Source organism: Bactrocera tryoni, chromosome 1 (genome assembly GCF_016617805.1).
Source record: "Bactrocera tryoni isolate S06 chromosome 1, CSIRO_BtryS06_freeze2, whole genome shotgun sequence".
NCBI classification, from domain to species: domain Eukaryota; kingdom Metazoa; phylum Arthropoda; class Insecta; order Diptera; family Tephritidae; genus Bactrocera; species Bactrocera tryoni.
In genome coordinates, this window is record NC_052499.1 from 68,501,535 (window position 1) to 68,564,430 (window position 62,896).

The 62,896-nt window shown below is 36.2% G+C and overlaps 5 protein-coding genes across 5 annotated transcripts; all 5 read right to left on the reverse strand.

Annotated features, from left to right (window-relative positions):
- Positions 1 to 6,279: 6,279 nt before the first annotated feature.
- Positions 6,280 to 8,099, reverse strand: LOC120766573. Its single transcript, XM_040092165.1, has 2 exons — positions 7,391 to 8,099; positions 6,280 to 7,329 (listed from the first exon to the last, which is right to left on the reverse strand). Exons 1-2 carry the CDS (start codon positions 7,671 to 7,673, stop codon positions 6,362 to 6,364), a joined length of 1,251 nt encoding a protein of 416 aa, XP_039948099.1. The 5' UTR covers positions 7,674 to 8,099; the 3' UTR covers positions 6,280 to 6,361.
- A 2,470-nt stretch (positions 8,100 to 10,569) lies between these two features.
- LOC120766574 lies at positions 10,570 to 12,497 on the reverse strand. Its single transcript, XM_040092167.1, has 5 exons — positions 11,959 to 12,497; positions 11,775 to 11,904; positions 11,474 to 11,719; positions 10,927 to 11,131; positions 10,570 to 10,850 (listed from the first exon to the last, which is right to left on the reverse strand). Exons 1-5 carry the CDS (start codon positions 12,384 to 12,386, stop codon positions 10,690 to 10,692), a joined length of 1,170 nt encoding a protein of 389 aa, XP_039948101.1. The 5' UTR covers positions 12,387 to 12,497; the 3' UTR covers positions 10,570 to 10,689.
- A 2,999-nt stretch (positions 12,498 to 15,496) lies between these two features.
- Positions 15,497 to 19,601, reverse strand: LOC120766625 (odorant receptor 82a). Its single transcript, XM_040092239.1, has 6 exons — positions 19,087 to 19,601; positions 18,829 to 19,012; positions 16,821 to 17,166; positions 16,614 to 16,718; positions 16,354 to 16,506; positions 15,497 to 16,274 (listed from the first exon to the last, which is right to left on the reverse strand). The coding sequence occupies exons 1-6, from the start codon at positions 19,445 to 19,447 to the stop codon at positions 16,224 to 16,226; spliced, it is 1,200 nt and encodes a 399-aa protein (XP_039948173.1). The 5' UTR covers positions 19,448 to 19,601; the 3' UTR covers positions 15,497 to 16,223.
- Positions 19,602 to 26,082: 6,481 nt separating this feature from the next.
- Positions 26,083 to 26,993, reverse strand: LOC120767005 (pupal cuticle protein 36). Its single transcript, XM_040092814.1, has 2 exons — positions 26,979 to 26,993; positions 26,083 to 26,898 (listed from the first exon to the last, which is right to left on the reverse strand). The coding sequence occupies exons 1-2, from the start codon at positions 26,991 to 26,993 to the stop codon at positions 26,083 to 26,085; spliced, it is 831 nt and encodes a 276-aa protein (XP_039948748.1).
- Positions 26,994 to 34,772: 7,779 nt separating this feature from the next.
- On the reverse strand, positions 34,773 to 36,084 carry LOC120774524. Its single transcript, XM_040104270.1, has 2 exons — positions 35,998 to 36,084; positions 34,773 to 35,933 (listed from the first exon to the last, which is right to left on the reverse strand). The coding sequence occupies exons 1-2, from the start codon at positions 36,082 to 36,084 to the stop codon at positions 34,773 to 34,775; spliced, it is 1,248 nt and encodes a 415-aa protein (XP_039960204.1).
- Between the last annotated feature and the right edge of the window lie 26,812 nt (positions 36,085 to 62,896).

The following is a 62,896-nucleotide window of genomic DNA, read 5'->3' on the forward strand; positions in this document are numbered from 1 at the left end:
ATCAGCAGAGCGTTGGTGAATAAAATAGAAGATTTCAAATTACCCTAATAGATGATTGGTGGCGCAGGAGCATGCGACTCGCCAGCTGAACTTACAACATCCAAACTGACGGATCCAAAATGGTTAATGGATAGAGAGATGGGATCTGTTGCTTGGAGTTGGATCCTTTAAGCTTCCGGTACACTCCAGTATATTTCAGATGGATGTATTTGCAGTTAGGAAAGCGGCTGAGGTAGCTAACAAAATAGAGAACAACATAATCAAAGTGAATATATGTGACCTGGTCTACGAAAAGGGAGCTAACGTGCGAAAACTAGTTTTGTGGGAAAAGCTGTTAAAAATAATCGTCAGTTTCTCGTTATCTCATTAATTGTTCTCCTTTTTTTTTTGACACCTAAGCCCCCTTTCCGTAGACCAGGTCACATATAGTTAGAAACCCATGCGGCAATTGAGGCAATAAACGCTCTACATCAGAGAACACCCTTGGAAGCTCGAAGGCAGTATATGTAACAGCTGCCGGAAAGAGGCTGTATTTATACTAGGTTTTGGTGTGGTGATTACTGTTAATTGCAGAAGTAAGCGATATTCGAACGATTACGAGATTCGAATGTAAACTGAGCGTTTGCACATAGACAATATCGACGCTTTGAGACCATGGGACGATTGAGATAGCATTATATTAAATGGTTCAAACGCTTTGAAGTCAGACTTAGAGAATTAAAAAACTAAAAAAGAGTGTGTAAATAGCTTGAGATTTTGAAAAGCAGAATAAGTGCTAAAAGCAAGAAATTATGTTAGAAACTGGACCTGATGATCTAGATCCGAATTTCGAAAATGTATTATAATCGAAATTCTGATCTATGGTATAATTATGCGAAAGTTGTACCACCTTGTGCCAAAATAAATGCTTAATGTTTCGTTTTGGCTTTGTAGAACTCAAAAGCGAAAGAGTATTTTTTGAAAATAGGATTGAAAAAGCGAAAATAGAGTTACCGAACACAAAAAATTAAAAAAAAACACACAAAAATTTTAGAAATATTTATTGTATTCGAAGTTCGGATCTAGGTAATCAGGTCCGATTTCGAATCCGAATTTCGAAAACGTATTAAGTTTGAAATTCGAATCTAACGTATAATTAAGCGAAAATTGCACCACCCTGTGTCAGAATAAATAATAACCTGTTTCGTTTTTGCTTTCTACTACTCAAAAGCGAATGAGTACTTTTTTCGAAAATGGAATTGAAAATATAGTTACACAAAATATTCAAAAAAAAAACATAAGTTCGAAAAATATTTATTACATTCGAAATTCGGTTCTAGGTAATCAGGTCCGATTTCGAATCCGAATTTCGAAAACGTATTATATTCGAATTTCGGATCTATCGTATAATTATGCGAAAATTGTTCCTTAAAATTTTTTTCGATCGAGTTACAGAACAAGACCTTGATTTTGAAAAATACAAAATTACTTCTTCTAATCATCTTTCATTCAGAAAACTTATGTTATTTGTCATAACAAGTAAAATGGGTACATGATAAAATTTAGTCTGATATCTACCCCTTAGAATTAGCACTTAAAGACAGCAAATATTAAATGCTTTGGACTTGAAAGTTACGATAGCAGAGTACTTGGTCAGCATCATTTTATTAATTTCCGATAACTTACAAATGAAATAAATAACTCGTTAGTCAGGGATATTTAGCTGATTATTCATAACTCGTTGATGATCGTTAACTCGTTCAACGGACAGGCATTATTGTACCACTTGAATCTACCTAACCATTTCACTAAAACGAATTCTCAGAGCATTGAAAAGAAATAGTAGCGATAGACGTAGTCGAAATTTTATGTGATTTACTCAAAGCCAAATAAAATTTCCCGAAAAATTTTATAAACCAGCTCATTTTGTGCTCCAATGCCGGAACATCTACTTCCTCTTCACTGCACAACAGCGCGTTTTTATATAACTGACAACGGCAGAGAAGGCGTCAGTGCAGGGCTGAGATACGAGCATGATGAGCATATTTACCAGCAAAGAAAGCAAGCAAACCGTTACCAAGCAGGGCTTACTCTGTTTATCCAACAACAACCACATAATATTACATATATAAGTATTTACATTTATATATGTATATATATTTACATATATATGTATATGTATATATACATATTTGCATATACAACAATATACGCTTACTGTTAAGTTATATGGTGGAGGGTTTATGCCACTTTATAAAGGGAACTCATACAAACACACCAACGGACCCAGTTTTGACTGGAAAGTACTGATATGAGTATCCCTCCAAATTGCATGCTTGGCTGGCAAACTAAAGAGTTGAGAGTTGAAGCGTGGCGTAGCCAAAGCAGCGCACTGGCAACGCAATTTCCCTTGTGCTCATATTTCAAGTTCCACACAAAAACCTAAACTGCCAAAAATAAAAATCTGGGAAAAAAATGTGAAAGCGAAAATAAAACTTAACTTGAGAACATAAAAATAAAATGCATAATATTGTACCATGTTTTTATATATGTATGTGTGTGCATTGGTGTAGGGCGGTAAGGCTAACGGTTTGGCTACGTAGCAGCATGCTGGCTAAACGCCATAAAGTATGCAACTTGCCGGCAGTCCAGCCAAGCGCATACTCACACACACACGCATACTTCGCATGCAGCTAACGGAATGCCTTTTCATTTTCCGTTAGTTCGTTTGATATATTTGGCATAATGTGTTGCTGCCTTTCTTTCTTTACTTCACTTCACGCCCCACTTACATTTCAGACTGCATACTTGTTATTAACATTTTTAATGTGTTTTTATTTTTTTGGGGCTTTTCAACACCAACGTGCTGCTAGTCAGCAGATTCTTGTGCGAATACCTCTCCTCGGCAGCTTTGCACTTTTCAGTGTGTGGTCTCACATATGTGTGCATAGACAAATGTTACATAACCTTATGCGATTTGAACTGCACCTCTGCCACACGCTCTCACACCCACTCGCCTCCCTCCTACCCCTTATTCTCCACTCTCGCGTTGCCACCCAAATATGGAAATTGGAAAATTAAGTTCCAAATTGTAGTAGTTGAGTTGGTTCCGCCGCTTCAGCTCTTGGAGATTTGCCGAAAAATGGTGCTGTAATCTGGGTGTGGCTTCCGAGTGGTCTCTGTGTGCTGGCTTGCCATCTTAAATAAATAGAATTTGCACAAAAGTAGGGCTTGCATAAGCAAACAGGCGCCATTCACTTGTGCAACGAGCATAAAGGCAAAGCGGTATTGAAGTGTATATACCGTTAGGTGGATTTCTGTTTGTCAAATTATGTCTGCATAGGCACTTCGTATGTCCGTGTGTTCGGTCCGGTTGAGCACCTCAGTAGGTGGCTCTTGTAAAGCCGCAAAATGACAGAATACCACAAAACTAATACACACAATTCAACAATTCAAATGTTCTTACACCAACACATAAATATATTTGCACGTGTGCATATAGTGATGCATGTAAATTTTCTGCAAATGAGGTTGAGGTGTGCTCATCACTGCCATCTTTACTGTAAGTATGGAATTTTTATCCAAAATTGTATGCAGCAAGTAATTTATTCAATGGAATTTAATAAATCTTCTAACTAGAAAATTGAAAAGCAAGATAATTCAAGAAAATAATTAAATTTTTACAATTAGCCTCAGTGGTACTAGCTTAAAAGTGTTTTCATTGCAAATGAAAACTGTAGAAATATGAGCACTATTAAGCAATAGTGCCAGGAACCCGTAGAGTGATAATTTTAACACCAAACTGAACAGATCAACCTATTTTAAGCATCAGAATAACTAACGAATTGCATGATTTTTTCCAGAGCTATTTCTGTTGTTAATAATATTTTTAGTCGCGAACAGAGATTAATTTAAATAAAGATCCCTTGCAGTGATATCTTCTCAAAGCACTATGCTAGCCAAGCTCGTAAAGAGTTCAAGCATATAATACCTACTGTTACCTCGTTGACTTCATGCACCAAAAAACACGAATATCACTTCCACTAACGACGTTGCTGTCTGAGTGATCTCCAACAGTATTTTCATTTTTCACGTTCAGATGATGGAAGACTTACTCTAAAAATTGCCGAACTTTACATGTAACCAAGTAAAGGTACTTTTTTCAATAGCCTTTTTTTGACAGATCACAAGTGAGTCGTGTCAAGCTGTCATGTTATTTTTGTTCAATATTGTTTGGCATTAAATCATGTTTACATGAACAATGATTACAAATTGTTTAACTTCAATATGAAAATTCACGTTCTATAAAGACTGTATTTCGCGTGCCGCGCTTAAGTTATGGTCAACATAATCGGCCTACTGAGCATGTCATTCACAACACCATAACTTATCTTGAGACCCAGCATTCATTATTGTATAATATTCGACCGAATAGCTGTCGTAGCTGTAGTGTACACGAAGACCGTGGAGAGTCGATTCGGTGCCGTTAGCGCATTTTACTTCGAGATTTTAAATTGAAAGCGTACAAAACACAGCTTGCCCAAAATGTGAAATCACTTGACCTTCCCAAGTGACATCGCTTCGCTCTATAGGCTCTTGAAAAGTTCCAAGAAGATTCGACGTTTTCAAGCCAAATTTTATTCAGCGTTGAGGCCAATTTCTCATTCAATGGTTATGTAAGAAGCTCCCGCATTTGGAACGAAGAGCAACCTGAAGAGATTCAAAAGCTGCCATTTCATCCATTCAAATGAGAATGAAAATTGGTCTCAGCGGATGCACCATCAGAGACGTAGGCACGACCAACATTAGAGATATATAATCTTCAAAAAATAAATACCAAAAAAAATCTTTGGAATGATATTAGACATTCCACATTTAACTTTAACTTTTACTTTGTTTGTTTTTTATTTAAAAAAGTAGGGAACCTCGAAATGGATCACCTTTTGATACAACATGCAGCGTTAGCTGTATTCGGACGACAGAAGTTAAAGTTATAGCAATTTCAATAAAAGAAAAAGTGTGCCATTTTCCATTTATTACAAAGAACAAATATTGTTTTGAATAATATTCATGGGTAGTGAGTCCCGCTGAACCAGTTTTGGTTCTTAGCGATGGCAGATGAAGTGCCATTACTTAGTTCATGAGGAGAAGATGATGATGTGAATTTCAACAGGTTCTGCGGCCTCTCTCACGACACCTCTTCCAGTACCCTGGGGGTCATAAATATTTTAAGCGGGCTAGTGGACAACAGATGCTCCATTGCTTACTCGCTCTTGACATTTCCAGCAGTAATCTCGATATGTCGGCTCTACTCTGCAGGTATGCCACCACCGGACTTTGACCAATCAGTATTACAATCATGTTCCTGTAGTTTCTTCTGCAACCATAAGCCAGGACTTTGTAAGCAGTTTTACATTTTGAAAGAGCATTCCATCGAATTTTAACCTTCATTGCCATGCTCTTGTCGAGTTCGCCGTAAATATATGGCAGAGGGCATACTCAATATTATATGTAGACACACGTTTCAAAAATTTTCGTAGCGACCAAAGGCCTGGTCATCCTTCAGCTAGTAAGAGTGCTGTGTTTTTGAAATCTTTGGTTTCGATGGAAATATTATCATCAGAAATTTGGAGAATTTTACATAATTTTAACAAGCTCTTCACATACTCTTGTACTAAATTCAGCTGAAAAGCTTTAAAGTGGCTTTTTCGTGAAATTAAACAATAGAACAAAAGAAATTGCGAAACGGAAAGAGCTATTACAAAGTAAAATCACTGAAGCATGCAATTAGTATTATGTAAGAAGGCCTCAAGGATTTATAATAATATCAGGCAGGCGGAAAAGTTCGTATAATTTCCACGAGTGACATAAATTAATTGATGTCCAAAAGAAGCTATTACAGACGAAAAATTCAAAAAGAAATGCACAAAATAACATTAGAAGACTGTAAAATGAAATTGATCGGGATACCTGACACCCCAAAGATATCATAGGAACGTGTGGAACATATATGTTGCATATCACCTGAACTCACAACCGAGACAAAGAATGTCTCAAATCAATGAAAAGGAATAGCTTACGTCCATTCTCCGAATTTGAACACAGCATCATTTTCCATTTCTCAGACTTTAGCAAAATATTTACCAGAGAGAATACACTCTGAAAGCAATAATGCTGAAACTAATGGCAATCAGAATGTTATCTCAAAAAGTTGAAATATCGCAATAGTTGACTTATTGCTTTCGATAAATAACAATAAGTACGATAAATAAGAATAAGAACAACAAAACCGAGTTTTAATAAAAAAGCATTTGTATATTTGTAATTCATATTTTCTTAGAAAACTAGCGAGTTAATCTTTTGAGCTTTACGAAGCTCCGTTTTACACATAACATGGTATACGCGGCTCTGGTGCAAATACACATTCGAAGCTTTCGGCGAAATCGCGATTCTGCTTCATGCCCAAATAGAAGATATTCTCCGCCAACTCTTTGCCGAACTCGCAAAAATTCTGTCCATACAAAATGAAGAACACCTTCTTATTATCCAACTTAAAGCGTGACAGTATTCGATTCTCATGTTCATAGATGTCACTGTTTACACTCGCACGATCAGGCTTCAGCCAAGTACTGTAATCAACCCAAGCATTTTGGAAAGCCTTCAAATAGACCAGCGCCAAAACACGCGCCTCGTCCAGCACATGCACGTACGGTGGCAACTTTAAGCATTCGGCAAGCTCATGCACGCGCTTCGGCTCACGATCACGCTCCGTCGTGTTGTACAATGTCATCCACAGGTGTACATTCAATGTGGGATAGTAATAGGACATAGGCATATTGCGACTTTGATACAAATACAATGACCAATCCAACATAGTGCGCTCCACGCCCAACTCGTAGCTGGAATTACGTCTACGATGCAGCTCTAGATTGCGTACATTATGCTTATAACTCTCGCGATACATCATTAACGATTCGTATTCCTCGCTTAATTCGTGTGGCCGCAAATAGATCTGCGGCAAGCGGAATTTCTCTCTCAACGTCTGCAAGCGATGACGTATCGGGTGATGCATGAAATTGTGCGTTTGTGCGGCTTTTAACAGAAAAGTATCCAGTAGTTGCAGGAAGTTACGATGCTCCTCCGAATTGCTGCCGACATAGTTCTTGGTGATAATGTAACCAAAAAGTGGCTTAAAATATTCGAATGTTTCGCGATAGCAATCCTCCAGCCATTTCTTGGAGGTACAGGAAACGAAAAAATCCAACATCTTGTCTTTGGCACTAAACTTCTCGGGATCTTGCTGCAGCTCAGTAAACAGCTTCATGAGATCATCGAGTTCGGGCAAATGACCTGTAATTCGCATGTTAAATACTATATATACTATTTTCTACTTCACTCCATTTATTCTCACCAAGTATCGTGAATAGCGGTTTACTATAACTACAAACGTAATCGTAGAAACTCTCGCAGGGATACCGATTTGGGTTAACGGACTCATTTATGCGTATAGCGAGTTTTTCCAGCTGCCTTTCGCGTGCTCTGGACACATACTTATATGCTCTCAAATCGTCCCCACCCACAGGCAGACAAAACATTAGCGCCACCAACGCGCATAGCAGGATGCGGTAAGTCAAAAGCGCGCTTCGTCCCCGACCGCAGCGACATTGATGAATGTTCTTGCCAAGCGAAAACATTGTTATGAATCACGGATCTAATGCACTCACGTCACTATCACTCACATAAACCGTTAATAGTTTATTCAACTTCACGAAACTTAGTTTGCTCTGGTGCTCACAAACCGCACTTTGTTGGTCAACACTTCGCGCCAACTTCACTTTGATTTGTGTCAAAAACTTCGGCAATTATTCGGTTATTTACAAAAAGCGCGTGACTTGAGTACTCGCGACTTGTCCTCGACACTATATTGGCAGTAATTACGAGTTTTTGTGCGCGATTTTCACTTGATTATTTTAAGCGTGACACGCAATTTACGAGCGTTGACACTATGTAAATGCTGCCGCCACTGCTCAACACTCGTCACTTGCCACTGACACGCTGTGGCGCTAATCTGCGAACTTAAGCTAATCGAACGAGCGGCGAGCTTCACTTCTACACAATTATCTCTGCTGCTTTTGGGCGATAAGCATTAATAAGCGATTTAGTTTCATTGTATTTGTGTATGTTTGTACATTGTTTTCGATTTGTGTAATATGTTTTGATTTCTACTTTTATAGTACAATTCTTTCAAACACAGGAAACAACAAAAAAGTTACTCAAAATGTTGCTAAATTCTTTGATAAGACTTTGAATACACTTACGAAATGCCATTGATGTGAAACAAGTTTATTATATAAATACGTAACTGTATTAAAATATATATTTATTTCATTGGAGAGAGGAAATTTATTCTTTTTTAAATTATAGTACTTGTTTAATATATGAATATATACTTTAATCAATAGTATTGCCACCAAGTTTTGTACATCCATCAGAAGTAAACAACATAGAAACAAGAAAATGTGCTAGCTTCGCTTCCACTGCAACCATTATAACACGAAAGGGTGTAAAAAGTTTATATCTTATTTTTGATTGGTCAGTTTAAATTGGCACCTGTAAGCTATAGTGATCTAATCTGAACAATATGTTCGGAGAGATAATAATCTATTTCAAATTTCTTGACTATAAAATAAAAGAATCAATCGGTCAGTAATGGTCCGATCTGAATAGCTTCTTCAGAGATTGTAACAATGATTTGCATATTAATCTATGCCACACAAAGAATCGAGTTGGATGGGTCAGTTTACATGGGAGCTGTATGCTATAATGTCTCGATATCGGCTTTCCAACAAACGAGCCACTGGTTGGTCAGAAAAGAACTTAAATTAAAGGTACTGAATAATAATAATAATAAAAAAAAAAATAATGAAGATCTTTTAAGAAGATTTTGATTTTCAATACCAACTATATGTTGAAGTATTTATAGTGTTCCGATATGAGAAATATATTTGAAAACTAAAGCGCTGTGTTGCTTCAAAATAATCTATGACAAATTTTTTGAAAATATGGTGTTTTGATATCCACAGTTCCGACAAAGGACCATATACACTTTTATGTGTTATAAACTTTGTGTCAAATCTATAATTATAAATATTCTACAAAACGTAAGGTGAACAGTTTGAATTTCTGAGCATCTGTGAGAAAAAAAACGTAAAACTTCTAGTTTAAATTTCGCGCGAAAACCCTTAAGTCGATTTTATTTTATCAATAGATGTCGTTGCTACAAATCACATCGTGCCATACCTTATAGTCTTTAAAAGGTGAGATTCTAAGATTCATTTAACAAAAAAAAGTTAAATTCGGGGAAATTGAAACAAATTTACAGCTGTTCAAAGATTAGTGAAAATAATGAAGAAATTCGCTATACAAGTATTTTGAAATTTTTGTATAAAAAAGGGAAGAATGCCACACAAGGAAGAAGTGAAGTTTACGGAGACAATGCTGAATCAGTTCATGTAGCACAACAATGGTTCGTTCGCTTTCGTTCTCAAAATTTCGATGTGAAAGATGCACCTCGCTCTGGTCGACCGCGAACCCATCGTTAAGTCGGTGAAATTATGAAAATGACCGTCACATAAGCAGCCATGACATCGCTAAGGAACTAAACAATCATCACCAAACAGGTTTGAACAATTTAAAAAAAGGCTAGCTACAAAAAGGAGCTCGATGTTGTTGTGTGAAAAATTTAATGGACCAAATTAACATCTGCGATTCTTTGCTGGAACGAAATGAAATCAAACCATTTCTGAAGCGAATGGTAACAGGATAGGAAAAATGGATCAAATACGACAATAATGTGCGGAAAAGATGATAGTCCAAGCGTTGTGAAGCTCATCAAATGGTCGCAAAGCCAGTATTGACGCCTCGAAAAGTTATGCTGAGTGTTTGGTGAGAATAGAAAGGAATCATCCACTATAAGCTGTTCCAGCCTGGTCGAACGATTGATTCTATATTTTATTGTCATTTACTGTCTACATTTAAAGTCGCCTTCAAGAGAAGCCTGTGAAAATTACTTGTCGCTGTTTTTCGCCGACAAACCCACGAAACGAAAGTTTTACAGTGATGAAATATTGTATCTAGCGGAAAAATGGCTAAAAATGGTCAACCAATGGTACATATTTGGTTCACTAAAGTTCATTATAAATATAAAAAAAAATAAGTTAAGGTTGATTAGAAATACGAAAGGACTTTTCAATATTTTGGTTATTATTTCGAGAGAATACGTTCACAATTCACTTTAAAATTTTCAGAGTTAAAATTTTACGGTCATTTTACACTTACCCATAAAAATGGACAAGTGTTTCACGTGTTATCAGGAATATTGATCAAGATTGCAATAAAAGCGCATTATGCATGTATGTCCTCCAATTCAGCTTTAAACTAATTTGAAAACAGAAATAAATTTTGCTAAAAATCCATATATTTTGTATAATATATAACACTTACAATGAAGCAAAGAGAAAAAATCTTAAGTATGGTTAACCATAAAGTACGTACACCAGCACAGAATATAAATACATAGTATAATACATACAACATAAGTATATATGTCTAAGTAAACTTTAATAATAATCATGTTTCATTTTTCCGAAAAACCAAAACATTATACTTCTACAAGAAGCTTGTAAATAAACCGCTTACGTTCTACTACTCTTACTTAGGCCGCAAGGCCTTCACCAAATAATCACTCGCTATGTCGTTCTTGTATATGTTCGCCAAATCCACGCAAGTCTTGCCCAGTTTATCCACGGACTTGGCATCCGCACCGTATGTCAGCAGCAGCTTCAGAACACAAGCGTCAGCGCCCATAACAACTGTAAATGGCAAATTGTAAACGCAAATATCCAGCAACAGCCTTACGTAATCGCCTCGAACGTGAACTGTACGCACCTGCACGTGACAGTAATGACCAGCCGCAAGCATCCGTTGCATTCACATTGGCACCGTTTTCCAGCGCAAATCTAAGCAGCTCCAATTGATTAGCGTCGACGGCAAAGTGACAAGCAGTCATGCCATTAATGTCAGTTGCTTCAAGCTGTGCCTTACGATTTAACAGAATGCGTGCGACGGCCAAGCGCCCATGGTAGAAAGCGAGCTGAATGCAAAGTGGAGAGAAGCGAAAGTGGAATGTGTTAAATTTCCAAAATGTTTAATTGCAATACTGCAAGAAATTCTTAAACTTCTCCGTTTATGAGAGCGCAAAGAATCATTTTTCTCTTTTGACAGTTACTCAGTAGAATTTAGATATTCGGTACGAGACGGGAAAAGTTGATCTGACTGAACTTCAAGAAGTTATAAATTTTAAAATAAATAAATTTACCGAAGATGCTTTTTTTTAACAGAAGGCGGCTCTTTACATGGGAAAGAATTGAGTTGAGAGCTAAGAGTTAAGCTTAGCATGTATTTCCTTTCACTCACATCACTTTTTTCTACACACCTGCAGTGGAGTGCGTCCATTAAGCGGATTGCCGGTATGTACACTAGCGCCATGGCTCAGCAGCACATCGGTGACACAATGCTCACCGTTCATAATGGCATTCGCCAGCGGCAAGTAACTATTCGGACCGGGGTAGTCTAACAAGCTGGGGCGTCGCCGTAGTATACGCTTAACCAAAAACTGTTGACCTTTCTTGATGGCGCGGTGTAGACACAGCGCAGTAGGCAGTGCTGCTAAAGTAGTAACCTAAGTTAAAAGTAAAATGTTTAGGAACGGTAATATAGAAAATAGCGGTGGTTACCAAAAACTCTGGTGACACATTGACATCCTCAAACAGACCGAGTGACTCCGAGAAGCACTGTCCCTTGATGCGCAAACGATATGTGAAGTTCTCAGCCAAATTTTCGATGGTCGTAGGTGCATAGCCTACCCTTTGAAAATATGTAATATACATTTTGGAGTGAATTTGTTTCAAATGTGCCTACCAAGCGACTTGCTCCCAGCCGCGTCGTCGGTGATATTTTTCGATTTTATATACCTCGACATCATCCAAGAAATCCCAATCGAGACACACACTATTCAATTTCTCTTCCACGACACGTACATTGAAGGCAGTATCACAAGGCACAACACAGTCTTCTCCAGTACGCATAGCAGTTTTCTCGTCCTCAAGTAAATTATCCCCACTAGTGTGCTTGTCCTCGTTGTCAGGGCTAATATCACATTCATAAACTTGCTTTTCGCCAGCAACTTCCATTTTTCTTACATCTGCCACATTTCTTTCAATTTCTTTATCATTTCCAGAGTGTCCATTTGGCGCATCAGCGCATAATTTATCATTTTCTTCAATTGCAAATTTTTCATTTCCTTCTGAAATGTCGCTGTTTTTACTTTCACTCTCCCGTTTTTGCATTTAAAAGTTAAATGTTTGCTGTTTCCTTACTTTGTATTCAAATAAAAGATTCTTTGGCGAATGGACACTTTTTGTTCCATATATTTCACTCGCTCACTTTTATTTCACTGATTTAGGGGCAAAAACTGCCATTTCATATCGTTTTTATACCGTTATTTGTTTTATCGATATGATAATGGTCGCCATGGTGAAGATTATTTTTTAGGGGAAAATCAAACGAATTGTCAAAGTAAATTCACCAACGCATATTAAATGTAACGTTTTATTCAAATACTAATGAGACATTACTTACTCTCATTCTCCCGATTTTATTCACTCTAAGCACAAATGTTCACGGTTATAAGAGAAGTGCGCTCATTCAATTTTATTACGTTTAATCACATGTTGGCCGATATATGCGGTATAAAGTCACCTTGAAGATCGAACGTCTTTATATTAGGTGTATGGGGACTATGGGCTAAATATTGGCCGGATTAAACCTATTTGTAGCGTACAGACATATTATTATCAGGAAAGGATCCCTCTGAATTTTAATTATATGTCTCACACATTGACCGATATTTTCATTCAAAAATCAACTAGTCAGTACTTGAACTTGGCGCTTGAACGGTTTTGGTTCGATTTACGCAATTTTTATACTCATTTTTATACATGTTGCTGGGGATGGCAGTAACAAAGGGACACTTGTAGACACTTTGCAATTTTGGAAAAGTGGTCGTGGCCCCGCCCTCTAATAAGTCTAATATATAGTACATATCTCCAAAACTATTTAGTATATTCTGTAACAACATGTTAGGTTAGTTTAGGTTGGATGGCTAAAGATCGCACGTGGAACTATAGAAAAGAAGATTTCTTTTGTTCGAACTTAAATTAAATAAATTAGCATAACGCTGAGTAGCCAATAAAAAATTTCATAGGGTTTCAATTACAACTCCTCCCATTTCGGTGGGATATCCGAAGGTATAGCCTCCCACGTGTTTAGATCTTGAGCTCCCAAACTCCATATAGCTTCTGCAAATGGCGTCTGGTAAGATTCCCAACCTTACAGCATGAACGCCAATAGCCCTGAACATAGGGATAGGCTAGTCTTACTGAAGATATCAATTTTGTGCCCATCTAGTAATAGAACGCAAGAGGATTCAAAGGCATCAATCCGCTCCCAGTCCCCCAATTGCGGTTCTAGGGTGCCTTTCCTTGCTAGCTCATCAGCTATGCAATTTTGTGCGATTCCGCTATAGCCGGGCACCTATACCAATCTTGTCACAAAGACACTCGTTGCTATTGATAGCGAGGTTAGTCAATCCTCGACCAACCCTGACCACACTGTAAATGAGTTCAAGGCTAGTCTGCTTAAAACTAACATACATAACATAAAAAATATATTTTTCAAATAATTGATATAATGAAACATGCCAATAAATAATAATGCCAAAATTTATATAATTTAAAGTTTAAACAAAATATTTCACTTGGCTCACCCTTTTTCCATTTGCACTTTATTTGCTGTTAATTCTTTGCCAGAAGTTAATCAGCTGTTTTAGCTGCCACGGCCGGCCGCCATTTTGCTGAAATATTCCACTCTTCAATCACATAAAATTTCACTACACTTCTGTCCAATGAACAACGCATTATCCACTAATTTATTACGCCACACAAGTGTGTACTTACAGAATCTTAATATATAAACACATTTTAAATATTTAAATTTATTTAAGTAACATTTTCATAATATCAAGCTCTAAGGCTCACGTCCAAGAAAGTAACAACTTCACCGGGCGAATGAACAAACGGAACTGAGGAAATTAAGATAATCCAAAAAGCAGTACGAAATTATATACAATTTCCTCTTTAAGAATGTCAAATTTTGAATTTAAGCTCCCTAAAAGTATGCAATGGTTGTTAAAAGATAAATATTAGAGCACAACTGTTTCTCAGCTCATAGTAGGAAGGTAGTAAACTTTGCTACTTGGATCCAAATCTGAATTTGTATAACAGTTTTTAAGTTTTCTATATCACTGGATCTTTTATTTTCCCATATTCGTGTTAAGATGCGACGGGTAAGGATAGATTGAGTAAGGAAATGTTATTTTTTTATTGCATTATTGAACAAGATTTTTCAATTTTTTTATACAATTTATTTATTCGTTAATGTAGGCTATGCTAATTAAATTTTTCATAGAGCTTTTTAAAGAGCTTTTAAGAAAGGTTTTGACAAAAGCATGCTTATCAAAAAAATATCGACTATAAACTATTGGCTTACAAATCTTTATAATTTTGAAGAAAGTTATCAAGAGACCAAGTTTTATGTTAAAGTTTACACATTAATAAAATGGTAAAGAGATTTATCTGACCGAACTTTGGACTTTACCGGACAGATGTATCAGAAAAACATAAGTGAATTTACTCCACACTGAACTTCTAATTATTGTCTCGCAAAAGTACACTACGAAAAAGCATTTAAAATGTATCACACTAAAGAAAGATTAGCTCATATGTGGCGGTATGTAACTCGACTAAATATTTAAGAAATTGTATAACAGTATTTGCATTTCCTTTTCACAGATCTTCTATTTCCTCAGTTGGTTTTAAGCATCCGTCCGGTTAAGTTGCAATTTTGTGTAACACGTACAATTTATAATTGTGTGATTGAAAGCTGAGGTTTTCTTTGAAAAACTCAAATATTGTATATATGTATCATGTCAAATATGAGTTCTGTTCAGATATTAAAATCCTTTTAAAACTGTGTGTAAATAAGTTGAAGCATCTATAGAAGCATTAAGTATATTTCTTGGCAGTAGAGAAGATAATGCTAGAAAAAGCCATGCGAAGCATACATAGAATTACACACAGGGTGAGTCATATGAATTTGTTTTTCTATATTTAATCTTTAACCTTATTATATGCAGTACATCTGAATGTTAATAAGCACACATCGTCACCTAAAATGCAAACTAACAGATCATCAAAAAAAAAAATAGAAATTGAATTTTTTTTATTGTTTATGATTCACTACATCATATTGCATATAGGGAGCATAAAATTTTCAGCTTCCGCTGTCAGATATAACCAATAATAACCATTTTATAACCAAAATTCAAATTCTGTTTCCATTAGTGGTTTCTAGTATATCCTTTTTCATTCGCTTTTAATGAAACTATTCAAACATCAATATTTAATAGGACAAATAGAGATAATGTAAGAAAAAATTGCCTCAACTCGCTAATTTTTTAGCAGACCATTAAAGGTTTTAATCCAACCGCTGTTTCTTTGGAATATAATTTACCGTAATACATTTTCTAAAAGTATGGTAAGTTTCGAAAATTCTTTCATTATTTGAGGTTAGCAGCATTATATTTTGCTACTTCGTGAATATATAGTCTCTATTCGATGAGTGACTGGTAAACAAAATCTAAATCGAACAAGAATATTTCCGCTTTTACTCGAAGAGCTAAAAAACTCGGAGTTTCATAGAATTTTAGGTAAATATTGAAATCCTGTGTTATGCCGTTATATTTGCAGTGTGTATTCGTGAAGGGCATTAAAAGAGCAACTCGAAAGCCATAGAGAGATTAGAGTAGATAAGAATAGACGTTAGGTCGCGGTGCAATCCTCATGTATTTATGTCATCTAGATAACTTTGCTACCAGTTTCATACTTCTATAACCACCTTTTCGAACGTATAAGTCCATACAAACTGTTGTAGAGCGATTAAGTTGCCTCAATATCATAAAAGCTGTCAAATTATAAATAAGCTTAAGTTAATCGCTGGCTTAGTTTTGGGTGACCCCGCCTTCAGCTTCTTCCAACAAACACTCTTTAACTGCTTTTAATCTCACACTACTCAATGGATTGTATGAAAGTGATGTATGACATGGCGGCCTTCAAAATCTGCAGATAAAATATTTATTATCCACTAACTTGCCCCACAATTAAGCACGAAGACACATCACGTTTATGAAACACTTACGCTCATGAAATTGGCCAGCGAAGCCTCGTAGAAGCCGGCGCTAATAATGATCTCACGCTGTGAACGTAGCATCATCAGACGCAGAACGTGGCGATGACGAGGCGGTAAATTATACCATTGCGACATCTGAATGGCCGTACTCACGGCGGAGCTCTGCCTCGCCATAAATTCCGAATTTAATAAAAGCCGAGAAAGAAATTGCCAAAAAAAACAGTAAAAGCAAACACATAAACGTAGTATAGTAACAACAAAATTTGTACCTCAGTTTTGAGAAACTCGGCGCCATAACAGTAAATCAGCAATTGCAGCAGAATTGAGCTGAGAAACGTACAATAGACCACCATCTCCATGATTACGCCCATATTCTGCAACAACAACAACAAGAAGAAGAAAGTAGAGTAAATAGAGGCACATAAGCACAATAGTAAAATGGAGCGTTGGGTTGTGGAGAAGCATTAGGCGCGTACCGTCACCAGCTGATAAATGATGACACACACTTGCAGCGATGTCATCAGAAATTGTCCGAAAATTATTGGCTTGAATACGCGCTGCACACTCTGCGCGAGCCCCAACAAACGCACATGGTACTGCACGTAGATGCCAAGCTCCCGCTGTAGGAGCGCTTCGGATTTGTCGAATGTATTTGTCTCGATGAAATACTGCAAAGCTTGAAAGTGACCACGCAGATTTGTGGTGAACGAAACAAAGAGACCATCCACAGATGTTGCATGCATCACCACTACTATGGTGATGAATACGGTGTAGATATAAGCGAATTGATAGCCTGGTGTAGACTCAAATTCGAAGGGGAACCTGAGTGGGCGGCAGAAAGAAATTTTGATTGTAATAGCTTACTAATGACGTGGAAGTTATAAATGGTAAAATAAAAAGTAAGTGAAACAGTTATTAAGAAACAATCAATTTAGTAGTCTACAAAAAAAACTGACTCAAAGGAAAGTTTATAACAGAGAGTTTATAACAGAGAGACGAATTGAATATATTGATGATTTCCATGAACACCTGACTGTGACCACCTTGTGTGCTCACCGTACTTGATAACAAAAGTCCGGGATCTTTCTAGTTAGCCCATCAGAAGGTTCATGAAACCGGCTTAAAATAGTTAGAATTCGTTTAAAATTTATAAGACAACCCAGAATTGAAAGAGTGAGCCTATAGACTTCCCAAACGTTCGAACCCTTTGTCAGTAAGTAGTGTTTTTGTAGTGGCAATAGAAATCATTCCTTAAAGAATGTTGTGAATTTAGTCGGACGGACAGTCCTTGTCCGAATATAAATAAATCCGGGGCATCCCTAGTCACCTTGGCCCGACTGCCATGGGAATGAATCCCTTTGCCCCACTGACTGTCTAGGCAATGGCATTTAGGGTTTTTCTCATAAAAATGGACCTTCTACCTCACTAGTTTATATACCATAAACCAAACCTGATATCATAATTAATAAACATGGTCCTTTAAGCATTATTTGGAACCAGAGTATAAGTTTTTGTACTGTGCTCAAATGTTCAATCAGCCCGAAAGAAGGATATCTATATTCAACAAAGCACACTCACAACTGGTTTAATGGGGTGTAGTTATGCTTCTGAGTCAGCAGTTGCAGTTGTAGGGCCCAATTCCTACTCTTGCGTCCTCGCCTCGCACCCTGCAAACGTGAGTAATGCGGTAGCCAACGCGTCTGAAGCCTGGGGTCACGGCTAAAAGAGTGTAAGTTTCAGCGGAGCCACTTTGACATATTCGGTTTAAGGGTTCACTGAAGTCTAATTGCAGCGTCTGTTCACCAAAGGTGCGGCCGTGAGCGGGCGTCGATCTCGAAAAATGATGCTCGCAATATATATGCTTTTTAATACTCGCCCAGCGATGCTGTGTGTTGGGCTTGGGACAAACCACGTAGAAACCACTTTTAATGAAGCCTCGGATTCAGCCTTAAAATCCAATACAGAATCACTCTTTCCATTCGTGCTACTTTGGACTAAGTAGACAATTGAAAAGTGAAGCCCTCTCCGACGAACAAAGGCCAAACTCTACCGGTCCCTCATCATGCCATATGGTGCAATGGCATGTACAGTGACATCATCTGATGAGTCGGCCTTAGGAGTGTTCGATAGAAAAGTTTTGCGGAATATTCATGGTCCTTTGCGTAATAGCGACGGCGAGTAATTATTAAATTAATTTATCTTCTGTCGATCAAATAGTTAGGGAGGTCTGAAATTATACTTAGTATTCACTTCGAAGTCTTGAAGAGTTAATAGAAGATGATTTTTGTTTCAAAAAGTTAATAAGATTTAAGTTAAGACCCAACGAAGTTAGCATTCAAAAGACATTTTTTATCGAGAAGTCCATTGCGTTACCCCAAAAAAGTCACCTGGAGTATGAAAATGGAATTTGAAAACAACCAAATACACTTTTAAGTTCAAATGAAAGAAATTAAAAATTAAAAAGAAATTTCATATTTTCCTTACCTCATTGGCATTGGTAGCTCCAGCGGTATCGGCTTAGATTGAAATTTCGCCCAAATCATGCTAACCAACGGGTTTATTGTGAAATACAAGCCCGTGCACGAGACGCTATAAAAGTACAGTTTGACAAATCTCTTTGCTCCCACATTGGCTGTCACCAGACACCGTTTGGCACCCGCTTCTTGTACTGTGCAAAATAAAGCAACAATAATTAAGTGAAGAGCGAAATTTATGCAACACCAATTACACCCCGCTACTTACATTCATCGTACATGCGTTCGAACTCAGCCATTAGGCTTTTGAACTCGCGCTTGTACGTAAGAAATGTTGAGGTCTTGATGACCGTCAGCACATTGGTGAAGACAATACTGAGGCAAGCCGTCGCCAATGCCAAATCGTCGTTATGATAAATAATGTAATTCATCATTGGCAATTGTGCCGACACCATAAACAACAACAACAGCACATACTTCAATGCCTGGCAATGGCGAAAGCACCACCGCTGCCGCTTCGACTTCGATTTTTGCTCATCGCTCGACGACGCTTCATTGTTATCGAAGATGTCTTGGTGGCCCATTACACGCAGACAATTGCGTTGTATCCTAAATAAATCCTCAGGCATTGTTTTGCGTTGAAGCGACGTCTACTTATGACTCGGTTGTGGTAAATATGGGAATCACCTATGACTACTTCAACTTCAGTGGAGGCGAGTCTCAAGCGGCTCTCGAGTGCTTGCGCGTACCAGTCAGAGCTCTTTGTGCGTGGTGATATTCCACTTTCGGCTTTCTGATTGTCTATTCTGCTGCGTCGAGAGTTTTATTGCTTCACCGCGTGGTTGGGCATTTTCATTGTGCATTGTGCGACGCAATTATTTAAGGGTTTAAAGAGACACACAATTGACGTGTAATTAATTGTCACATTTGATGCGATAATTACTTGTTTTGTATGTCGCTGAATGTTGCTGTAATCATTGTATTGAAATTGATAATTTTAGATTTCAATTATTTAACAGTTATGCTTAGAGCATTGGCTTGGCGGGAGGCCTGTGGATTGGGTTCTAATTTTGTTTGTGATTACATGTTGACAGGTTAATTCCCGCGCACTATTGTTACATTTAATAACAGTTGCCGTAATTGCCATGAAAATCAAGCTGATAATGCAGATAATGACTCTCTTAAAAAGTTAATTGTTACCCATTGTCGTTCGAAACGGATTGCTATTAATGATGGCTTATCTCAAACATAAACAAATATAAATCGAAATTAATGTCTCTCATAACTTAAATTAAATCAAAGAGAAGCAAGGATAAAGAAGAATTGTGACAATTAATTTTAAATAGCTGGAGATATGGCGAACATTGCCGATGAAGGAATGATAATAATTAAAGAAAAATTGATGGTAGAAGGTTCAGGGCGAGGCAACTATGGTGGAGGTAGCGGTAGAAAGCGCTTCCGAAATAGTTTTGAGGAATGTCGCCTAGTTGCCATTCCTCAACCACGTACAAATCTGGAACCATTCCCACTAAGTAGACCAAACAGTTGTGAAAAGGAAGCGAAAGCCATTATGTTCTTTCCACTTTTATTTTTAAAATGGATTTTGATTTGCCTGCAGAAATGAGATGCAATTATTTCGATATATTTCTAGTTACCAGTTACAGACTCTTTAAATTTGATTGCCACAGTTTAAAAAACATTCTTCTGATATTTGAATTGTAATGGAGACTTACAAGGGTTACTTGGGTTTCTTCGGGTAAAAAAGAGTCTTTTCCCAACAATTTTTTCACATATAAAAAATAAAATATTAAACTTTTTTATTTTTACAACCATATACTATAAACAAAGAAATTCTGAAATTTTTGAAAAAAAAAATTTAAACTCGGCCATTGCGACGCCATTTAAGGTGACACCTCGGAAAAAAAATGGCAGAATAACTCCTAACAGGATCATATAAAGTCAAAAGATGCGTATTTTAATTAAAACCTTAACTTAAAACTTGGACAAAGGAAAACAAAACTAAAAATTCGATTTTTGGCAGACATTTTAACAGAAAAATTAAATTTCAGTGAAAATTTCGAGACTTTTTTTTCAAATACTTGTAATTAAAAAATCCTTTTTCCAAGTCTTGAAAAACTGTATTATAAAAACCTTTGCAAAATTTCATGAAGGTCGGCTGAGTAGTTCTCGAGAAATCTTGCGAGCTAATTTCAAAAACACAATTTCGAAAAAAACGCGTTTAAAGACGGCGCTCTTAGCCTAGCTAGTCTCGAGCGCAGAAGTTCACAAGGCTGTATGTCTGAAACTATTCCTCGGATCAACTTGAAGATATACTAAAGATATTGTAGAATTTAATAACACAAAAAAAATATATTTTTTTAAACGCGCAAACCCATGTAACTCCTTAAGAAAGGGTTGCAGGGACAATGATCGGGAAAAAAGGTCACCCCTCTTATATGTATAACTTACATTCAACACTACGTTCACCATTTTATAGTACAATATGTCCGTTGCTTTAAAAGAGGCCATAAACTCGGTGATTCTCTCTTTATTTCTCTCCAGTGAGTACTCTCTCGAAGTTTGGGAACTCATGCAAGTCATGTGAAACCAGATTAAGAGATTAAGGGGGATCCCGAAGCAATTTTTCTATCGTTTTCATTGTTTTGTGAGGCCGGTTAAACAGCTATCTCTTCCTCTTGAAATTGTGCTGTTTTTTGCGACTTTGCTAGAGCTCAAAACACTTCCAGGTTTTTGTTGATAAGACGTATTGAGTTACATTTAAAGTAAAATGCATAGTAAAGCATAGAAGAAGAGTCAATTACTCAGTACTCAATTCGTAGTCATAAAATGTGCTGTCTGAGTACCAATTATAAATGATGCTCAGATGAGATATTATTAAGTCAATAAAGTTTTAAGACAAAATGTTTTTTTTTTCATAGATATGTATACCAGTGTATAAGAATCAGTTTATTTGTATTTACATGAAAAAGTGGAAGTAAATGCAAAAAAACAAAAGAAATTTCTAATACTCCCCAACATGAAAGCCACAGGAGAGCAAGAGCTCAGAGTTCGAGCTCACTAATAAAAGTTCGAGTTTAGTCATCACATTCAATTTGTTATTTTTTGGACATCTCTTACACATTCGTGCTTACATATGCTTTTACATACTTACATATGCTTTTACATACTTATATATAATATACCGTTAATCATTTCATATACACAAATAATGATCAGCTAATTCACCAATTATGTGAAGTTCTCTTAACAATTATAATTGATTAAGAAAGTTAGCCAATAGCGCTTTGACCCATTGGCAAAATCAAATGCGAAAAATATAATTAACTTTTGGAAGTAATAATTTAATTGTGTTCATAGCACATATGTTCAAATGGACTTATGTAGCGTTAGCATATAAATCCATCGTACATATTACATATATACTATGAATATTTGTTAGCAGCTGAGCTCAGCTGTTTGCTGACGTCAACTTCATTACTTCAGTACGCCAGTAATGATTAATGGTATATTTTTCCAAAGCAATAGCACCCGCATTACAGAAGAAATTATGTTAGCAGCAATAATTACTGGTTTTTATATATTCGTAAAGCGTTTTCGTAGAGTACGGCGCGTAAGACTACACTCTGTGTATGGTTTCATGTGTCTGTTGGAAGAATTGTTTCAATATCAGTGATGTATAATTGTTTCTGTGGTACTATAAAGATGACCTTTCTGTTTGACTACAAAATAATTAATAATAAAATTGTCATTCAAAATTTTGTAAAATCGCTTTTTACGCTTTCTTTTTTTCACGGTTTGCATCTCCCTACTCTACTATATACATGTATAGCCTTAGTCAGAGTTGCAAAAATTGTAAGTATTTATGAAATTTTAGTTTCTGAAATACTGAGTTAGATGAATACTCTAAAACTGTTCGTTTAATCAGAATTTTGTAATATTAAATTTATTTATATATTAAATAACAGCGTCGTATCAAGTTTGACGGTCGCCATCAACCCAAGTAAAACCAATATGGTTGTATTTACTAGAACATATAAAATTTTGTAATATTTAGGTCTCATCCACTCCAAACATGAAACTCAACGCCATCTCCCACATAGTGCCAGTAGGCATCGTCGGAAGGTGTATGGCGGCTGGCTGGAGGCTATCAGACTCAGAGAATCTGGGTTCTTAAAAGAACACGTATCTGAACACTCGGATATTCTCACACACTTCATAGAGGATCACTTAGACCATGGAGTCGCCAAACCGAACTCTCGCGACCCATTCTCTGCCCATATACCGACGAGGGAGCTATGGGTAGGAAGAATCCGTTGAAAGAAAGGAGCAGTGAGTTTCTTTACAGATTGGTCAAAGCTTGAGGGGAAGATTAGTGAAGGCGTTTAGTGTCAGGAGCTTTCTATCAATTCCACATTCAGACTTCTTGACTATTTCAGTGTCCTTCAAGCCGAGGTTGCAGCCATCGCTTCCTTCTGAACTGTCCCGCGTTTGGGAGGTCAAGACATCTTAACGAACTGGCGGGAGTTGAAATTAAACTCCTATGCAAATTTCTATAGATTACTAAGCGTTTTACCAATTTTTAAGTTCGAATACAGGTGTTCTTCTTTTCAATGGCTTCACAAAGAATTAAATACAGCAGTCCACGTGCGATCTTTGATCAGCCATCTAACATGACCCTATATATTGCAATATTTTTTTAGTAAACAGTACACAGGTGACAATCTCAAAACTCAACTCTCAAAATGATATCACACACAATATCTATTAAACCTCTTAATCTGAAAGCTTTTAAAGCCAATGATACTTCTTATGTGTCTGCTTATAATTAACCCGCAAATGATCGTCTGTGAGCTCAACCATTGGCATAACTTTCGTTTGACGTTTGCCGAAACTATTTCATTGAGTCGTACTTAAAACCTAAGGCGCCATCTCGATAACTGAAAAGTAATAACACTGGTAGACACATAATTTGTGACACAAAAGTTCTTAGGTGTTTCCAACGCAGTTTGATACCCTGAAGTCAAATCTGAAAGCATAATTTTTCTATCGCCCACAGTGAATTCTGTAACCAGCGTCTTTAGATTTTACAATACTACTATGATCAAATTGAAAGGTGAATTAATTTATACTTCGAGTGTTTTTCGAATCGGTAAATTTTTTTTTCTGTGAGTTGATAGTACTGTTAGTGACATCTATGCTAAATTTCACGTCAAAATAATCATTAGTATTTGAGATGCGCGTCGTTTTGTGAGGCTCTAAAAGAAAATTCTTCGATTTTTACTATGTCTGAATCTATTGAACGAAAGAGCGCAATAATGCACCATTCAATACTATGTACATTGGTTATTCCTGATCATCTCGCCACATTTTCAACTAATATCGTGCCGCAACCACCACATTCGCCTGGTTTATCTTCGTGTAACTTCTGGCTATTCAGCAAATTTACATGACCACTCCGAGCAGTGGCCAGTACGTCAGGCATCCACTCCGGGACAAAAACACCTCTAGTTGGTCCGAAAAAGGTATTACTACCATCTTTGCATATTAAATTGGGTTTAATGAAAAACTTTGGTAAAGCAATGAACAGAAATTGAAGAGGGTTTTTGTATCTGAAACAAAAATTTCCAAAAGTCAGTGAAACAAAAATGAAGTAGGGCATATTTGTGGGTCCGCAAATAAGAAAACTAATGAAAGATGAAATATTTGAGGAAATGCTCAATGAAACTGAAATACGAGCCTGGAGAGCCTTTAAAAGGGTTGTTAAAAATTTTCTTGGAAATGTAGAAGCTGACAATTACAAAGATCTTCTGACTGAACTATTTACTGCCTATAAAAAAATGGGTTGCAACATGTCCCTTAAAATTCACTTTCTGGACTCTCATCTGGTTTTTTCCCCAAATTTTAGGGGCCGTAAGAACATTGGGAACGGTTCCACTAAGACATTTCTGCTATGGAGAAGAAAAGGACAAGTGGAGTGCCAGTTTGCTTGCCGATTACTGCTGGACATTGTCAAGGGATACTCTAAAAACAAAATGTCACATTTGGTTAATAAAATAATATAACAATAATTAATCTATCGCTGTTTTTTTTAAACAAAAATCTTCATGGCAAAAAAAACTATAGGTGATAGAAGAAATTTGTAGCTATTTTCTGAATTTCTGGCAATTTTTACATAATAAACACTTTGTTCTGTTCATGTAAAAAAAAGTGGATTTTTGCCAGCGTAATTCATCTTAGAAGTCGCTAAAAGTCACCTAAAATTGGAGATCTCCAAAACTGATTTATCTAGCATATTCAAAGCCAAAATTTGAATTCCGAATTTCTCGAAACTGTCGTTTTTAAAGTTCCGAATATGGCCCCTCTCGACCACTTCGTCTTTCAGTGCATACTTTTATGAAGTGCGGAGATGCTTCATTAAAGCGAATCCGAAAAATATCAGACAAGAGCAAATATTGATGTATTAATATTTGAACAAAACATAATCCGTGCACGGTATAAGCTGACCACAAAGAAGAAAACACTGTTGCTCGGCAAAATAAATTAATATTGAGCGTCTATCATTGCTTTGTGAAAAAATAATTAAATTTAAAGCGAATTGTAAAAGAAAGAAAAAAGGAGCGAGGGCTTAACCCATATACATACATCTAATAGACATACACACATGTATGTTTTAAAAGACTATGAATATTTCCAAACATTTCTGACCGCAGTTGATTGACAAACGCGCTGCAAACGAGACGCTTCGCATTACGTCGGGAAGGAGTAAACAATAACGCAGTGAGTGATGAAGTGGGGGTGTATAAGCCTGTCACTCGAAGCGAGATATTGTCGAATATGTTGCTACAATGAGTGAAGTGCGTCGATTGCGGTTGGAAAGCAAAAAGCAAAAAAGGGAAATCTATGATTTTGCTACTTTCGCAAAGTCCCAAAAATTGTAGCTGTGTGGTAGCTATTGTAGCTGTGTGGTAGCTTGATGTTGCTGCATTAGTGGGTCACCGCTGTGCGTTGTAATAATAGTGATTTGCGAAAAACTTTTAATTTCAATTCATACAAAAAACTTATTTATTTCTTCAGCACTCGCATGACAAACGAAAAGTTTGTGCGAAGCAAAGTGCAAAAAATACAAACATTTCAACAATGCTCTGCGTTTCACTTGTGGTTCAACGCAAAGCGTAAAGCGATTATAAAAATATTTAACAACAATAACAGTACTAAAATATCAACAAACAACAACTATCTCAGCTTATTTGAAATTGGGTGGCAAGTATGCATTGTTACCGGCATGTCCGCCGATGGCACCACCGCCAATACCACCACCAATACCACCGCCAATACCGCCACCGATGCCGACACCAGCACCAGCTCCAGCGCCAGCATGAGCACCAGCACCATCGCCGCCGCCCAATGAACCGATGACCGAGCTGACTGGAGCGACACCCTCGTCGGTGACCTGGCTGCTGCCGCCGAGCGCATCATATTGAGCTTGGATTTCCTGTTGGGCATGTTGAGCCTCCTCGGCGGTCTTGTACTTGATGAAGAACACTTCGGGTTTGGTGGTGACAGCGGGCTGCTCCAAGACTTGAGCGTCGATATCGGTGCCGTCGGTCTTCTTGTTGAGCACATAGATGACGGTCTTCTCTTCGTTGATGGCGGGTGTGATCTTGATGGAGGCCTTCTTTTGCGAACGGCTTGGTGATTTAATGAAGACTACATTGTAGTTCTTGCGTGGCACACCGACGGTGATGTGTTTCTCTTGGTACTGCTCTTCGGCATCTTCAGGTGCGGTATGGATGAAGAAACGCTTGGACACCACAGCTTGCTGTTGTTGCACGCCAGCACCACCATGACCAAAGAAACCACCATGTCCACCGCTAACACCACCGGAAACACCGGAAAGACCGCTGCCGCCGAAGAAACCGCCACCAGAGCTGGAGGACTGACCGAACTGACCGAAACCGCCATTTCCATGTGCGATGGCACCAGCAGCAGCACCAGCGGAAGTTGGGTTATAGTTGTAGCCTTGTGGCGCGGCAATGGCCACGGCGGACAAACACAAAACCTGTATGGATAAAATGAGAAAAGTTAGCGAAGCGTTAGCGGAACTCTATGCTGTGTATAATCCTCTGAAGACATGCTTACAATGAATCCACGCATTTCTCTGCTTAGGGTTTTTTTAGTTGGGATAGTTGTGGTTGTTGTGACTGAAGTTGTTTGATTTGCTTGAAGCTTTGCTTTGAACTGATGAACTGTGGCACGGCGTACTTCTTTTATACCAACGAAACCTCTAACGTCACATCACGCAGATGATGGATCCGACCGCGGCGCATCACCATTACAGCACACCACGCTCAACACCCCCCACCGCTCTGCACCAACGTGCCAGTCGCAACGCCTCCTCAGCATCCGCCACATGGTTGGGCTTAGTAAACTGTTTTAGTTGTTGCACTTCCACGCTCTTCGTCAGCTGATGGATTTCTTATCGCTTTTTGTTGTTGCCCGTCATTGTCGCTGCTGCTGTGTTGCTGTTGTCAGCCCTAGCGGCGCTGACTTTCGTTCAATTTTCGGCGCTCTGCTTGCACCAATCTGTTCCGCAGTAACCGATTTTGGGTTAATTACCCAGCTAGCCGCTCTCGCCGCGCTTCGTTCAAAGCATGCACAGCTTTTTTGATTATCTAGCATATCGAAGGTATTTCTATTTTCAATCTACTAATTTCTATAAATTCCCAATGACCTGTGGCTAAGTGCGCTCGGCTGTGGCGCGACCGTTGCCAAAACATTTCTTCGGCTGACACCTCGCCAACATTGGTGATCAGCAGCGTGGATCAGCGATAAGCGCCGTAACATTTCGGACACAGCAAATGAGGTGGTGAGTAAAACGGTGTACGTGCATATACATATGTACGCGCTCATGTAGCGGCGCATAGAAACCCATGTCAAGCCTTGCGTCATCTGTAGTAATTATCCAACTGTTTCGCTTTAGTGTAGATTTCAACGCCACTATCATGCCACCCCGCTTGCCGCGCGTCTGCTGAAGCATTGGGTTACATACATATCCAATATAACCTCCGGCATTTGGTGAAATACATACATACATACATACAGTTATGTACTACATGTCAGCGAATTTGTTTTAGTTCAGGGTTTAGCTTTGAGACATACATACATACAGAAATACCTATATACTTACATACATATGTACTCCCATACTATATATGTATATAGGCGCATATGTATGCAGCATCGTTGTGCCTGCAATATTTAATTTGAATATTTTCCTTTAATTTATTTCCATTCAATTTGAGAAACTCAAATCATCACTGTTTTATTAGTTTTGGCCATTTTTGTGGCAAAAAAGCTTTCTATTGAAGCGCCCGCTTTGTCTTTTGTGATTGTCGATTAACTATAAACTGACCACTTATGAGCTTTAATTATAACTTTGTCTTTTCTTTGATTATTTTTTTGTTTTTATTTCCATAATTTTTGTTTGCTAGTTTTTGCGGTTTCTTTTAAATTTTTTGCGAATTGCGAATTTCCAATCGTTTTTATACTTATTTATATATAATTAAGATGATCTGATGCTTTAGCGACATTTATGCAAAATCAATACGTAAATATTTTATATAAAAAGTTAACAAATTAAAATAAGTTTTGCAACTAAGTCGTAAAGAAACACACAAATTGACGGCACATATTAAATCATTTTAGTTAACAGCCAAAATAAGTAAAACATATTTATCTTTGAATCATTCCAGTTGAAGGTTAGCTATTTTAGGAGCCAATTTGTCGATACTTTACATAAATATTTATATAGTATATATACAGGGTGCGTCTTCGCTTGTAAAAGGTTTTTCAATAAGGACGCTATAAAATTAGCCCGATAAGGACACCAAATTTTTTCCCGTTCTTTTGACATTTCTCTTCAGTAAGGTTTGGCATTTCATGATCGAAAGATAAACGATCCAACAGCGAGTCGAATTTAGTACAATTTACTACCGAAATTCGAAGTTAGTGACCTCAAATTTGAGGGCGCTACGTCCAATTTATGATCATCACAATCGTCCTCTCAGATCGACAAGTGAGCGTCTATTGGAAAAACTTGAATCCACAGGCACAGTACAAATTCCTCCCGCGCTAGTGAGACAAAGAAGTGCCCGTAGTGTCGATAATATTGCTGCGGATTGCGTATCAATTGAGGATGACCCAAATCAGTCTCTCACACCTCTTTCGGGCATCTCTGTGACGTCGTAATGGCGAATTTTGCGAAAAGATCTTGCCCTACATCTTTACAAGATCAAATTGACGCAAGAACTGGAGCCGCTTGACCACCAGAATTGGCATATGTTCGTGAATTGGGCTAAGCAAGAACTTAAAAAATCACCTTCAGCGATGATTCAGCAAAATATGCGTTTAGTGGTCAGGCAGTACACGCGTACTCCATGAGTCACCATTGCATCCCGAAAAAAGTACGTTTTGGTGTGGTTTATGAGTCGGCGGCGTCATTGAGTCTTGGCTTATACCAACAAGTCCGCAGCATCAGCCGATTTATGCTTGAAAACCGTAGAAAATTAGGTTCAGCCTCTGGACTTCTGAAAGCGTGCCTGTTATAAGTTGTAAACTTTGAATAACTTCACTATTCGTTAGACCGAAACATGCCTTCAAAATTTTCACTCAAGAACCCCTCACACATTTACATATATATGTACATGCAGTGCAAAACATCATGGCCAAAAGCTTGTCTGAGAACAGTACTCGTCGTGTAGTGACGAACTTTGTTGAGCCCAGACCAGTGAGAGGTCATCAACAGAATAAACATGAATCAATAGCGAAAAAACTCAAAGCAGCTAAAAAGACTTTTGCCCAGAATCAACAAGAATTAGACTCATTTCGTCAATTCATTCGGAGCTTTCGGCTCATTGGTATTACTGAAAATGATTGGTAGATAATTTTGAAATTCAAATAACGCAAAACAATCTCCGGATTGCTAGATATACGATTAAACAGTCGGTCAAATCGCTGACACTGTAACTGAAAAAAGCTTCGTGTCTTAGGGATTTGGGATCCATGAAATACCATTACATGAGCAAACAAAATGGTACAGCCATTAAAAATCACTATCGGTGGAAGTTGGTAAAAAAACGGCTTGACGTATACTTGTTTCAATAAGACAGCGCATCGTGCCACACTGCGAAGCATCAAAAATACCCTCTACCTTTGATACTTAAAAGTGATGACATTCACTGAATCAAGCCCATATTCGATTCTCTTCTACTTATTCTTGCAAAATCTTTTGAAAAGTAAAATGTACGCCAGCAATCCTTCTGCCATTAACGCGCTCAAGGCAATCGTTTTACCAACATGATTGGCATACCGTTCGAGATGCACGAAGAAGCAATGAAAAATTCAGCTGCTACTTGATTAAAGCATTCCAAAAGTACTCATAATAAATCGTAAATAGACTGTTATATTTCAGAGTTTTAAATATTTATTCAGATGACGCACCCTATAAATATTATAAATGAATATAAAATAAATAAAGTAATTTGTCTTTGTTTCGTCAATAATCATATTGCCATTTTTTCGTGCATATCCAATGCTATAAATCTTTATTTGAGCGCCGAATTTTTTTATGACTAACAGCCATTATTGGCTTATTGGATTGTACTAAATCGGTTAGATAAAAGATAACTCACTTAATAGCCAATAAAGGCTGGCAACTTTCGATGTTAGCATCCTCTAAAACACTGTAAATAGCCTGATGCTTTGGGAAGCCAATATAGATAGGTAATTATAAAGTATACCGTACATACATATGTATGTATTAATTTCGAAGTCATGAGTAAAGAGCTAACAATGTGGAAAAAAGTTGACTTAGCAGTGATTGTTTTTCGTCACTTAATACAAAGCTTAATTATAGAGGTTTCGATACGAAATAAATTCTCTTGAATTACACCAGTTATTCTTAAAATGTTAGCTTAGAGCTATGATTAATACATGTTCTTTGCCAGGCCAAAAATGTGCAACATATAGTTTTTGACAGATATAAGGAGACGTGAGTTTTTAATAGTTTGAAATAATTGAGGGAATACTATCAAAACTAAAGAGATTTTTGGTAAATAATAAAATGTTATTGATATACATACTATAATGGTACTTCAAACCTTTTAATTAATCGGTTTTCTCTAGATCTCAATAGCCCTTGAAAACAATCAATAGATATACAGAATATTACTTAAAACAGAATAGTTAGAGTTTATCGACACTATTCCTTACGCCACGTTCTGTAGGTCTCCTACTAATAACCTAAGATTTTTTTAGTTCACCAAAAAATGTATTACACCAAAGTAACTTTTCTCATCCTTATCTCAAATCGACTGGTTGATATTTCATACTACACTTGAGCTATCACATATCAATCTCTCATGTGGCTTTTCAGATAACACGAAATTTTTAGGTTTTTGAATATTATGTTAAACTTATCAGACCCATACATAAAGTATAAAACAAAATCAATATTAATTACCTATATTGTTGCGACACCATTTTTAACAATCAATAAAGTTATGAGCCTTCAAAAATATAACAATTTTTCCAAACTTTTAAATGATATTTCTTTCTTTATAATCAAATTTAACTCAAACGGACAAACAGATACATTTTCACTGCTTTTAATACAAATAGTATTTATAATCGTCTCGAAAATTTGCTCCATAGACAATACAAACAACCCGATTTCCGATTCCAATTTTGTCGGCGGGGGGCCTTTATTGCCTTCAGTGAACTTTGGATTTTTCACTTTTCTTTTTTGAGCGCCATTTGCTGGTTTCTTTCTTATATCAATCATGCTTTTTGCGGATAGGCATTCATGGCTCGGTACCTGATGGATTCCGAAATTTTCATGAACCTATTTAATAGTCCTTCATTCATGTCTTGTCATATTTTGGACATATCTATTTCACTATTTTGCATTTAGTGAGAGAGATTCCAGACTTGGCTGACTCCTCTGATTTTTCGTTGCCGAAAGTATTCCTATGACCAGGAACCCAAATTAAGGACCAGGGGAGTTGATCTGTCAGGGAGCATAAAACCTAAACCTTTGTTGATTACTGTGGAATTTATCTTTGGCGCTAATAAAGCTAACAGTGCCACTGTCTACCTATATAATAAATATTGTATGTATGGTAGCTTCCTATATTATCCCGTAATATTTCAGTAGAACTCTACAGGCTTTCTCTATGGCTAGCACTTCTACTTGGAAGATGTTACCAGAGTTTAGAAGATGGATGAAGAGATATTTAGATCCTCAGAGTATACCTATGAACACATAGTACTTCGCAGTACATTTTGGACCCGTCGGCATATATTCAGATATATTCTGCTCCCCTTCGAAACCTTTTCTCTATTCACGTCTGCAAGGTATTCTCAACTGGAAGTCAACGCTAAATCCAACCTTTGGAGAATATAGTCTGATACATTCAGATTTGTTTTGAGCTGGTTCATGGTATCGCTATATTCATAACTATTCATGTTCAATTTCCCATCTCCTTGGTTCTTAAAACAGAGAATGGTGTTATTTTTCAATTATGGTTTTGAAAGACAATCCATGGCAAAGTCGTTCTATTCACTTCACAAAAGTAATGCAAAAATATCTTAATAAGATACAAATTAAACCAGATTTACAAATCATATCGCCAAAAATCTGAACAGCATAGAGTAAGAATTTTAATTTAATTTAAGATATCTTTCCACCTCATAATTAAATTAAAAATTTTCGAAAATAGTTAAAAATTCGACGCATCTACAGTTCAAGACAGTGTGCTACTAAATAGTCTTCAAACAAAAATTAACTAAACACTATTAATTTAGTGTTGTTGTTGGCTGGTGGCTTCGCAGTGAATTTTGTATAAAATTGTTCATGAAAAGTGTGTCTGCGCGTGCAAGCCCTCAGAAAGTTTAACCTTTACATGTGTATGTAATTAATTACGGTAATATAGGATGCGCAAATTGGAAAAATAATTTCAAAATATTTTTTATTTTCAATTTCATTTTGTTTCATATTTCATGCCCACACTGAAATGAATGTGTGTGTATTTAGCACTTATGTACACGTGTGTACGTTGGCGCACACGCAACAAAAGTTTTTAATTAAATTTAATACTTTTGTCTTTTTTATCAGCCACTAAAATGTGTCACCTGTGACAGCAACTGTGTCTGTCATACTTTGTGCCAATAAGCTGAATGACAAATGTCAAAAAAGTTTATGATAAATTGACAGTTACCATAGTTTTAGTTTCGTTTTTCTCCGCAAAATTTTATTTTTTATTGCGAAGAACTAATTTATAAAAAATTTCACTCTTTGCAAACTAATATTTCAAATTAATATTAATAAACGCATAGTTGCATGTTTGAACTAAATTAATATTCAGCAAAGTTACAGTTATAAAAAAGCTTTGCTGCTAAAAAAATTCATTAAAGTAATTTGTCAAATTTCCTCTCTCTCTCATCACTGTCACTGCTTAGCTTTTATTTAGCTTTCGGCTGTCAGTGCAGTTATATTTTATGACACGAAGCTTTACTCAACGCTTCGCCACTTTTTCGCTCACAATACTTTTTTTTTGTTTTGGTTGGTGAGTCTGGCCTTTAAATTATTTTGCGCTTTTATTGCTTCACAAATTTAATAGAAAATCATAATTAATCATTTGTGTTTCGATTTTCTGCAAATTTTTTCTACACCATTCACTTTTTCCCCCCTTTTAACCTTATTCGTGAAATTTCGATTATATTCATACATAGTTTTGTCTTTGTCGGTTACGCATCGCAAATTAATTAAAATCTTCATTAAATTTGATTTCATGTACAGGCCCATTCAATTGACGGACTTGAACTTTCTGACAGCGTAAATTTGGATGGCGCAACTCGTGTGTGAAAACTCAAATTGTAGGTTAGACTAATAAGGTACCCTGACAGGGGTTAAAGTGCATAGACACGTTTTTAGTAAGAGATCTTTTCGCAATCATCATTTCACAGTGCCACTTTTGGGCTTCATTGCATGCTCCTGGTGAATTCATTTTGCGAGAAAAAGGAAGTTCTTGAGCACAATGAGGAAGAAAACTTGCTGTGGTCAAGCAAATGTAGAGAAACTAAGTTAAGTCGAAGGCATTTCCTTGTTTCCTAATAGTCTGGTCATATGGAAACCACTAACAGAACTTGGCATAAGCTGTGAACTGAAGTTTCGACATAATGTATTTGTTGGAAAATAATGTTCCTAAAGTAATCTCATTCTCTTTCTCGACATTGAAGGTGTCATCGAAAGACCCTAAAAACACTAAAAACGAAGAAAAATATTCAAAAATTAGAGAGTTGCCAAAAGCACTTCCATTTTTGATAGAATTCCTCTCTATTTACCGAACATAGCCAACAAATAAATTGCTAGAGGTGAGATGATCTACGGCTCATGTCAATGTTCTAAATTTGATCAAGTCCAGTTCGCTATAGATTGGCTGAAAGAAACAACAAAGCTTCGTTACCAGTTAATGTAAGCATCTAAAACCCAAGAGCGCGTAACATAAAAAATAATATTTTACAGAGTCCATCTCGGGGAAGGTAAATGGTCTGTACAAAATCTGAAAGTGCAACTTTTGACGGGACATAACACCCGTCTAGTTTTGTCCCTAAAACCCAGGTACACTTTTTATAGTCTCAATCGGATCCGGGACAACTTTTAACCGATAAAAAGGATGTATTCGTATTTTTTTTTTAAATCTTACTATATTTAACAAACTTAGCCTAAGCCGCAGAGCATGGCTATATAAAAACAACAACAAAGTCCTATAACAAAAACAATATAGCAAATATTCGAATGAAACTATCTCGATGATAGTGTTCACATAGCAACAATACGAGCACAAACGTCGACGAGCGAAGCAATGAGCGTTTTCATTGACGGAAATAATATCTGGATGGTGGCAAATAACCGTTATTTGTGTTGGCAGCTTGTGACAGCGATTGCTCAACAATCTGCAACTGTTCCTCAGGCTGTGCGGTTAATTGTTGGACGCCAGCAGCTGACACCACTGGAATCTGTGCGGACTGCTGCTCATCAGCTGGGATGGTAGGAGCTGATTGAGCTACCTCGGAGGCAACGGCGGCCTCGGCTTCTGCTTGCTTAGCAGCATCGAGAGAACCAATGACGGAGCTAACCGGGGCGACACCTTCATTAGTGACTTGTGTCGAACCACCCAAGGCGTCGTATTGTGATTGAATGGTTTGTTGCGCATGTGCCGCCTCTTCGGCTGTCTTATACTTAATGAAATATACTTCGGGCTTGGCGGTGGTGGTGACCGGCTCATATACCTGCGCATCAATATCGGCCGCATCTTGTTTCTTGTTCAGCACATAGATGACGGTCTTCTCTTCATTAACGGCGGGCGTGATTTTAAGTGACGCCTTCGGTTTGGACTTGTCAGAGGACTTAATGAAGACAACATTATAGTTTTTACGTGGTTTACCGACGGTCACATGACGCTGTTGCACTTCCTCATCATCGTCTTCAGGTGCGGCGTGCAGATAGAAACGTTTCGAGATAACAGTTTCGGGTTCGACGATTTGCTGTTGTTGTTGAAAGTGTTTTTGTGGTTGTCGTTGTTGGAATTGCAACTGTTGTGGTATTTGCTGTTGCGGAGCGTACTGCTGTGGAATCAACTGTTGTGGCTGCTGCTGCACAGAGTTTCCACCGGCTAAAGTGGGGACCAAGTAGCGTGCCTGCGGTTGAGCCACAGAAGCCTGCGATTGACCTACTGAAGCCTGCGCAGTAGCAGCAGCACCAGCGCTATTAACCGCAGCATATTGCTCGTTATTGAATCCAACTAATTGTGGCTGAGTGTTGAGTTCGAAGTTCGGTGCCAAATTGGCTGATTGTACGGCCATAACGGTTTGCAGATCCTTCAAAAAGTCAGCAGTTTTCGGTGTCATAACACCAAACTGGACATGCGGCTGTGACACCATACGCTGCAACTGTCCACCAGCAGCCGTTTGTGCGGCATAATGGTATCCCTGCTGTGGCGCGGCGGTGGTAGCGGCAACGAAGACGCAAAAAACCTATATGAAGAAAGATATTATAATAAATATTTGCTCAGCGCCTGCTCCTGTCTTCCGCACTTACAATAAATCCACGCATGTTCATGCTTGCTTGGTTGTTGCTGGTTGAACGATTGTGTGGGTTGTTATGTACCTCGAAGTTATCACACATGGTTTTTATAGGCACACTCGGCGCAAATGTCGTTTGCTCCACAAAAAAATCTTTATTAAACGGTAATTTATCTAACAAGCTCCATTCAATTGCACTTCATTAACAACTCGGCGTTAATGCGGCAGGCGCCGTGAATAAATGCCTGCGCGTGCGTCGAAATGATCAGCCAAAAAGAGAGGGCTAAATCAAAGTTGATGGGCGGCATCTGACCGGCGGCTGCATGCCTCAGATCTCCATTCACATTTGCTTGTTACACATTTATACATTCGTGTTCATAATTCAATAGAAATATTGTCTACATTTGCCATCACGGTGGCAGCTAAGTCATGAATTAGAAGCTGATCCCTTTATTGCTGATTAATGAAAATCATCTTCAAGTGGTGATTGTGTTAAAACAAACTGAGAGCAGTGCGGTGCTTGTAAAAGTGTCACTGTTTATGCTTTGGTATTTCATATTTCTCAAGATATTTTTTATTCTTAAGTGGCGCTATACCTGCATACTTGGTTCTTATCAATATTTCAACCAAATTTTGACATCTTTAACAAAAATATAAATTTTAAAGAACCAAATTAGCTCAACTCAACAGGTCTTTAAAGTACATTTTGAAATGGAAAGTACTTCAAATATAAAAATTTAATCTAAGAAGAATTCTTATTTGAGTAGAGTAGAGTATCAAGATCATATAAAGAATCGAAAATAAATGATTAAAAACACTGGTAAGCCCGACATAAAAGCTCTATAACTTGAAATTCAACTGAGGGGACTTAAAAGTAAAAAAAAAAAATCTTCTATTTCGGCAAGTACGTAAGGTTTATTCAATTGTGATGAAAATAACACAGCAAATTTTGAACTTTAAAATATCAACTAAAGATTCATGGAAGTTAAGCTGCTCTGAGGTAAATCAATCAATCAATATCAGATGGCGCTACTAGCTTGTAGCTACTGTTAAAGTTTCAGTCGAATCGGGTTTGGTTTGGCCGTGAATGGATTCGATTTTAGTGTTTTGAAGGGATTGTGCACTAAAAACAAATAGAGCTAGCCTCTCCTCGATGGCAAACACTGGTTTCATGAAAGTACAAATGGCCCACATTCAGCATAAAATATTGCACATGAGAAACTAGCGATTGTCCCCGTAGACTTTACATTTTACATAACCCCACAGGGAAAAGTATAACGGTGTGATATCATAAGATCTTGGTAGCCAATAGATCGGTTCATAACGTGAAGTTATCTGCTCACCGAAGTATTCTTTCAATAAACCCATTGATTAAGGCAATGTGTGGGAAGTGGCGTCGTCTTTTTGAAACCAAATGCCGCCGAGATCACGAGCTTTAATTTCAGACATCAAATAGTCGGTTATTATGGCGCGATAATGGTGTCATTGACAGTTACGTTCTTACCGACGTCATTTTTGAAGAAATATGGACCGATGATTCCACCGGCCTACACCAAACCGTATTTTTCTGGATGAAATGACAGCTCTTGAATATCTCCAGCTTGCTTTTCGTCCCAAATGTGGCAGTTTTGCTTGTTTATATATCTATTGAACCAGAAATGGGCCTCATCCCTGCAAAAATTTGGCTCGAAACGTCGTATCTGCTTGGAACTTTTCAAGAGTGTATAGAGTAAAGCGATATCTCTTGAAAGATCGAGCGGCTAAGTCGTTCCATAAGTCAGGCCGAGTTGCTGTGAACGGCGGCGAATCGACTTTCCAGGTCTTCATGTACACCCTCAGCTATTGCTGCTATATTTTTAAATAGGTAGCTCACAAAAACGTCTGGATGTATTTTTTCTATTATGATGGAAACTTAATACATAATTTTGATGTTACTTTAACTCTTTTAGAATTACTGAATTAGCGATTTTCAAAAATTTAATTTAGTAACTTTCACTGTAATCAGTTTAAAGCAAAAAGTTCAAAGACAAAAAAAGAAATTGAAAATTCCATTTTGAACTTCAATATTTGTGCCCCCCTGCTTTGAAGGGTCAACGTTATCGCGATTTTTGCCAATTTGCGCTTTGTTTGTGCGAACACATTCGCAGTTGGAATAATTGAAATCATATTTGAACGACGCAGTGCTAACAGTTAGCATGTTTGCAGCAGGTTTCATGAACGAAGTGAAAAAAATTCATAAAACCCTCACAAACTGTTGCTAAATTTATTTACAAGTTCGTGTGTGTGTGTTGAGTTTGTAGCCAGCATTGTTGGAGATGTACCGCTGTTTTTGTTTTTGTTGGAATTCACAATTTATTTCATTTGGCTAAAAATTTATTTCCCACAGTTGCACACCACTGCCAGTAGCATCGATATCTGTAGGTCCTTACAACAAATTGATGTATCATACTTTTGGGAGATAGAAATTTTGCAAGCGAATTCAAAATTTGCTGAAGTCGGCATAACTTGTTCGGTGCGTGTCTAAAAGTCAGAAATGCCATTTCCGTGCATCCATTTTAATATTTTTGGATTATTGTTTGTTTGTTTAGTGTGTTAAGGGTACAACAAGCTTAATTTTATATTTTGCAATTTTCACAGTGAGCTGTTAAAGATTTATTTTACCTATTCAAAATTTGATAAAGAATAATTTAGATTTAGTACTTGGGCCTAAATCTCATACGAACTGGTTAACATTAAACCAAGTTATTCAGTTAGCTAAAAAATTACAGCTGCCTATTTAGACAACTTTCATTGCCTAGTATATTGTAGAGGCTCATATCTGTATAATCGCTCCAACCTATATAAATGTAAGTATATGATTTGGACTGATCCCAATAAAACCAAATTTGTACGAAGGTTTACGTTTTAGTCCTTTCGGTTCAGACACATTTGTCAGTGACAGTCAAGTGAACGAATATATCGATAGGTGTTTAGGTTAGGACTTGTTATGTAGAGGACTGCTCCGGAAGATCATTCTTTTGCAAGACCTTTGAGTTTTCAACTTTTGATTCTTAATGATGGTTTTATAAAAATATAGTTGACTACTCTTCAGATTGTTTAGAATTCGTGATTTTGTTAAATTATAGACTTATTTAAATGAACTTTTTTATTTTTATACCCTGAACAGGGTATATTAAGTTTGTCACGAAATTTGGAACACCCAGAAGGAAGCGTCGGAGATCCTATAAAGTATATATATAAATGATCAGTATGTTGAGCTGAGTCGATTTAGCCAAGTCCGTCCGTCGTCCATCCGTCTGTCTGTATATTATATATACAAACTAGTCCCTCAGTATTTAGGATATCGTTTTGAAAATTCGTAAACCTCATTTTCTCTTCAAGAAGCTGCTCATTTGTCGGAACAGCAAATATCGGAGCACTATAACATATAGCTGTCATACAAACTGAATGATCGGAATCAAGTTCTTGTATGGAAAACTTTCGCATTTGACGTGGTATCTTCACGAAATTTGACATGGATTACTGCTTAAGGTAATAAAATAATCTCCGACAAAATTAATAAAACTTCACAATATTAAATTCAAGAGAAAAAAACTCATTTCATTTATAAAGTTGTAAAAGGGAGTCTGTTCAAAATTAGTTATAGGAAAACTCTAGAGAAATTAGGTTGTAATAATGCCCAGGCAGGTACTTTTTGACTGGCATCTTTAGCGATCATCACTCCGTGCTTCAGAATCAGCAGATCAAAATGGTCAATAATACTTAAAAAATTAATATAGAAAGTTTTAGGTTTTTTTTTCAAAAATGAGGTTATGGTACAAAATACCTCTGTTTTTGCTAACGGTTTTTGAAATATTTGTTTCATATGAACAATTAATTAGCAATGATACAAGTAAAGAAGGACTAAGTTTAGATGTAACCGAACATTTTACTATATACTCTTGCAAGGAGCATAGCCGGCTGAATATTTTCAGGTACTGGGAAAACTAAAATATGTAGTGAAAGGGTGAAACTACAGTGTTCAAAAAATTAGTATTATATTAACTTATTTTCAATGTCATAGGGTCGTTTAACTTCATTACAATGTTTTACTTGCCGTCAGCAAAAATTAAACTAAAACTATGCGAAATGGAAGAGTTGACTGCATTGATATATCTGATCAGAAGTTTTGAGAACTAATTTGCAAAAAAATGTTTAAATATATACATCTAAACATATATATGGAGTAAAGTCAGCCAGACGTTTAGCAATCCTGAATATCAGTTATATGGGGGCAAAGGCAAGTTTTCGCTCAATTTTATCTTTCTTAAGCATAGGGATACACTGCTATGAGTAAAACACGCTCACTTATTTTCATTGAGATAACTCACATGTTGCCGATATATGCGTTATAAAGCCTTCGGGAAGTTCGAAAATCTTTATGTTATATACCATAAATGGGAGCTCGGGGAAGTAATAACCCGATTCAACCCATTTTTGCTGCACAGACATATCATTGTCAGGAGCGGATTCTCTGTGAATTTCAATTATAAATCTGACACTGACGATGAAAGGTCAACTATAAGTATAAGAGTCCAAATATTCCGTATCCAGGGGTTTGAACATTTTTAACTGGATTTTAATTATTTTGGTCATAAATTGGCACACTTTAAAGGCATCATTCAAGAAAACTTTTATTAGTTACTTTTTTATTTTTAAAAATTTGTGGTCCACAAGTCTCCCTCGCTAATACTATCCGTTGTGCTAAAATACAGTTTTATTTTAATTTGATGCTTAGTGAGATGCCATATTGGTTGGTACGTTGAATGACGTCTTATGGGCGATTTAGTGATCCGATTGGGTCCATTTACAAACTCATCCTAACTTTTTTGTCGAGGGACACGTGCACCAAGTTTCATTAAGATATCTTATTTTTACTCAAGTTATCGCATGCACAGACAGGCAGACGGACAAACCGACAAACGGATGGTCACTAGAATTTCAACTCTTCGTCTTATCATTCTAATCATTTGTATGTATATAAAAAATCGATTGTCTTTAGGCGATACAAACAACCGCTACTTAAACAAAACTGTTATATTCTCTAGCAACATTTTGCAAGAGTATGATAAAACATTTTGAGTGTACATATTCATACATTTAGCACGCTACTGTAGCAACTCATTCACCGAATTTCTTTGGAGAGCTTTAACGACGGCTACAACTATTTATCATAGACACTGTAATCACGCCGCCGTCATTCATCAACTACTTTACCGCTTGTATTGTCATGCACATACATATGTAACCATTTGTGCCGCACCGCACATGAGTATATACGTACGCAACACGCCCCGCCTGTTCTTGAGCAGCACTTGTAACCCTTTTCCCATTATTTTCTAATGTTAAACCTTTCAAATGAATTTTACCTGATTTTGTTGTTGGTTTTCTTTTTGAGACTCATCATATTTTCGCTTTCGAAATTATTTAAATCTATTTTTGATTGGTTTCCGTCATACCACCCAAGTACTGCCAAGCAACGCGGCGCGTCTGCAATTGTTGCAACATCAGCAGAGAGCGGAAGATGCTGAAGCGTTGATTGCGGCTACTAAGTACTCACCAACACATGCACATGTGCTTATAAGCAGTCAATTAGTTATGATGTCTCATTTAAACCGTTTCCTAATTTTCTTCCTAACACGCACCGCGCATCGCCCCTCTGAGCCTCAGGTCGCCTACTTGTAGATTCATTAGCCGCATTGTTGGGGAAAGGCAAGCGCTGCACTTAATTGCTTTTAGGCCTATTTTTGCTCCGTCAACCGGTCTCTTATCGCGTGTTCTCTATTTCAATCTTATTTCGCTCATTTCTTGTATTTATTTCATGGGTTTGTTGCTTGAGTCTTTTGTTGGTTGCCTTTGTGGCAGGTCAGTGCCACGCGGCTGCGGCTTTTTATGCTCACATAACCGACCATAAATATGCTTTTAATTTTATTGTTGGAAGTATTTCTCTTTAATGCTCATTTGTGAAATTTCGGTAATTGAAAACATGACAAGCAAATAAAATTAAGTTGATTTATTGCATGTTACTTTCAAGTAGGCCTAAAGCTACTTTACCTGTGTAAGTGATACGTGTGTGGGCATAGGTGTAAATTAATTTTGAGGTTAAGCAACGCTGAAATTATATTTATTATTTTGACCCTTTTTGGTTTTGGTGCCAATTAAGATGTCGGTCTTCGATTTTAGGCTGCTATGTTTGCATTGTTAATACACTCAACGGTAAACACATCGACATCCGCTCCTATATCTAATAGAGAAAAAACCTTGTACATGTGAAATAAACTACTATCTCAGAACAGCCGTCTATAACGGATTTCATATGCATTCATACAATCCAAATTCATTCTGGAATCTGAACCAAAAATGCCACGATAAGTTGGATCGGAAGATTTCAATTATTTAATAAGAGACTTACACCTATCAAAAAAAAAAAAAAAAAACAAGACATTGGCATTGCGGTTAAGTAATGGAATGAAGTGGATGCCTCCAGCGCGTATTAAATTGGGGCTTATTAAGCAGTTTGTAAAAACTGTAAATCATGAGCACGAAGCTTTCAAATATTTGAAAAAATTTGTTGCAAGGCTTTCAGAGGCGAAAACCAAGGCTGAAATCTTCGAAGGCCCTCAAATGAAAAAAATTATATATCATGATATTTTCCCAAGTATCTTAGTAATGAGAGTCCTGAAACATTCTTAAGGCAGTAGTGCATGGTTTCCTTGGGACCAAAAGACTGGCGACCATAACAAACTGATCACTGGCATGATTACGAATTTCTCCATCTCTCGATATTGTATGTCTCTAAAGATGCATTTGTTACCTTCTGAGAAGAAAAAAATAGACACTGGGTCCACATTTAGAGAATACGATCAATGCGGAAGCAATTCGAAACCAAATTCATGAAATTTTAACATCGTTTTCATTGATTTGTGACACGGTGCGTTGTCTTCATGAAACACCACTTACTTTTTCTCAAAATGGGGCCGTCTTTCGCAATTTTTTCTTTCAAATGCTCTAATGGTGCAATGTAATACTTGCTGTTAATGTTTTTTCCATTTCGAAGATAGTTGATGAATATTATGCCGCATGTATGCCAAAATACTGATGCCATATCTTTGCCAGCCGACTTTTGCGGCTTTCCATGTTTTGGGGTTGGTCCATCACGTGCAGTCTACTCGGCTAAGCGTCGATTGGACGTCGGTGTGAGATAATGTAGCACTGTTTGATCGATTGCCACATATTGCCACAAAAACTCTATTTCATTACGATTAAAGAGCTTCAAACATTCCTCAGAATCATCAATTCTGTTTTGTATTTGGTGATTTGTGATGTTGCGCAGCACCCATTTTGCACCGAGTTTTCACATACCTAAACATTCAATAAGTATATATCCGGAATGTATTGGATTAGGTAAAGTGTATCTGAAATGATTTTGGAGACTTTTTTGATATTCGGTCGTCTATAACATCCTCTTTAGGGCGTCCTCGGTGCCCATTTCGGCTCGTTGAAACTTAGCTAACCACTTTTCAATAGTTTATTTCCCTGGTGCAGTGTCCAGATAGTCTTGAGCAATCCAAACCTTACCTTCAACATAATTTTCCCCAATAAAATTAACGCTTTATTAACACGTGAAATTCCTTTTGATCCAAAACCAAAACCAGTTGCTTCGCTCAAAATGCTATATCACATAAAGTAATAGTTCGATAGCTGTCAAGCTGTAGGGACTCACTAAGAATCATATGGATTTAATATTAGCAGTAACATCAATGTATCAGCCTACGAACTTTTCGTCCAAAAATCAAAAATTACTGTAAAAAAAATCAAAAATTGACATAAAGTGAAATTTTACCCAATTTTTTTTCGATTTTATTTTTGGAAAATTTAATTTTTCATCATTTCAAACAACGGGTACATCGGAGAATCCTAAACAAAACATGCAGGAAAATTGGATAGTTATCACGTGGGTTACCGAGTAATAACTCAAGCAAATCTAGAGGAGTTATTTGGAGAAAAACGCAATGAAAGATGAACCGATTGCTTATACTGATTATTGGCAGCTACATTTAAAAAACTGTAACTCTTAAAATATTAAAAATATCAATTTTCAGTTGGGGTACTCACAACCTCTCATAAAGCATCCTAAAGTCATAAAATTATAAATTTTTACACTTGTTTAAAAAAATTGTTGTTGGATTACATACAAAAATGAGTTTACACAATTAGAATTTTCAATGATATGTTTTCGAATCTTTATAAATTGTAACTTTATGTGACTATATGAAACCCCTAAGTATGTTATTTTTAAAATGAAAAATATTATTTTCCCTTTTTCTACGAATTTATTAATATTTTATGTGCCTTAAGGTGTAATTATATTTTAAAAAACTTTAGTAGTTCACGGGCTTTATACATATATGCAACAGTTACGGGTACAGGACCTTACATGCTTTTCAAAAAATTTAAAACTTCTTACACCAAATATGAGTTTTATAACAGCCGTCTTCGATTCGCTATTCCTCCGCTTGCCGCTCCTCTTTTGTGACAAAAATTATATGTATGTAAAAGCAACTACAAAGTTATCGAGTTCGCGAGAGTCGTGTCAAGCAGTCATATAAATTTTGTTCAATATTGTTTGGCATTTCATCGAGGAAAGACTTACGTCTGAACAACTTTTACAAATCGTTCAACTTTATTACGAAAATTCGCATTCTGCAAAGAATGTGTTTCGCGCGCATCGCTCAACTTTTGGTACTATTCGCAACACTATCACCCATCGTGAGATCCAGCATTCATTATTGGATAATATTCTACCGAACAGACCACGTGACCGTGAAGAACCGATTCGGCGCCGTCCCCAGCAACTCAGTCTGAAGCATTTTACATTGAGACCTTAAGTTAAGAACTGAAACCGCTATTGAAAAATTCCAAGCCGAGTTATTTTCAGCGAAATGTCTCGGCGACAGTTGATTTCAAAAAGACGGCTCCACTTCCCCACTTCGCATTAATCAATGGATTTATTGAGAGAACACTTCTGTGAGCTGATAATTTCCTTTTTTGGGCGGTCGATTGGCTACCAAGAACGTGTGCTATTACACTGTTAGACTTTTTTAACCGGGCATATGTAAAGTCTAAAGTCCATGCGGACAATCCCGCGTGTCATGCGCCAGTTGCCAGTCGAAATGCTCGAACAAGTCATCGAAAATTGGACTCAACGGATGGACCATCTCATTTATACGTAGCCCTGGCCAATAATTGAAAGATATAATCATCAAAATATAAATGCGAAAGAATGTTCTTTCGAATGAAAATAAGTATTCGCTATTAAATTTTAATTTTTTGTGTTTTTTCTTTAAAAAAGTAGGGAATCTCGAAATAAGACTTAAAATCAATTATAATAATTTATAGAAAACACAAATAAGGGATTACAACAATGTTTTTAAACCGAAAAAAAGAGTTTTCTACTAAGAATGAAGTAGTATTGCGCATGCGTCAAAAGAGAGATAATACTGGTCATTTGTTTTAGCATCTGCTATAGTTTGCTCGAATCGAGAGTAACGCTTGGCGAGGCAGCTAATATGACTTTTGAATAAACACCTTTATGTGATCGTATCAGTGCTCTCATTCCAACTTTTTGATAATTTCCGATAAGCCTATATTAAAATTGCGTCTGCCTTTCTGACACAAAGAAGTCTCTCATGAAATAAATCAACTCCTTGAAGGCTGCTCATGGCATTTACTCTATGATTATAACAAAACTCGTAATTTACAATTAAACAATGCCAACAGAGATTCAAGTAGTGATTACTAACACCAAATATTTTTTCTACTTTATTAATTTATTCATGATAACGCTCCTCTCGCGAAATTCAAGATCTCTTGATTTATTTCGGTAATAATACAAAATCAAACGAACACAAACACTTGTGTCTACACCACAACTTACCACTAATGCAACAGCAAATGAATCCAACAGCATGGACGGAGAAAAAAATTGGTTTCGTAGTAATTGCCTACGCAAAATATTTCAACGCAATTGTGGTGCTGAAACAAATGCCGATGATTTGCGGCAGCAGGCATGTTGACCTTGACCGAAAGCCACGGCACGAGCAGGCTGTGCATGCGCAGCTGCGGTCAGCCCACTGCCGCTGCAGTTGGTCGGATATGGGTCAATGTTTTTGGGGGCTGCAAATGCAGTATCACTTCACTGTTGGCCGCAGCGGATGCAGCTATTTGATTACGACTGCAATTAATCAAGCGCAAATGCCATCAAGCATCCATACAAACACACATATACAAACATAAATGCGCACATAACAACGCAACAAGCCGAACCAAGAGGAAATCAAATGAGAAAATACCGATGAGGGCATGCGCACGCAGGCAAAACACGCACCAACGCTGTGTTACCCCGCAAAACAAAAACAACAAGTTATATGTGAATTTCTGTGCGTAACTAAAACTCGCATCAGTAGTCTATTAGCTAAACAGTAATCGTATTATGCAAATTGCGTTGAAATTTCATGCGTGATTTTTGCCTCCTAAAACCGGCGGCGGCGGCGCTACTTGTCAATATCCGTTTTATAACACTCTATTTATGTGTGAAAAGTGCCGACAGAGGCCGATGTTTGATTCGTCTTATGCGGCACCTAAAGTGACAGCTCGGCAGTCACTTCTGTTGCCGATGTGTAGTGTCAATCAATCTCCACTTGGGTGGTAATTATGAAGACGTTTTACAATTCATTGAGACAAATGAGAAAAAAGCTATTAGGCTTACATATGTAAATTTTAAAATAAAATATGCAGGAATGCGTGAAATTTGTTGAAAGGCCTACACTTTTTATTTTGATTGAAGATGCATATTATTAGACTTTTATAACCTTTGATGATTTACAAGTGTGAAACTAGTAAAATTCATATATTTAAAGTCGAAAATAGATGTTTTGCCTGGCTTACATTGGAATAGGGCCTAGTTGGATTACCGTGGGCGTCTTGTGTTGTAGCACTGGACCCTGCGTGTACTTAACAGGCGCTGCTCGACGACCCGCTCCGGTGTGACTGCAAGGTTCTTTTGGCCTAGAGTAGATCACAGGATATCTTCTGAACTACTTGCTCCTAACAAAGTTTATCTTGATGCAATAGTTGGGGTTTTTACTGGTCACTGTCCAATTGGCATTCAAATGGTGAGGTTAAAAATCTTTACGGAGGCAAGTTGTCAAAGTTATGTGGAGGAGGATGACGTGGAAACATCCATACACTTTCTCCTTCCTTTTCCAGTCTTTGCAAGACTAAAGATGAAACATCTTGACATTCCTACCTTCCGCGAGCCAGGAGACATAGCCGAAACAGGCGTTAGCCGTCCCAACAAATTCGTTGGCGTTCAAATCTATTAAAGGGAAATTCGTGTTAGAATCATCCTCTAACCTTAACCCAACCTATAACACCAAGAAAGAAGCCGGAAACTGTTCGTTTTTGAGATATAAATCAGAAATTTTGACAACAAGCCTTTTTGGAGGGCCGGGCATCTCCTCGCCCAAAAAAGGGAAAAGTCCGACAAGACATAACAGCCGATTGGAAGTTGCACCACGACAATGCCCCGGCTCACACCGCCTTTCTTGTGAACAGCTACCTAACCAAGACGGGCATCCCAACACTTCCGCAGCTTACAGCCCAGATGTAGCCCCCCGGTTTTTGTTTGTTTCCTTGCCTGAAAAGGCAAGGCTCTCACGGCTGCTTCGGAGAATGCCTTTCGTGACTTCTTCAATGCTTAGAAATCGCGCTGGCAGCGCTTCATCGACGCAAAAGGAGCCTATTTTGTAGTTTTTTTAAGAGTTGTAACGATTGGTTCAATCAAGTGTTTTAAATCGACTCAATCGTATTACTTTCCGGACAAATCCTATATTTGTATAAATCGGTATTTCCTCATAATCTATCGATAATTTAGCTTAGTACTAACGATATCATGACGAGTGTCATTTATAGTTTGGTATTTTAATTTTTTTAATTTCTATAAAACAAAATTGTTTGCGAGTTATTTTTGAATTATTAAAATAAGTATTAAGTTAAGGTTATTCTATAAGAAGTCCTTTGAGTTATATTGTTGTTTACCAATAAATAAATAATGAGAAACTTTCGACAAACTCACCATGACCATTACAGTTGGTCTGCAAAAGCTGTCTCCATAACTGGATTTAAGCTAAGTCATACACCAATAAGCTTTCATTGGTTTGTGTATTGAATATTTAGTGGTTTCGGTGCTGCCACACGTACAAAAGATGAAAAAGTTTGAGATTTAAACATTTATTTTAGTTAATAATTGGTTAAATAAGTAATAACAGACGACTTTGCGTAGGTGAAAACATTTACTTGGACAGCTACTAAAGTAGACTTACTTTAGAATTTGAAATCTTCGGATAGCACACTTGTCTTCTTCAATATTTTTTCGTATATCTGCCTTTCAGGTGTACCACAAAGTGAAAAGGAAGTGTTGATGAGAATATATGGTAGGCACAGAGCCGAAATACCATATCCTACTTATACATACATATGTATATATTGGTAATGTACTGAGTAATAGTAAAGAATAATGGACTCGAAAATACAACCACAAAATTTAATATTTTCAATGAAGCTAATTTTACGCACTTCTCTGAAATTTATTGAAGTCTTTTTAAATCCATGCATGCCAAAAAATTTATATAAATATAGTAAATTTAAATAAGTGTACTATTGAATTTCCTTATGCCTTCACAGAGACACCCATTCAAACATATGGTTACGAATGCTTATAAATGAATATGAACATAAATAATCTGCTGTAAATGCCTACAAGTCTTACCCTATCCATAAAAGCTCTCTTACACACATATACATGTGTGTTTATGTGTATATGTAGCTGAAGCGTTGAAATTTTGAAGCACTGCACTTGACGCAACAATAATTTATGCAAATAAGCGTTATGCACAAAAGCTATAAGCATTTAAGAAATATCCATAAAAAATTCATTAAAAAAATTTGTTTTGCATTTAAATGGGTTTTTGGGAATGAATGATGTGCCAAAGCGAAACAAAAACAAAAACAAAAACAAGTTTCATGCATCCCAAAGAAGCGATTATATGTACATACACATGTGTATGTACAGAGTTTTAGTTGATTTTCTACAAAGAAGCGGCAGCTACTAGTTTTGAGTTGTAAAATTTGGTGAATAGCTGGGTTTTGGAAAATTAATTGTTCGAAACATGAAAAGAAACATAATTACAAAGGAAATCAAATTCTTAGGCAATCATCTCATACATTTGATGTTATAGGCATATCTTTAAATACATACATATTTACAAAGCATGCGCAACTGTATAATATCTTTTGACGCCTCTGAAGAATAGCGGCTGATAAAGTTATTAACAATTTAATGATATGATTGATGTACTCAGCAGCGTGAATGTTGTTGTAGTTTTTGAAGCACATAAGCTGAATTTTTATTATGAGAAATCTATTGCAAGTGGAGAACAATACAACTGCGCCTATAAAAAAATACGTAACTGATTATAAATGAGTTTATGATAAACGAATTAGGAGACAAATAAGTTAAACAATGCATTTAAATATCAATAAATTAATTTCAATTAATTTTTTTTACATAAACTTAATAAGATAAATCGTTAACTTCGGTTGCACCAAAAACTACAAGTTAGTAGCGCGATTTGAACAGTTTCTTCGGACATTGCATCGTTGCCTTGGACAATAAACCAAGAATTCGTGAAGATACCTTGGCAAATGAAAAAGCTTTCCACACAAGCACTTTATTCTGTCCGTACACTTGGTATGTCAGGTAATACAAACATGCACTATGCTATACTAATATAATAAGACACATTTCGAAATCCTACTGTTTTGAAATATGAAAATTGGTCTGAAATTTTTACTTAAATTCTTTCTGGGATGTCGAAAAGCAAAGAACTATACATATATAGAATAAATATTTTTTAGTCGTTTCATAATTGTCAATCATTTTGTAAGGTGAGTTCAGTTTGGCCTGTGTGAAATAACAGGGACATGAAAGTTGACTAAATAATTTCTAATATTGTAGATTTTAAACTTTTATAATCAGTAAATATATTATGAATATGATGAAATATAATTATGTGTAAAACGAGTAACGAAATATTATTGTTTAGTGATTATAAATGGTCATAGGACGGCACTGTAACTTTCAGCTTCGAGAACAAATGAAACACACTCAAAAAATTAAATTTTCGTACTAAATTCTCAAAGAAAATTGAAGAAAATGCAACAGAATATAAGACGGGAAGGGAACATTTCACCAACTATTCAAAAATATGTAGAAATATTTGTGAAAGAAACCATTTCCATCTTCAAACGCCATAATACTCGATTTTTCTCTAAACGTTGATATTTCCAACATTCGCAAAAAGTTCAATGCGATTAATAATGGAAAACAACCGAGAAGAGTACCTTATCTGTCAAAATAAAATGTTTCTAAACGGCTACTTTTTGCTGAAAAGGGTGCCATCTGGCCAGTGGAAAAATTACTAAATACAGATGAGTCTAAATATGATATGTTTTATCCTCATTCTCATGCAAGACATGTTCAAAGACCAATAAACAACGCTTGCAAACCACAATACACAATTAAAATCTTCCAACATGGATAAAGATCCTTCATAGTATAGGAATGCTTTTCCTATCATAATATAGGTTTGATATAACAGATTGAGAAAACAATGACAAGAGCTTTATTTAAACCGCACATAATATGCTGCATCGATTTGGCGACATGGTTTTGTACCCGTGGTTCTCCGATTTTGACGAAACTTTAGAATATCATAATATAGACCAAAATAAGAATATCTGTAAACTTTTTAGTGGGCAAAGTTGCTCCATTGTTTTTTGGCGCGCAATTCAAATTGAGATCAAACAAAAAAATTACTATTTCTTTTATTTTTTAACGACCACAAAATTAAAATACGGCGCAGTCTGTTCGCTTAGAAGGTTGTGTGAAGGAGGTAAATATGTAAATTGTATTCTTAGACTTGAATTAATGAAGAAATCCGTGTCTTCATTCATGAAAATATGCGCCGTATAGCGACAACTTTGCATTTTTTTTGCTGTTCATGGGATCAGAGTCCCATATTTTTGAACACTGATTCTTATGTAAAATTGAACGAGGAGTCGAATGAAAACGTCAATTTTGAAAAAAAAAATTGGGGGAAAAGCACAATAAACGGAATTTTTGGAAAAAATTTTTTTTTTTGGATTTTGAAAATTTTTTTGGATTTTGAAAATATTTTTGTCAGAAAGCTGAGATTTTTTTACATAAAATTGGATAACTGCAAAATTTTTTTCACTCAATTTTGAGGTCGTTAAAAAATAAAAGAAATAGTAATTTTTTTGTTTGATCTCAATTTGAATTGCGCGCCAAAAAACAATGGATCAACTTTGACCACTAAAAAGTTTATAGATATTCTTATTTTGGTCTATATTATGATATTCTAAAGTTTTGTCAAAATCGGAGAACCACGGGTACAAAACCATGTCGCCTATTGATGGAATGGCCCATATATAAAAGTTGGTAAAAAAAGGTTATGAGATAAAAACATTTGCACTTTAATCGGCACTGCTCAATCGCTCTATTTAAAATCTCATTGAGATTTTTTGGCGAGAGTTGAAAGTGGCTTTGAGGGGTATAAAACCAATAAAATAGAATAGTTTTCTAGTCACTGGTAAGGAAAATATAGGAAGTACAGAAAGCTATTCTCCAGGCAACATGCGAAAAATAGATTGAATGAAGCATAGATTGAACCAATTCGCTTTGACATACGACCGTTATATACGTACATAACAAAAGCTTAGATGATTACGTTCTCACCGGCATCATTTTTGAAGAAATATAAACCGATGATTCCACATAATAAATAATCAAAATACATAAACAATCAAGTAATGTTAAGAAACCATGAATAATTAAAATTTCTTTTCAATAGAACTTCAATTTTTGCAAATGACCCTATTTTTCACAGCAAAATATGAAATAGTGGAGTAAAGTATAATATTAGTTACAAAACTACTCCCCTACGCCGAAACGTGGGAATACACATTACTTTCGTCTGCGTCTGCTCTTGGCCCTTTCTTACATAGTTCAGCTTTTTTTATAATTTAAAAATCTTTTTAACAAATTATCACTTTTCATTACATAACACTTACTAATAGTTAATTTCTATCAAATTAGCCCTCATCCAATCAAAAGCTTTTGGCAGATAAATATTACAACGCTAATTGAGCGGCACTGAGACCAAAGGCTAAAACTTGAAAAAACTTGATTATCGCCAAAATGATTTTTTAGTTTATTTGAAAATGAAATTTGGATTCCAGCAAAAATGAAAGTAATATCAGACCAACAAATCATTTCTTGTAATTCCAATTTCTTCAAACAAAAAGGTAGTCAATAAAACCACTTCAAAATAAATAAAAATAAACACAGCTGCGGACATAGCTTTTACGTACGATTGAGAGGTAAATAAATAGCCCAAAGGAACAATTTTTTCATTCAGTGGCTGAACTCGCTTGCCGAACAAATATATGCATATATAAAAGTCAAATAAAAACTAACGATCATAATTTGAGTAAATAGAAGTATTTAATAAAACCACAATATTACAACTGAGGGAAATGCCTTCATACCATAAATACAAGTACATATGTTTGCTATTCATTCAAAACCGTGTTAACTTGAATACTCAAATCCCTCAATTACATAATAAAGCTATTCTTGTTTTTATAGTATTTTGGTGTGTCTCTGAATCATTTGAGCTGCTGTGCTCATTCAACTATCGCCTTTTGACAAACAATAAGTAATAAATTTTCTAAAAACAATTAATTTTAGTTTTTTTGGGCTTTTGTTTACATTTTTATTTTCAAAAGCCATTGTGTGGGCGCCTTTTTGGTGTTGTTGGCTTACTCCAATATATACCGTTTGAATGCGAATACTTCTCCTTATTTTTTGGGCTTAACACATTTTTTCCATTTTTGTATTGAGCGACCTCTGCAAAGTAAGTACTTATTGACTTGTCGATCTCTCAAGCGTGTGCTGGTTACGTAACGATGATTAAGCGTTTTCGCGCCACCCTCGTCTCGAATTTTCGTTTTTATTGTGCTCAGCAGTTTCTTTTAATTTATTTCTGGCTTTTGTTAAGCTGTTATGTATTTATTCTATTATTTTATTTCACTTTTGTGATGTGGACAATAATTGTTTGTTTTGTGGCCTTTCATTGGGAGTTGGGGAAAATGAGATTGAGTACTTGGGGTCTAAACCATGTCTCTTTTATAAGAGGTTGTCTTACCAAGAGCGTGTTTTTTCTTATGCAAATATTTTCGAATCTATAATATCAAATCTCATTTGATTTTTCAGTTTATCTCATGACTTTCTTCTTATAATGACGTGGTTTTCATTATATTCGTTTTAAGTTACAACAAAAAACAAAGCAAAACAGACAATTTTGACATTATGAGTGAAAACACTTTTGACAAATTGTAGCTTTTGGGTTATCTATCACACCCTTATATAATTGGCTTGTGTTGTAAACATATGTAACACAAGTAAGGAAGTCTAAGTTCGGGTGTAACTGAACTTTTCATACTCTTTCTACTTGCCGGGGAATACATTCAAGTGTTGTCAAAACTTTATTTTAAAAATAATGCGAAAGAATTATTAAAGACTTTAATGGATTATTAATATTAATCTATGGTCCAGCCGGTAGTTCGAAAACCTCTCTATTCTCTATATGAGGCTTAAGCGAATTATTAATCCGATTCAACTCATTCTATTATTATCAGAAAAGCATTTTCTCCGAATTTATAAAATATATTTTACAAATTTTCCGACACATTTGACAAAAAGTTCGCAATAGGAACTGGATTCACTTATTTGATATCTGGAGACTAACCGATTAATTTTATCTGAAACAGACAACCAAGAGGTGAACAAAATTATTATACTCCAGAGCAACTTGCTACACGAGTATGCCAGTTATTTTTGTTATTATAAGTCTTCTAAAAAATGATCTTTTTCGAGTTTTTAGACTTTACATATTCCCACAGAAAAAATGTGTAACAGTGTGATATCACACGATCTTGGTGGCCAATCGACCGGCCCAAAACGGGAAATTATCTGCTCACCGAAGTGTTCTCTCAATAAATTCATTGATTGATGCGATGCGTGGAAAGTGGCGCCGTTGAAACCAAATGTCGCCAAGATCACGAGCATCAAATAGTCGGTAATCATGGCGCAATAACGGTCGCCATTGATGTTTAGGTTCTCACCCTACAAACCACACCAAACCTGGATGAAATGATAGCTCTTGGTTGCTCTTCATACCAAAAGTAGCAATTATGCTTATTAACATATCCTTTGAGTCAGAAATGAGCCTCATTGCTGAATAAAATTTAGCTCGAAAACATCGGATCTTCTTAAAACTTTTCAAGAGCACATAGAGGGAAGCGAGCTGTATTTTCCGCGTTTTCAATTTAAGCTCTCGACGTGAAATGCGTCAAGTAATTCCATACGTCAGTCCGAGTGGCTGTCGAATCGCCTCTTCAGGGCCTTACTACACTCTCACCTACGGCTGCTATATTTTCTTCACTGCGTGCTGAACATGATCTATTCGGTCGAATATCATTCAATAATTAAGGATGAGTCTCAAGATGGGTGAGGGTGTTACGATTAGTACGCTCAGAAGACCGATTGTTTAGGCGTTGGTCTTTCCATGATGCAATGCCAAGCAATACTGAACAAAAATAGCATGACGGCTTGAGATGACTCTTTCGTGATCTGTCAAAAAAGTACATCTACTTGGATCACCAGTTATACACTTACTTCACGAGTAATTTTCTCTAAATCTTTTCGTATCTATTAAGGTGTTCTTAAATATGGCAAAATTTTTAATCGCTTGTATAGTTTTATCAAAAATATAATATAAAAAGCCTTCAATCTTAATATTTTTATGTATATACATATATATTTACAGATATGTTACAAAGCATTGACTAGAGAAGTCTGAATTTACCTGCTTTCAATTCAGAAAAAGAGTATTTCCACGCGGAGTGAAACTCAACAAACAAACAATTATCTCTATGGTATATGAATTTGAGTTAGGTTGCCAGGTTTACCATAATGTGTTTCCTACTGAAAGCCGATTAAAGGCGAAAGAATTACAAGAAAAATAATTTAATTTTCCTAAAATCCATAGTGGATTAATTCAACGAGTAAACCGGACTCCTTCGATCCCTATCATTCGATCAGCTACCCTCAAAAAAAAAGATAGAAGGAAGTGTATACGTAATCGGAGCCAATGTTCAGTTATAAGTAGATCCATCGATGGCTATAGGTATTGGGTTCAATTTCCAAAAGCTGTTCTCACCAAACATAGTTCCTTTTCAAACAAGTGTATTTTACTTAATTCCGAAAAATAACTCGGATTAAACAGAGCCGTTTCTTTATGTTATTTTTAGGGGCTAGGAGCTTTAAATAAAGTATACGGGCTATAAAAAAATAAAAGAAGTTTAAAAATAGTTTTTTTTTTCAAATAATTGATATCGGACCACCCTCATGTTTTATGTTATATTTCATCGAAACAAGTAATTTAAGAACTATTAATTCCCTCATTTCCAACCTCAATTTAATAAGCCATTTAATATTCATGACTTAAGTATGAAGAAATAAATGAAAAATGCCGCAAATAACCGGCCTGCGGCATCCGAAGCTCTATCAAAATTGTGCGTTCATTTTCAAGTGAACCGCTTATTACTTAACATATGAATATAGGTTATGTAATAGGTTTATTCACTGCTTTAGTGTTCTTCAAAACTTTTTTAGGAAAAAGTTGAGGATTTTTTTACTTCCCTCGCTACGATTAATGAGGGTGTGTCGGACAACAAAAACAAAGAAAAAACTCACATGCCACTTCAATCAAAAGAAACGTTAAATATGGCAACATAAAGGCAGATACATACGAGTTTTTATGTGCCTAAGTGCGTAGGGACTTTCTCAATTTCAATGAGGTGCTTGAGAGCTGCTCCAGCGATGTTTGTGAACGCTTGAGTGGGATAATGATAGGTGAGTGCATATATATGTACATAAAAATACAAACATATATGTCCCAATGTTGTCTGGTCGAAATTTTTGTAATTAATTTTTTTTTTATGTTTTTTTTTTTTTTTTGCATATGAAATAAGTATGATATGAATAATTGTTGCCCCTTCAAATGATTAATTCCCTTTCTTGTCTAGCTGCTTTGCGGTCAGTTCAAAAATCTATCAGCCGAAAAGCATTTTCTGTCAAAATTCCACCAACATATACATTTCTCTGAAAAAAATCACACACAAAATTGCGGAAAATATTGAGCAATAGATATTTTTATGGCGCTTAGGCTTATGACGTTTTCTGTTTGCTCCCATTCATTGCTGATGATCTCGGCTCTGAATGGCTCAAATTAGGCAATTGTTGCGGTCTTCTTTGTTGCGAGCGTTTATTTGGACCATTTGCGCGCTTGAAAACAACGGCAACCAGAGCGTTATGCGCACTACGCAATTAACAACAATAAAAACAAATTTGAAATTGCATTAATTTCGCTTTTGCCCCTAATTAAATGCTACAATTAAGTCACTGATTTTTTTCATAAAAAATAAAGAAACTAAAAAATCGCATGCACCAAAATTTTTAAAATGGTTTTGTTTCAGTTATAATTAATGGTAAAATAAAATTAGGGATTCGTTTCCATTGAAAATAAAAAAAATATATAAAAAATCACATGCAATAAAATTTTGAAAATATTTTCTTTTGTTCTTAATTAAATGCTACATTAATAAGCAGTATATTTTCAATAAAAGTTCGACATATTCGCTTTTATTCTCAATTACAATAATTGCCACAATTAAGATAGCGATTTTTTTAGTTTTATAAAGAAATAAATAAAAGCAAATCTCATGTAATAAAAATTATAAAAAAAAAATTGCTTTTCTTCCCAATTAAATTCTACAATTAAGTCATTGATTTTTTTTTATAAAAATTGAAGAAATAAAGAAAGAAATCACATGCAATAAAATTTTGAAAATGGTTTTGTTTCAGTTATACTTAATGGTAAATTAAGTTAGGGAGTTACATGTTATTATTAATAAAAAATTTAAAAAATCGCATGCAATAAATTTATTTAAAAACTCACTTTTCTTTTCTATTAAATGCATTAATAGGCATGCAATAAAAAAAATAATCGCTTTAATTCCCAATTAAGCCCGAAATTAAAAAAAATAATAAAGTTAAAAAAATCGCATGCAATAAAATTTTGAAAAAACTTGCTTTTCTTTCCAATTAACTGCCACAATTGAGAAAGCGATTTGTTTTAAATAAAGTAGTAAATTTAAAAAATCGCATGCAAAAAAACAACATTTAGAAAAAAAATCACATTTCTTGCCAATTAAATGTCACAAATAAGTCAGCTGAAAAAATAGCATGCAATAAAATTCTGAATGTCCACTTTTGTTCGAAGTAAATGCTGCAAATTAAGTCAACGATATGTTTTCATAATTTCAAATAAATTTAAAAAAATATCATGCAATAAATTTTTAAGAAGTTGGCGCAGACACTGAACCCTATGTTGGTTATGCATTTTTGCTCCGCATTCCAGCAAAATATTCGCACCTTTTGTTTGCAAGTGTTTATATAAATATGACTGTGTTTCAGCTGTTGCCTCTATACCTAAATTAACATGTCAAAAGCAAAATTATTGACAAACACAACCATTGAGCAAAGTTTTTTTAACGAAATAAAGACACAGCAAAGTTTTAAGCAACTAAGCCGCTGTTTCCTGCATGCAAATTTCAAACAGTTAATAATTACTTGGCGCTCGTCATATTATTATAATATGTACACACTCATACATACATATTTCTTTGACGCAATTGATCTGCGCTTCTCCTGTATGTGTGTGTGTCTGTTTCATTAGTGCATCTTTCTTTATGACTATTTGTAGTTTGTTTTAAAATTTTTTCTGCATATTCACTATTTATTAAATATTTGCTCCCATATGTATCCCTTCGGGTTATTACGTAAGACTTTTCTCCATAACTCTGAACTTCAATCATCCATCAAAACCTGTAATATTAACGTCTGTTATTATACAGACTTACCTACAACGCAGAAAGTAATTGTGTTGAGTTCACTGTCTCGCAAAAATCTGCTTTGTTGACCTCTTTTTGAGCGCCGCTCAAACACACATACATACCCGCTTATACATGTGAATATTTCAGCGACTTATTGCGCCGACACCGAGCATCAGCGGGTGGTTTCGTTAACCACATAAAATTTGCTGGTTTTTTATACACCTTTCCCCAACTTGCAAGAGTTCAGTTAACAACTGCAAATTTGTTTGTTGCTTTATCTTTGCGCCGATAAATTTGTTTAAGTCGGCAATTCATTTTCTTAATTTCACAGCAGATTAGTATTGATTTCTTTAAACTTTTGGTCATATACAGGGTGGGTCTTTGGCTAGCATATGATAAAGGAAAAAGCACTTAAGATCACTTTGAGAGTAACAGACAGAGATCATCTAAAAGTATGTGTTTTTGTTAAAACCTTAACTTATAACTTGGACAAAGGGAAAAAACTTTTTTTAAATTAAAATTTCAGTGAAAATTTCGCCATTCATTTTTCAAATAGCTGTAATCGAAAAAAAGTCCTTTGTCCAAGACTTTAAGAATTGTACCTCAAAGAACTGTGTCAAATTTCATAAAGATCGGTTAAGTAGTTCTCGAGAAATCTGGCCAACCGACTTCAAAAACACAGTTTCGAGAAAAACGCGTTTGAAGACATTCCTAATTATTTTATCTTTCTATTAAACCCCAAGAAAAAAAATTGAATTAAATTCCCAAGATAACAACTTTGGCGAGATAAAATATTGATAAATTTCGCAAACCTAGAAGTTTTTGTGAGAATCGACCAACCTAAAAAGCGTTACATTACAGAAATTGCACCCTTTGGCTGGTTTTCACACACTGACTGCTTCGCCGTGAATGGCGCTTTCGAGGTCAACCCAACACTCATAACAAAAGAAGAGATCGAGACTGCTCGCTAACCTAAAGCGATCCTATCGCAATTGGAGTTTATTATGGATAAGTACGAAGCCCATAAGACTGCTGTGTCCTTTTCATTTGGGGTGTTTTTTTACGTGGCGTGTCCTAAATCCAGCACAACCCGGAGGAAGGATGATTCGACTAGGGTAGGCAGAGGAAGAGTATGACCTCCACTCCGTTGGAAAGACTTAGTAAAGAACCAGGCTACACTTAGATTCTCCAATTGGCGCCAAAAGGAAGAACGACTGGCGCTCTGTTGTAAACTCGGCTATAACCGCATAAGCAGTGGGTCAATAAAGAAGAAGAAGGAGACCCATGATCGACTCCAATCATATGCCCTACATGAATCCTTCACCTTGCATGACTCTAATCTTCTTTCTGTATGCCTTATGAAACCAACACACCTAACTTATCCCTGTGGTGCGAAGCCATCGAAACAGCAGGTTTTCTACCATCCGAATGAGTCTTGATAACCTACACAATAACATACATAGAAAGAAGTGTTTATCGGAAATAGTCACCTATTAATAATCAGTATACTTCCTAAGGGTCGCAAGGTAATATATTAGTACAGCTCATAGATCAATTTAAAATCAAAGTATAGTTATAACAGCAGCTTGGGGTTTTCTGCATGGTGAGTAACAACCATCGTTAGCCATCAAATATTCGTTCGATTCATTATCAAAACTTTACTTACAAAATCCAAACTATTAAGCCAAAGTCAAATACCACAAAAATTGTATAATTAAAATACCAAAAATTAATACATCAACTATAAGTATCTATAACATCGCAATGTTAAACAGTATTTTGGGTCAGTTGCCCTAATGAAGCAATATCAAGTAGTCATTCATTGACACATGTACTCGGCCGAAAACTTTTTTTTTATTTTTTAAGTGGGTTTTTTATTTCCTCTCTTTATGTCGATAAATTACGTAAAACCCAAAACTTGTGGGATTATTCAATCCCAATGCAACAATTAACTTTTTTCCAGCGGAAGTAGACAACAATTTTCATGAGTTGATTTCTGAAAACTCATAAAGAAGAATTAGTGATGGTTTTCGAAATTGATGATAACAATAATAACTAAAGCTTAAAATTAATAAAAAAAAAAACTTGCTCATCATCTCTGGAATATAGTATTTCTATGGAATTGTAGAAAACCTCTTTTGCTTACAAAGATATTAATCCCAACACGTGTTCCACGGTTCCAATTAACTAATTTTAAGCAGGTCATTTATTATTTTTTCCATTATAGTATTTCGTTGTGTAATTAATCGTATTTACTTACAAGCTTTTCGTGTTTTACTTCAAGTCTATGATTCCTAAGCAACACCCATCCACTTGTTCGTAACCACGAGAGGGTCACTTCACAGCAGGCAAAAAATAGTGTACCGTGTTTATCACACCAAAGAGATCAAATCAGAGATGTTGGCAATGCGAACAGCTTAATCATGTGTCAGTGTCAGTGAAGAGCTGTCAATGACAGCAAATCGGGTCATCTCTTCGGCGATAGCCATATTTGTAGCCACGAATTGTTTTAATAGCAATGAACTGCGGATAAATTGTAGTTGAAGTGTGCTATAAACAAATTGGACATAAGACTTTAACAATAAATCGAGTTTGATTGTATGAAATAATGTTATTTTGACATTGAAATGCACCGCAAGAGCGCAAGCTCATGTAATTTAACTAGTAATGCTAAGACGATGCTCGGAGTGCATGTATGCCGTTAGTTATAAACACACATGCATTCAAATAATCATTTTTTTTAGTAATTCAATACTATTTTCCACTTTTTCTAACACAAAAACAGAGTTGAGAGCATAAAAAAGATAGCATTCGGCTAATGTCAGTCTGTGCGAATGACGCCTTGAATGCTTGTTCGTTTGTGCGCAGTTGATGTAATTCATAGCGAAGCAAGTTCGAAGGTCATAGGTGAACTATTCGCTAAAATTTGTAGTTATTTGTCACTTAAATTAATTTTTATTTTCTGCATTAACGATTTGAGTTTGTAGTGTTATCTTTAATTTGCAACGATGAAGAGCAAAATTTTCTGATCGCAATTTATTAGTGTGAACTTAACTTTTATTTTTATGGAATAAGATATAACATGGTAATCAAAAATGAAGAAAACATGATTATAGCTAATTTTTTTGCCGGTATAAGTCGTTGAAATGGAAAGTTATCTTAGAGAAATGAAAATTATTCGTTTATCTTAAAGAATTTCTCTTAAGGATGGAATAAGTACCAATTCAGATGTATTCCGAAGAAAAGGGTTTCGGTAAATATAATGAATTACGATAGACTTTATTACCTGCTTATAAGGAAAGAAATTATTATAAGGTAATACTTAATAAACAAAAATCTTGCCTTTAAAGATAGGGAAGTCGGTTATCATGACTCACTCGCTTGAATTGAGAGGAAGAAATTGTTGATTGAGGTATTACTAAACCGTCAATTTTCAAGGAAAACACATAGAAATATAGGTATGTACTTTGTCAAGACAACTAAGAAAACTTTGAACTAAAATCCCAACACGGCGAGGAGATTTCGAAGAATAGGTTATGTCGTACTAGCCGGCTGTCACGCTACACCTAAATATAAATTTATATCTAATTTTCTTATCTTATCTAGTTATTGAATTTAAGACTCTAACTCTAGGTATCTAAAACGAGTGTTAGATAAGACTGGCAGAAACATACAGGGTGTTTCAGTGTATCTCATGCCTACTTCCCTGCACTTTCCGCATGTATCGTCTTTACTTATGCCCATCCGGCTTACATGATACATGTAGGTTCTGTGACCTGTCATTAGACCAATAACCATACTCCGGCCGGCGACCGTGACTCTATAAGTTCTTAAGACATTCCATCTCACCCCGATCCTTTTTTCAGCTCTTTCGAAAATTTCATTGTGTCTCTTTTTAGTGACCTCTGTATATCCTGTACTGATTCGGTAGCCTGACGGATGGCACTTTTCACAACCACATTAGCTGCTTCGTTTCTCGAAATTTCTTTGCGGCCTGGAATCCAGTATATTTATATGCATTTATATTCTCTGACGTAATCCAACGTGATTTTATAGCCTGGGTATCGACGTATATATTGATCATCTTCATCTTCAGCTTGTATACCCGCAGCTTGATGGGTCGCCTGTGATTCGGTCTCGAGAAATAGATGCCGGCTCCGTCTCCATGATCCATTTCAAACTCTTTTAGTTAAGTCTTCTCTTCTAAATAAATCGTGAGAATATGTGGTATATTTTATCCACCCTGCTTTTTGATGTCTGTTGGTGTTGGTTTGTTGGCGCCTTTTCAGTCCAGGAGTGGTTCTTAGCGCTCACGTTATGCAGAGAACTGCGAATGGCGGCATTCGCTCCTCATACTTTGTAAAACAATTGTTAAAACTTTTAGGAGTCTTACTCATAAGTCATAAAATGAAAATATTCATCTTTCTATCGCGCGAAATACTTAAATTATTGTTTATATTTTATTAAATTTACCATTCTAAATGGGCCAAGAATATAAGTAAATATAAATAAGATAAGGTTTGCATCGCAACCTAGGGTCTAGTGGTGTAGAACGGAAGAGGAGTCGGAATTTGGAATTCGGGCGGGTTCGTCGAACAGCTTGTTGTCGGTTATCCCTTTATTATAGGCGGTTCAGTCTTTTTATACACTCTTCCATTAATAGCGATTTAATTTCATAGACTGAGATCACTTTTAGTGTCGCTTGACTATCGCTG

Excerpts from the sequence above, each read along its gene's own strand:
- LOC120766573 (XM_040092165.1), bottom strand. The coding sequence starts at position 7,673 with ATGTTTTCGCTTGGCAAGAACATTCATCAATGTCGCTGCGGTCGGGGA. Across the intron at positions 7,330-7,390 it reads ACCGCTATTCACGATACTTG|GTCATTTGCCCGAACTCGAT; the intron begins GTGAGAATAAAT and ends TGCGAATTACAG.
- LOC120766574 (XM_040092167.1), bottom strand. The coding sequence starts at position 12,386 with ATGCAAAAACGGGAGAGTGAAAGTAAAAACAGCGACATTTCAGAAGGA. Across the intron at positions 11,132-11,473 it reads ATGGACGCACTCCACTGCAG|CTCGCTTTCTACCATGGGCG; the intron begins GTGTGTAGAAAA and ends CTTTGCATTCAG. Across the intron at positions 10,851-10,926 it reads GTCATTACTGTCACGTGCAG|TTGTTATGGGCGCTGACGCT; the intron begins GTGCGTACAGTT and ends TGCCATTTACAG.
- LOC120766625 (XM_040092239.1), bottom strand. The coding sequence starts at position 19,447 with ATGCCTGAGGATTTATTTAGGATACAACGCAATTGTCTGCGTGTAATG. Across the intron at positions 17,167-18,828 it reads GAGCTACCAATGCCAATGAG|GTTCCCCTTCGAATTTGAGT; the intron begins GTAAGGAAAATA and ends CCGCCCACTCAG. Across the intron at positions 16,275-16,353 it reads CGCTGGCCAATTTCATGAGC|ATTTTGAAGGCCGCCATGTC; the intron begins GTAAGTGTTTCA and ends TTTTATCTGCAG.
- LOC120774524 (XM_040104270.1), bottom strand. The coding sequence starts at position 36,084 with ATGTGTGATAACTTCGAGGTACATAACAACCCACACAATCGTTCAACC. Across the intron at positions 35,934-35,997 it reads TGAACATGCGTGGATTTATT|GTTTTTTGCGTCTTCGTTGC; the intron begins GTAAGTGCGGAA and ends TTCTTCATATAG.